The sequence below is a fragment of the Aegilops tauschii genome, chromosome 2, assembly GCF_002575655.3.
Source record: "Aegilops tauschii subsp. strangulata cultivar AL8/78 chromosome 2, Aet v6.0, whole genome shotgun sequence".
Lineage (NCBI taxonomy): Eukaryota > Viridiplantae > Streptophyta > Magnoliopsida > Poales > Poaceae > Aegilops > Aegilops tauschii.
The window spans coordinates 449,131,969-449,203,561 of NC_053036.3; the positions used below are offsets into that span (position 1 = coordinate 449,131,969).

Here is a 71,593-nt window from a genome sequence, read left to right on the forward strand (position 1 = left end):
CCCTAGATGTCTAGCCTGTGTGATTATGATTGCCTCTACGGACTAAACCCTCCAGTTTATATAGACACCGGAGGGGGCTAGGGTTATACAGAGTCGGTTTACAGAGAAAGGAATCTTCATATCCGAACGCCAAGCTTGCCTTCCACGCCAAGGGGAGTCCCATCCAGACACGGGGGAAAGCCTTCCATCTTGTATCTTCACGGCCCACGAGTCCGGCCCACGTCACATAGCCCGGACGTCCGGGGACCCCCTAATCCAGGACTCCCTCACTCTGCATTTATGTTTTGCGGTCTCAATAAGGGCCAGCGAGATACCACTATTGTCATATTATATCATGGTTGTTTTGACAACGTGTTGTTGTTTGAGATAGCTTATTATTGCTCGCTAGCTGATTGTGTCATTGATATGAGTTAATATAATTTTTAAGAGTTATTATCGACATGGTTTGTTATAATCTTGGCTGAAAACATGGGTGCTGTTTAAGCTTATTTATGTAAACAAGAGCAAAAGAGTTCGTAAAAGTTTTTCTTTTTCACTTTCAGTTTACCAACTGAATTGCTTGAGGACAAGCAAAGGTTTAAGCTTGGGGGAGTTGATACGTCTCCGTCGTATCTACTTTTCCTAATGCTTTTCCTCTTGTTTTGGACTCTAATTTGCATGATTTGAATGAAACTAACCCGGACTGACGATGTTTTCAGCAGAACTACCATGGTGTTGTTTTTGTGAAGAAATAAAAGTTATTGGATTGGAACAAAACTTTGCGAGGATTTTTTATTCAATAAAAGAGAATTTCTGGAGCCAAGAACCACCGGAGAGGGGCACATGGGTGGGAACAACCCACCAGAGCATGCCACCCCCTCCAGGTGCACCCAGGTGGGTTGTCCCCACCTGGTGGCCCCGCGGACCCTGAAACCGACGCTACAAAATCACATTTTTTCATATAAAAAATCAAGGAAAAAGAATTATCGCGTTTCACGAGCCGGAGCCGCCGCTGTCTCCTGTTTCGGGAGGCCAGATCTGGAATCCGTTTGAGGCTCCGGAAAGGGGGATCTTCGATCTTCGTCATCACCAACCATTCTCCATCGCCAATTCCATGATGCTCCCCACTGGGAGTGAGTTATTCCTTCGTAGGCTCGCTGGTCGGTGAGGAGTTGGATGAGATTCATCATGTAATCGAGTTAGTTTTGTTAGGGCTTGATCCCTAGTATCCACTATGTTCTAAGACTGATGTTGCTATGACTTTGCCATGCTTAATGCTTGTCACTTTGTGCCCGGGTGCCATGATTTCAGATCTGAACCATTTATGTTATCACCATTATATCTATGTTCTAGATCCGATCTTGCAAGTTATAGTCACCTACTACGTGTTATGATCCGGCAACCCCGGTGTGACAATAGTCAGGACACTTCCCGGTGATGACCGTAGTTTGAGGAGTTCATGTATTCATCGTGTGTTAATGCTTTGTTCCGGTTCTCTATTAAAAGGAGGCCTTAATATCCCTTAGTTTCCAACAGGACCCCGCTGCCACAGGAGGGTAGGACAAAAGATGTCATACAAGTTCTTTCCATAAGCATGTATGACTATTTACGGAATACATGCCTACATTATATTTATGAACTGGAGCTAGTGTCGTATCTCCCTAGGTTATAATTGTCACATGATGAATATCATCCAACAAAACACCAATCCAATGCCTACAATTTTCCTACATATTGATCTTGCTAAGTTACTACCGTTGCTGTTACTATTGTCACTGCTACAAAACTATTGCTATCACTGTTACCATTATTATTGCGGTTCCTACTACTATCAAACTATCATACTACTTTGCTACTGATCACTTTGCTGCAGATAATTAATCTCGAGGTGTGGTTGAATTGACAACTCAGCTGCTAATACTTACAAATATTCTTTGGCTCCCCTTGTGTCGAATCAATAAATTTGGGTTGAATAATCTACCCTCGAAAACTGCTGCGATCCCCTATACTTGTGGGTTATCAAGAACAACAAACCTCACCTTCATGTTTCTTTAATCTCGACTTCATGTTCCGGTTATTAAATCCCTTCTTCACAAAAGCATCTCCACCGGGACATCTTGTTTTATCCTTGAACAAATAGCAAATGAAGCTGAAAGCGGCTTCTTTGTCCACACTATACTCAAGCCACTTGTACTCCTTAAACCAAGAAGGAGAAAAGCGACGCTGTAATCCACTTATATCTCTATACTCAAAATTATGATTCTTTGGTTGACATGCCCCCAACTCGATGTATCTCCTTCTAACTTTATCCTGATCATTGAAATTGTACCTAGAGACGGGGATCCGTTTCCCAGGATCAGACTCAAGTGCTTCCAAATCTACTTCAAACTGAACTTCATCATGTGCTTCATCATCTTCTACAATTGGGGTTGTGGAGCCAGCTCCACTCTCAGGTTCTATGTGGCCATCATCAGGTTCACGTGCTTGCACAAGTGCCAGTTGCAGATTGCTCTCAATAGTAGGAGGAATGATACTGCTCTCAACTTCAACATCAGGAGGATTTGGTGTAGATGTCAAAGTTCTTTTATTTGCCTTGGAAGCTCTTTCCCACAATGCAACAATGCTCTTTCCCACAATGCAACAAAAGCATCTTCACGCTGACTGTGCTAATGATACGCCATGTGAAATATGACTCAGAATAGTTGCGTAGCAACGAAACAGTAACAGGAAACATGTATGCACTAGAAAACATCTCCCATCCTCGACTCATTATAGTTCAAGAGCAGAAACTACTCGATTTGAGGAAAAAAGAAAAGCAGAACCTACTCATGAGCTGATTGAATCTGAAACACTAGAACTAGGAGTAGGAGAAGAGGAGAATAGAACCTGGTCCACTGGTCGCCCGTTCAACGGCTCCGCTTGCTGCTGCCTGCGGTCGGTACTGGCCGCCGCCGCCGCAGCAGCAGCAGGCGCTAGGTTAGGTTGGGTGCTTGGGGAACGGCCAAGTGGGGGCTGGGGAATGGATTCGGGTTGAACGAGTGGGGGCTGGGGAACGACTGCGCATGCGCGGTAGCTTCCGCCGGTGGGTTGTGCTGTTGTGGGCTTGTGGGCCGCTAAATAAGACATGCATTAATTTTTTTAGGCCAAATCTTGGGTATTCACATGAATACATGTGAATACCCCTGGCGCCGCCGCTGCCACTTGTTAGAATAAATCCGAGGCATACCGTCGATCATTCGAGGACCAAGCAATCACACAATCACGGCATCGAGATTTGTTAATGAGGTTCACCATCATGGCTACATCCCCGGGGCCTGACTACGGGCGCTCCTCCCCGTGATACCGTCACAATACTGTGCACCGGCCACCCGGGCGCCGACACATGCCATCGGCTCCCCCTGCGTGCCTGTGCTATTATGTTGGCATAGGTTACATTGTGTGTCTACCCCCACTATATATGAGAGGCCTAAGATACATGTGTCCTATTAGGACACAACTCCTACCTTGTCTACACATAGTCCAGAGCCAAGTCCAATTGTAACCTACCTTGTATAATAATATTCGACACAACTCTAACAGAATGCCACGATGAGGTTGATAGCATGCTTGTCAGCTAACCCACCATGATGGTAAGTGAATTGATTGATACTCATAATGTATCATGGAATAGAAGGGGTTTTAGATCAGACATTTGTGGCGGCGGGCACGGCAGCTATTCTGAGTATACCTATTTGCACTCGGCAGATAGATGACAATTGGGTCGAGAACTTCGACAGGAATGGATTGTTCACAGTAAGATCAACATATCGCATGCTCGTAGATACAAAGAGGCAACATGAAGAATGGCTAGAAGGTAATGCGAGCTACTATGATTATGAATCTGAAGCAAAGGCATGGTCATCTTTGTGGTCTGTCCAACTTCCTAGAAAAATACGCAATTTCTTGTGGAGACTGGCCAAGCACTCGATCCCTACCGAGGATATCTGGCATCATAGACGATGACAAGTGCCAGCTGTGTGGAATGCGGGACTCATGGCGCCATTCGCTTATGGATTGCTCGATAGCCCGATGCGTATGGGCGCTAGTAGATGAAGATGTGGCAGATTTTATACAAGCATCTACGGAGCCAACGGCCAAAGTGTGTTTATTTCAAGCAATAGATCATCTACCACATGACAGTTTGTTCAAGATGGCATACACCATGTGGGCCATTTGGTCAGCCCGACGAAAGGCAATCCATGAGGGTGTACTACAAAGTCCACATGCTACTCATTCTTTCGTTAACAACTTCATCACTGAACTAGCAACTATCCAAACCCAGCAGGAGACACGCCATATACATCATCTCACGTCGCTCGACCCAGTGGCTCGCAAGGGTGGAAAGCACTGGAAATAGGTGTGGCAAAAATCCAAGTTAATGGTGGGCTCTCAAGGAATGACAGAAGGGGAGCAGCGGCAATGGTATGCAGAGATCACACGAGGCTATATTTAGGCTCTTCGGCAGTGGTTTTGAGTAACATTATTGACCCGCCGACGTTGGAAGCACTCGCATGCCGAGAGGCTCTCGCCCTGGCACTTGACCTATCTTTGGACCAAGTGGTTATAGCATGTGATTGCAAAACAGTAGTAGAAGAGATCGGGTCTATATCAGAAGGGAGATACGGCGCTATCATCAAGGAGATCACAGCTCATGCTCGGGAATTTACCAGATGTGATTTTGTTTTTGAAGGACGTCAGATGAATGTTGATGTACACAATTTAGTTAATTTTTCTACTTCCTTGAATGTTGATCGCCATTTGTAGTTGGGTATATACCCCCATGACCTTTTTGTTATGAGTCAATTACACCGTAGGTGCTAGAACTTGGCACAAATAATCACTTTAGTGCTAGAACTTGTGGTGTACATATAAGTGGTTCAAGAACTTGGCTTGACGGTGCAAATACCATGTTATATACGCCTGCTGTGTTGACTAGGTGTGCCAACTCGGCGTGGGGCCCGCTGTCAGTGAGATGAAGGGGAGGGCATGGCGTGTGGTTTGTCTTTTTGCGACAAACCCCTCGAATTTTTTCTCTCGTGAAAAAGTTGCTCCAGAGAAATTGTACATAAAATGAAAATGCTAGTCCTGAGATTCAAACACACGACGTACAGATTACATGCGCAGTTGGCTATCCAGCACAGCGAGTCGGATTTGACAACACATTAATATATATAACCTTTATATACTTTATTAGGCTGAACAATATAAATTAAGAACTTTAATCCCATAAACAAAATACAACAAGTTAAATACCCGGGCATACCACCCCAACACAAGACGTCTCTTGTTTAAAAAGTATACTTACGCTATGCATAATTCAAAAGGTTCATGTCATTGTAAAGAGAATTCATGTGTTAGTTTAAAACATATTCATACAATTTAAAATATTTATGAATTATAAAAATTGTTTATATGATTTAAATATTACACAATCAGAATCTGCAATCCGATGGCACACTAGGCTCATATTTATTTTTCATACATATTTTATATATAGTTTTAGTTAGAAATATGTAAAAAAAATAGAAACCACAAAAAAATTATTAAAACACATGAACTCTTTTTAAAATAACCTAAAATAATCTTAAACCATGATCACTTTTATATACTACATGAATATGATACTGAAGATCAGGAAAAAGATTAACATGTATACAAATTTATTTAAATATATAAAAAAATTCTAAAAATAATTTAATATTTTCTTAAAATGTGAACACGTTTAAATCATAGTTTTTTAAAAGTTAATTATATCGTTTTTTGTTAAATTTAGTACGGCGATATGTTTTGATGTGATATGAACATTTTTAATGTAATTTATTTTATTTATATTCTCTATAACACATCATTATAATTACAAAATTTTAAAATGCGAAAAACTAAAATGTTGAAATTGTCCGCACTGACTACAATTCAGTTTAGCCACACAATCATTTTGTGTTATAGTCATAAAATTTAATTATATGGATTTTGTTAAATTAGTACATGGATATGTTTTGATGTTGTATGAACATTTTCAATGTAATTTATTTTATTTATATGTATATTATTTGTATCACATGATTATGGTTTACATAATTTTTACAAAATTTAAAAAATGGAATAGAATAAAATGTTGAAAATGGTGGCGCTGACTGCAATTCAGTTTAGTCAAACGATCGCGTTGTGTTATATTCATAAAGTGTAATTGACATCAAAATAAGTTGCAAGAAGTCTACCTAGGTGGTCTGGCTAGAACCCGCTCACGCAATCCGCAGGTCGCCGGTTAAAACCTTGGCCGACCATTTTCTTTTTTGTACTTTTTCATGGAGAAAAAATATATTAAGGGCTTTTAGCAAAATAAACTGGCCACACGCCCAGCCCAACCCTTTTGGCCACTGAAAGTGGGCTCCTCGCCATGTGGGAACGCCAAGTCAGAGCTACGGACATAATTATTAGCATGCATTGTGGTTTACCGCAAAAAAAAAGCAATATATCAGGACTATGGGCGTAATTATTAGCCTGCATTGTCAGGGATTACTGCTGTTGTTGACGCGCTATAAAGCAGAGGATTTTGACATGCCCTGACCAATCCTGAAACCGAACGAGTCAGAGCGGCGGGATTAACTTGCTGGTCACCCTGGCTGCATCATTACCTGCCGTGCACTCTTACCAGGCCGTGTGCGACGTTGAATTAGGCAACCGGCCGCCGGCACGGCGACGAAGCACATCACGTCGCTCTGCATCTGCATCTCTGTCGTCGTCGTAATTTGTACATTCGTTATGCAGCTGCGTTGACGGCTCAATGAGGCCTGGACCAGGTGCAACATACTCCTTTGAAGGCTTGACCTTGAACACGTAAAACCATTCCATTGTCAAATCAAAAGGAAAAAAAGTTGAAACCTTTACCAGGTCATCTCCTGAACCTGGACTGACGTTCACCGGATTTCCGTTCACAAGTGTTTTCTGCCAATCGCGACGCACACGGACGTCAGCCGTTTTTAGGCCAGGTTGAAGGTTGTGTGTGACTGTGACTCTGACTGTGGCCGACCAAGCCACGTCCGCCGGTTTGGCCGACCGAGGCAACGGCTGGGCGCCGAATGGCCCATGCACCGCCACGCGACCACGCCGACGCCGGCGCCCACGCTCGCGGCGCCTCTAACGGCCGTATCGGCCTCGTGCACGCACGCAGCGCGGGCCGATCGTGTGGGGGATGGCTGACCTGTCGCAATATGGCACGCGTCCCCGTCATTCCGCTCGACGCCAGGTAGGTGCGCGCGGCCGTGGGCGCACGATCGATCGGCGACGTGGCCTACGCGTCGCTCTGTTACATGGGATGGGCCGCGCAGGAAGCGTGTCGATAGGCCGACTAGCAGATCGTTAGAGCATTACACCCAGCACCCTCAAACGCCCGAGCGGACCGCCCGGTCACTGACTGGTCACGAAATTTTAACCCAGCCAAGCGCCTTAAATAGGTCTCAAACACCTAGACTGATCGGCACCCCTCATATGTAGTCTAATATATAGGATGAATATGGGGCGTCCGGGCACGCCCACCACGTCGGACTGACGTCGGGGTCCCACGCAGAATCGCCCGAAAACCCGGCGGTCCGAAGCTCATCTCCTCCGTCGGACCGATGTCGCTGCGTGGCGCCGCTCCGGCAGGCCACGTAGTGCCTAGCCCGGCTATTTAATCTGACCGTCGGCACCGAAACCCTACCCCTCCATATTTTCCTCCGTCGTCCGCCGCCGACACCACTTTTCACTCCTCGTCCGCCACCACTAGTAGCCACGTCCCCACGCCGCCGGATAAGGGGCCACCCATTCTAACGTCGGGGCGCCGGCTGCAGCTCCTTGAGCAGATCCAGGCAAGGTACGAGGCTACCTTTCGAATGTAGTGTATCCGGAGGAGTTGGAGGTTGAGGAGGAGGTTGAGAAGGAGGAGGAGGAGGATGTGGGGGACGCCGGGGACGCGGATCTGCAGGCGAAGTTGCAGGCCATCCTCGATTCCCTCCGATCGGAGTCGGATGCGGAGGCGAGACGCCATCGCCGGCAGGAGATGGGGGCGCAACACGCCGCGGAGGAGGAGATGTTCGCCTACATGGATGAGGTCGAGCAAGAGGAGGAGGAGCCGGAGCCCTCCTACGCGCCCGTCCACCCGACGCCCGGCACCGATGTCGTGGACATCTCTAACGACGAAGATTAGCTAGGGTAATACGTATGATTTCTTTTGCATGCTTTTGTATGGATTTAGGGGTTGAAATATGAGAGACTCGAATGGAGAATAGGTAATTTGAGGCATGACTGGTCAGTGTTGACTGACGCATCCGAACGTGTCCGTGGGCGTTTAAGGGACCGGATCTGTCAAGTCTCGCTGACAGATGCTCTTATTCCCCTAGCTCTTTGCTGCAATGCTCCTAGTCGGGGGGGGGGGGGGGGGGGGGGGAGCCGGAGAGGACACAAATATCTAAGTGTGTCGCTAGGTCTCAGTTGACTGAGATTTAACGAAGTCTAAGTCAAGTGATATATAGTATACGTAAGAAGAAGAATAAATTGAAAAGAATTTTTTGCACGAATCTCTATGCACAATCAAAGACTGAATATCTAATTCGTGTGAGGTAGCCGCTGAGCCCATCGTCACATGCATCGTGAAGTGCAATGGTAATAGCGGGAAAAGGGGACTCAACTCTTGATGCGCAATTGCACATTTCAGATCCAGTGCCACGAAGCACGCAGGCCAGCAACGAGACTCTGCCGGAATGTTCGCAAATAACCAAGCAGAGACGCCGGATTCAACTCAACTCGAAGAGTTGACAGAATCTGGCGCCAAGAGATGCGCTACAGTGTTTACATGCACACGACGAACAAAAGTACAAAACCTTGTGGTGATTCTTCCAAGCAATTCTTGCGAGCAGCAAGCAGTACAAACCATTAATCTGCAAGCCCATCAATCTTACAGTACATCTTAGATTAAGCGTACGAAGGAACAAACAAACCAGAAAAAACGAGAAGAATTTCGGGAGCGGTTACACGGATTCCCCCCGGCCCGAGCCAAATATCTACATACACCTGCTAGTACCAACCAAGCATACAAAGCGCACATTCATCAGCATCAGTCGATCAGGCGAGCGCGGCGAGCCCGCCGCCGCGCATCATCTGGCGGAACTCGTGGAAGTCGACGCGGCCGTCGCCGTCGCGGTCCACCTGCCCGATCATGCGGCGGCACTCCTCGGCCGACCGGCCCTGCTTCAGCCCCAGCGACGCCAGCACGGCGCTCAGCTCGTCCACCGTGATGAACCCGTCGCCGTTGGCGTCGAACACACGGAACGCCTCCCGCATGTCCTCGTCCTCGTCCTCCTCCGCCGCCGCCTCCTCGCCCGACGAGCCCTTCTGGCCCCCGCCACCGCCCGTGGACATGATGGTGCGGTAGAGCTCCCCGAACTCCTCCACGTCCACGCACCCGTCGCCGTCGGCGTCGATGCGCGCGATCATGGCGGCCAGCTCGTCGCCCGGCACGGGGATGCCCAGCTTGCCCAGCGAGTCCTCCAGCTCCTCCCGCGTGATGCGCCCGTCGCCGTTCCGGTCGAACAGCTCGAACACGCGCGCCAGCTCCGCGCGGTCCGCCGCCTTCACCGAGGGCGACATCTTGCTCGGGGCCGGGGACGCCGGTGGAGTTGGAGGCGACGGCGACGGAGACGGAGACGGCAAGGGGGCCGCGCCGCAGCCGCGGACCGGGAGGATGGAGGAGAGGCTGGTCGGGATGTAGGAGAGGATGCCGGAGGGTGGCATGGAGGGTGGTAGTGTTGCTTTGCTCGCTGTGGAGGCTTTGAAGGTCGCTCGAGTTGAGTTGGGTGGGGGAGAGGTTTGGTGGTGGTGTTGGCGCAAAGCTTTTGCCGTGGACCAGGGTTGTATTTATACTACTTTCTCGCGTCTTTCTTTCCTTTTCTTGTAAAAGGGATAAAGTGCTTCCGTGCCCTCGTATGTCAAGAGTTCAGTCGATGAACTCTATTGCTTTTAAAAATGAGAGTTCAGTCGACGAAGAATTTGGGACGCACTCTATTTTCCCGGGTCTTGATTTGACTTCCAAATAAAGTGTCATTTTGTCTTACTTAATTTACTCTGGTTTTTTCCCTTGCCTTAGAAGCACTGTACTGGTATGACTCGGAAAAAAAAGGACGAACAACGGTACACTGAAATTCTGTGTCCCATGTATAGGAACATGCTACTCTGGACATGTCTGCGTATATGAACCCATTTCACGAAATTTGCAAAAATCGCATTTATATGTTTTGGGGAAAATACATGTGCATGTGTTTTTTTGCGTGTCAAAAGTAGACAAAAAAATGCTGGCTGTGGGGTTCGAACCCACGCGCACTTATGTGCAGAAGATCTTAAGTCTTCCCCCTTAACCACTCGGGCAAACCAGCTCGGAGATGCCAATGTTCCGCCCAAAGTCTATTTAAAGGTAAAAACGGTGAACAAAAAAAAATGCTGGCTGTGGGGTTCGAACCCACGAGCACTTATGTGCAGAAGATCTTAAGTCTTCCCCCTTAACCACTCGGGCAAACCAGCTCTTGGTTAAAAATGTTACATCTTTCTTTATATATACTATGGTTTCATAACTCACATATGATCATACTAAAATAACAGTAGAGACAAAATGACACTTTATTTAATGTCTGTGTAGAAATATGGAGCTTGCTAGAGTTGATCAACGTTGGTATATATATCTGGGAAGAGGAGAGCTACTCCCCTTTAATTTGGCCCTACTGAAAAAAATCTGAAATATGGCTAATATATGTGGAAGATAAGAGAAGAGCAAGACGGGGAGGGGAGGGGAAATTCTTTGGTATTTTTGAATTATTAAATTTAACTTTTGAATTGTTACGAGGCAGATGGTTTCCGCACAACTTAAAAATGCAGCATTTTATTCTTTATTTCGGTGTGCTATGCTTTGTCCCAGACTTGTTGCCACGATGGAACTAGAAGGTGAAAACTAATACATTAAGCAAGATAAAATACATTTGACTTCAATTTTGAGAATACAATCTGGCCAGGTTAGGACATCTCCAAAAGCGGACCTCAAACCGCCAGCAAGCGTCTGGAACGTCGTTATCTAGACGTATTGACATCCAACATTGTCCTGCATCAGTCTACGGACCAGTTCGCGCGCCCATTTTCCCGTAAACCGTAAGCAAACTAGGGAGGCTTAGCGGGGGTACGTCGCCACGTTGGACTCCGACACCCCGGGCCCACCCAAAACCACACCCAGAGTCGGTCTTCATAAATTTCCCCTTTCTCTGCATCTGCTTTCTCCCTAGCCGCCATCGTTGTACCACCCCGACCGCCCGTCAAGCCCTTGTCGGACCTCCGCTACCTCCATCGCTCCACCCGGTCGCCACATGCTTGCCTACACCATCGTTCGTCACCACTCGTCTGCCCACCACGCAGGCACCATCCGCCCTTGCGGATTCTGTCCATGGGGTCACGACGTCCGGCAAGTGTTTGGTGAAATGCCCGTGTTAATTTTTTGATATTTTTTTCTCCCTTCTTTGAAGCAATGGATTCAGACATGCGGTCCATGTACGAGCACTACGCTGAGTCGTCCGATGAGGAGGGTTATGCGGATAAAACGATGATGATGCAAGCGGTCCATGCAGACATTGAGCGTGTGGAAGGGCGTGTCCTCAATTTCAAGGGATCAGTCAATGGTCAGCAAGTGCTGAATTGGAACAACACACATGGGCATTTGATGCTAATGGACAACTACTTCACCCCTGATGCCCTATTCGGTGACATTTTTCGTCGGTGCTTTCGAGTGCGAAAAAATGTGTTCAGACGCATCTACAGTGGCATCTGGTCCTACGATGACTACTTCATCTCGAACAAGGATGTTGTAGGAAGAATTAGATTCTCTAGTTAGCAGAAGTGCATGGCCGCATAGCGAATGCTTGCATATGGCATGACCGCGGATTTGTGGGAATAGTACCTCCGGATATCTGAGAGCACATACGAAGATGCCATGGTCAGATTTGCTACTGTGGTGGTCGGGGTGTTTGAACCTCATTACTTGAGAGAGCTGTTGCGCAGTCACGGAAAGGCTCATGGCACACTTGGAAGCAAGAGGATAGCCATGGATGTTCATATCTCTTGATTGCATGCACTAGATATGGACAAACTGCTCAAAAGCTCTACAAGGACAATATCAGGGCCATGATAAGAAGACCGCCATCATTCTTGAAACAGTTGCATCACATTGTTGGGGAACGTAGTAATTTCAAAAAAATTCCTACGCACACGCAAGATCATGGTGATGCATAGCAACGAGAGGGGAGAGTGTTGTCCACTTACCCTCGTAGATCGAAAGCGGAAGCGTTAGCACAACACGGTTGATGTAGTCGTACGTCTTCACGATCCGACCGATCAAGTACCGAACACACGGCACCTCCGAGTTTAGCACACGTTCAGCCCGATGACGTCCCTCGAACTCCGATCCAGCCGAGTGTTGAGGGAGAGTTTCGTCAGCACGACGGCGTGGTGACGATGATGATGTTCTACCGACGCAGGGCTTCGCCTAAGCACCGCTACAGTATTATCGAGGTGGACTATGGTGGAGGGGGGCACCACACACGGCTAAAAGATCAAACGATCAATTGTTGTGTCTAGGGTGCCCCCTGCCCCCATATATAAAGGAGCAAGGGGGGAGGTGCGGCCGGCCAGGAGGAGGCGCGCCAGGAGGAGTCCTACTCCCACCGGGAGTAGGACTCCCTCCCTTCCTTGTTGGACTAGGAGAGGAGAGGGAAGGAGAGAGGGGAAAGGAAAGGGGGGGGGGCGCCGCCCCCCTCCTTGTCCAATTCGGATTGGGGGGGAGGGGCACATGGCTGCCCCTTGGCCGCCTCTCCTCTTCCACCAATTGGGCCAATGAGGCCCAATAGCCTCCGGGGGAGGGGTTCTGGTAACCCCCCAGTACTCCGGTATATATCCGATAACCCCTGGAACCATTCCGGTGTCCGAATATAGTCATCCAATATATCAATCTTCATGTCTCGACCATTTCGAGACTCCTCGTCATGTCCGTGATCACATCCGGGACTCCGAACAACCTTCGGTACATCAAAACATATAAACTCATAATATAACTGTCATCGAAACGTTAAGCGTGCGGACCCTACGGGTTCGAGAACTATGTAGACATGACCGAGACACGTCTCCGGTCAATAACCAATAGCGGAACCTGGATGCTCATATTGGCTCCCACATATTCTACGAAGATCTTTATCGGTCAGACCGCATAACAACATACGTTGTTCCCTTTGTCATCGGTATGTTACTTGCCCGAGATTCGATCGTCGGTATCTCAATACCTAGTTCAATCTCGTTACCGGCAAGTCTCTTTACTCGTTCTGTAATACATCATCCCACAACTAACTCATTAGTTGCAATGCTTGCAAGGCTTAAGTGATGTGCATTACCGAGAGGACCCAGAGATACCTCTCCGACAATCGGAGTGACAAATCCTAATATCGAAATACGCCAACCCAACAAGTACCTTTGGAGACACCTGTAGAGCACCTTTATAATCACCCAGCTACGTTGTGACGTTTGGTAGCACACAAAGTGTTCCTCCGGTAAACGGGAGTTGCATAATCTCATAGTCATAGGAACATGTATAAGTCATGAAGAAAGCAATAGCAACATACTAAACGATCGAGTGCTAAGCTAACGGAATGGGTCAAGTCAATCACATCATTCTCCTAATGATGTGATCCCGTTAATCAAATGACAACTCACGTCTATGGCTAGGAAACATAACCATCTTTGATCAACGAGCTAGTCAAGTAGAGGCATACTAGTGACACTCTGTTTGTCTATGTACTCACACAAGTATTATGTTTCCGGTTAATACAATTCTAGCATGAATAATAAACATTTATCATGATATAAGGAAATAAATAATAACTTGATTATTACCTCTAGGGCATATTTCCTTCAGTCTCCCACTTGCACTAGAGTCAATAATCTAGATTACACAGTAATGATTCTAACACCCATGGAGCCTTGGTGCTGATCATGTTTTGCTCGTGGAAGAGGCTTAGTCAACGGGTTTGCAACATTCAGATCCGTATGTATCTTGCAAATTTCTATGTCTCCCACCTGGACTAAATCCCGGATGGAATTGAAGCGTCTCTTGATGTGCTTGGTTCTCTTGTGAAATCTGGATTCCTTCGCCAAGGCAATTGCACCAGTATTGTCACAAAAGATTTTCATTGGACCCGATGCACTAGGTATGACACCTAGATTGGATATGAACTCCTTCATCCAGACTCCTTCATTTGCTGCTTCCGAAGCAGCTATGTACTCCGCTTTACATGTAGATCCCGCCACGACGCTTTGTTTAGAACTGCACCAACTGACAGCTCCACCGTTCAATGTAAACACGTATCCGGTTTGCGATTTAGAATCGTTCGGATCAGTGTCAAAGCTTGCATCAACGTAACCATTTACGATGAGCTCTTTGTCACCTCCATAAACGAGAAACATATCCTTAGTCCTTTTCAGGTATTTCAGGATGTTCTTGACCGCTGTCCAGTGATCCACTCCTGGATTACTTTGGTACCTCCCTGCTAAACTTATAGCAAGGCACACATCAGGTCTGGTACACAACATTGCATACATGATAGAGGCTATGGCTGAAGCATAGGGAACATCTTTCATCTTCTCTCTATCTTCTGCAGTGGTCGGGCATTGAGTCTTACTCAACTTCACACCTTGTAACACAGGCAAGAACCCTTTCTTTGCTTGATCCATTTTGAACTTCTTCAAAACTTTGTCAAGGTATGTGCTTTGTGAAAGTCCAATTAAGTGTCTTGATCTATCTCTATAGATCTTGATGCCCAATATATACGCAGCTTCACCGAAGTCTTTCATTGAAAAACTCTTATTCAAGTAACCCTTTATGCTATTCAGAAATTTTATATCATTTCCAATCAGCAATATGTCATCCACATATAATATTAGAAATGCTACAGAGCTCCCACTCACTTTCTTGTAAATACAGGCTTCTCCAAAAGTCTATACAAAACCAAATGCTTTGATCACACTATCAAAGCGTTTATTCCAACTCCGAGAGGCTTGCACCAGTCCATAAATGGATCGTTGGAGCTTGCACACTTTGTTAGCTCCCTTTGGATCGAAAAAACCTTCCGGTTGCATCATATACAACTCTTCTTCCAGAAATCCATTCAGGAATGCAGTTTTGACATCCATTTGCCAAATTTCATAATCATAAAATGCGGCGATTGCTAACATGATTCGGACAGACTTAAGCATCGCTACGGGTGAGAAGGTCTCATCGTAGTCAATCCCTTGAACTTGTCGAAAATCTTTTGCAACAAGTCGAGCTTTATAGACAGTAACATTACCGTCAGCGTCAGTCTTCTTCTTGAAGATCCATTTATTCTCAATGGCTTGCCGATCATCGGGCAAGTCAACCAAAGTCCACACTTTGTTCTCATACATGGATCCCATCTCAGATTTCATGGCCTCAAGCCATTTTGCGGAATCTGGGCTCACCATCGCTTCTTCATAGTTCGTAGGTTCATCATGGTCTAGTAACATAACCTCCAGAATAGGATTACCGTACCACTCTGGTGCGGATCTTACTCTGGTTGACCTACGAGGTTCAGTAACAACTTGATCTGAAGTTCCATGATCATCATCATTAACTTCCTCACTAATTGGTGTAGGCATCGCAGAAACCGGTTTCTGCGATGAACTACTTTCCAATAAGGGAGCAGGTACAGTTACCTCATCAAGTTCTACTTTCCTCCCACTCACTTGTTTCGAGAGAAACTCCTTCTCCAGAAAGATTCTGAATTTAGCAACAAAAGTCTTGCCTTCGGATCTGTGATAGAAGGTGTACCCAACAGTTTCCTTTGGATATCCTATGAAGACACATTTATCCGATTTGGGTTCGAGCTTATCTGGTTGAAACTTTTTCACATAAGCATCGCAACCCCAAACTTTAAGAAACGACAACTTTGGTTTCTTGCAAAACCACAGTTCATAAGGTGTCGTCTCAACGGATTTTGATGGTGCCCTATTTAACGTGAATGCGGCCGTCTCTAAAGCATAACCCCAAAACGATAGCGGTAAATCAGTAAGAGACATCATAGATCGCACCATATCTAGTAGAGTACGATTACGACGTTCGGACACACCATTACGCTGTGGTGTTCCGGGTGGCGTGAGTTGCGAAACTATTCCGCATTGTTTCAAATGAAGACCAAACTCATAACTCAAATATTCTCTTCCACGATCAGATCGTAGAAACTTTATTTTCTTGTTACGATGATTCTCAACTTCACTCTGAAATTCTTTGAACTTTTCAAATGTTTCAGACTTATGTTTCATTAAGTAGATATACCCATATCTGCTTAAATCATCCGTGAAGGTGAGAAAATAACGATATCCGCCACGAGCCTCAACATTCATCGGACCACATACATCTGTATGTATGATTTCCAACAAACCTATTGTTCTCTCCACAGTTCCGGAGAACGGTGTTTTAGTCATCTTGCCCATGAGGCACGGTTCGCAAGTACCAAGTGATTCATAATCAAGTGGTTCCAAAAGTCCATCAGTATGGAGTTTCTTCATGCGCTTTACACCGATATGACCTAAACGGCAGTGCCACAAATAAGTTGCACTATCATTATCAACTCTGCATCTTTTGGCTTCAATACTATGAATATGTGTATCACTACTATCGAGATTCAACAAAAATAGACCACTCTTCAAGGGTGCATGCCCATAAAAGATATTATTCATATAAATAGAACAACCATTATTCTCTGATTTAAATGAATAACCGTCTCGCATCAAACAAGATCCATATATAATGTTCATGCTTAACGCTGGCACCAAATAACAATTATTTAGGTCTAAAACTAATCCCGAAGGTAGATGTAGAGGTAGCGTGCCGACCGCGATTACATCGACTTTGGAACCATTTCCCACGCGCATCGTCACCTCGTCCTTAGCCAATCTTCGCTTAATCCGTAGCCCCTGTTTCGAGTTGCAAATATTAGCAACAGAACCAGTATCAAATACCCAGGTGCTACTGCGAGCATTAGTAAGGTACACATCAATAACATGTATATCACATACCTTTGTTCACCTTGCCATCCTTCTTATCCGCCAAATACTTGGGGCAGTTCCGCTTCCAGTGACCAGTCTGCTTGCAGTAGAAGCACTCAGTCTCAGGCTTAGGTCCAGACTTGGGTTTCTTCTCCTGAACAACAACTTGCTTGCTGTTCTTCTTGAAGTTCCCCTTCTTCTTCCCTTTGCCCTTTTTCTTGAAACTGGTAGTCTTATTGACCATCAACACTTGATGCTCCTTTTTGATTTCTACCTCCGCAGCCTTTAGCATTGCGAAGAGCTCGGGAATTGTCTTATCCATCCCTTGCATGTTATAGTTCATCACGAAGCTCTTGTAGCTTGGTGGCAGTGATTGGAGAATTCTATCAATGACGCTATCATCCGGAAGATTAACTCCCAGTTGAATCAAGTGATTGCAGTACCCAGACATCTTGAGTATATGCTCACTGACAGAACTATTCTCCTCCATCTTGCAGCTGTAGAACTTATTGGAGACTTCATATCTCTCAATCCGGGCATTTGCTTGAAATATTAACTTCAACTCCTGGAACATCTCATATGCTCCATGACGTTCAAAACGTCGTTGAAGTCCGGTTCTAAGCCGTAAAGCATGGCACACTGAACTATCGAGTAGTCATCAACACGTGACTGCCAGGCATTCACAATGTCTGCAGTTGCTGGCGCAGGTGGTACACCTAGCGGTGCTTCCAGGACGTAATTCTTCTGTGTAGCAATGAGGATAATCGTCAAGTTACGGACCCAGTCCGTGTAATTGCTACCATCATCTTTCAACTTTGCTTTCTCAAGGAACGCATTAAAATTCAACGAAACAACAACACGGGCCATCTATCTACAATCAACATAGACAAGCAAGATACTATCAGGTACTAAGTTCATGATAAATTTAAGTTCAATTAATCATATTACTTAAGAACTCCCACTTAGATAGACATCCCTCTAATCCTCTAAGTGATCACGTGATCCATATCAACTAAACCATGTCCGATCATCACATGAGATGGAGTAGTTTCAATGGTGAACATCACTATGTTGATCATATCTACTATATGATTCACGCTCGACCTTTCGGTCTCCGTGTTCCGAGGCCATATCTATTATATGCTAGGCTCGTCAAGCTTAACTTGAGTATTCCGCGTGTGCAACTGTTTTGCACCCGTTGTATTTGAACGTAGAGCCTATCACACCCGATCATCACGTGATGTCTCAGCACGAAGAACTTTCGCAATGGTGCATACTCAGGGAGAACACTTATACTTTGATAATTTAGTGAGGGATCATCTTATAATGCTACCGTCAATCAAAGCAAGATTAGATGCATAAAAGATAAACATCACATGCAATCAATATAAGTGATATGATATGGCCATCATCATCTTGTGCTTGTGATCTCCATCTCCGAAGCACCATCATGATCACCATCGTCACCGGCGCGACACCTTGATCTTCATCGTAGCATCGTTGTCGTCTCGCCAATCTTATGCTTCTACGACTATCGCTACCGCTTAGTGATAAAGTAAAGCATTACAGGGCGATTGCATTGCATACAATAAAGCGACAACCATATGGCTCCTGCCAGTTGCCGATAACTCGGTTACAAAACATGATCATCTCATACAATAAAATTTAGCATCATGTCTTGACCATATCACAGCACAACATGCCCTGCAAAAACAAGTTAGACATCCTCTACTTTGTTGTTGCAAATTTTACGTGGCTGCTACGGGCTTAGCAAGAACCGTTCTTACCTATGCATCAAAACCACAATGATAGTTTGTCAAGTTGGTGCTGTTTTAACCTTCGCAAGGACCGGGCGTAGCCACACTCGGTTCAACTAAAGTTGGAGAAACTGACACCCGCCAGCCACCTGTGTGCAAAGCACGTCGGTAGAACCAGTCTCGCGTAAGCGTACGCGTAATGTCGGTCCGGGCCGCTTCATCCAACAATACCGCCGAACCAAAGTATGACATGCTGGTAAGCAGTATGACTTATATCGCCCACAACTCACTTGCGTTCTACTCGTGCATATAACATCAATGCATAAAACCTGGCTCGGATGCCACTGTTGGGGAACGTAGTAATTTCAAAAAAAATCCTACGCACACGCAAGATCATGGTGATGCATAGCAACGAGAGGGGAGAGTGTTGTCCAGGTACCCTTGTAGACCGAAAGCGGAAGCGTTAGCACAACGCGGTTAATGTAGTCGTACGTCTTCATGATCCGACCTATCAAGTACCGAACGCACGACACCTCCTAGTTCAGCACAGGTTCAGCCCGATGACGTCCCTCGAACTCCGATCCAGCCGAGTGTTGAGGGAGAGTTTCGTCAGCACGACGGCGTGGTGACGATGATGATGTTCTACCGACGTAGGGCTTCGCCTAAGCACCGCTACAGTATTATCGAGGTGGACTATGATGGAGGGGGGCACCGCACACGGCTAAAAGATCAAACGATCAATTGCTGTGTCCAGGGTGCCCTCCTGCCCCCGTATATAAAGGAGCAAGGGGGGAGGTGCGGCCGGCCAGGAGGAGTCCTACTCCCACCGGGAGTAGGACTCCCTCCCTTCCTTGTTGGACTAGGAGAGGAGAGGGAAGGAGAGAGGGGGAAAGGAAAGGGGGGGGGGCGTCGCCCTCCCCTCCTTGTCCAATTCGGACTTGGGGGGAGGGGCGCGCGGCTGCCCCTTGGCCGCCTCTCCTCTTCCACCAATTGGGCCCATGAGGCCCAATAGCCTCGGGGGGGGGGGGGGGATCCGGTAACCTCCCAGTACTCCGGTATATATCCGATAACCCCCGGAACCATTCCGGTGTCCGAATATAGTCATCGAATATATCAATCTTCATGTCTCGACCATTTCGAGACTCCTCGTCATGTCCGTGATCACATCCGGGACTCCGAACAACCTTCGGTACATCAAAACATATAAACTCATAATATAACTGTCATCGAAACGTTAAGCGTGCGGACCCTACGGGTTCGAGAACTATGTAGACATGACCGAGACACGTCTCCGGTCAATAACCAATAGCGGAACCTGGATGCTCATATTGGCTCCCACATATTCTACGAAGATCTTTATCGGTCAGACCGCATAACAACATACGTTGTTCCCTTTGTCATCGGTATGTTACTTGCCCGAGATTCGATCGTCGGTATCTCAATACCTAGTTCAATCTCGTTACCGGCAAGTCTCTTTACTCGTTCTGTAATACATCATCCCACAACTAACTCATTAGTTGCAATGCTTGCAAGGCTTAAGTGATGTGCATTACCGAGAGGACCCAGAGATACCTCTCCGACAATCGGAGTGACAAATCCTAATATCGAAATACGCCAACCCAACAAGTACCTTTGGAGACACCTGTAGAGCACCTTTATAATCACCCAGTTACGTTGTGACGTTTGGTAGCACACAAAGTGTTCCTCCGGTAAACGGGAGTTGCATAATCTCATAGTCATAGGAACATGTATAAGTCATGAAGAAAGCAATAGCAACATATTAAACGATCGAGTGCTAAGCTAACGGAATGGGTCAAGTCAATCACATCATTCTCCTAATGATGTGATCCCGTTAATCAAATGACAACTCATGTCTATGGCTAGGAAACATAACCATGTTTGATCAACGAGCTAGTCAAGTAGAGGCATACTAGTGGCACTCTGTTTGTCTATGTACTCACACAAGTATTATGTTTCCGGTTAATACAATTCTAGCATGAATAATAAACATTTACCATGATATAAGGAAATAAATAACAACTTTATTATTGCCTCTAGGGCATATTTCCTTCACACATGACCTCTGAATTTGGCATGCTTCCTTTGGCATGTTTTGGTGTACCAATATGCTACCGCGGTCTCCATTGTTTGCTAGGTGTACTGAAGGACAAGCTCCTCCGTGCAACTAAGTTGTCAATGGGCATAAAAAAACATAGGCTACTATTTGATTGATGATATCTATCCTTCGTGGGTTACCTTCGTCAAGACCATCTTTGAGCCAGTTGGTCAGAAAAGACGCACTTTACCCAAAGACAAGAAGGAGCTAGAAAGGATATGGAGACTTACATTTGGAGTGCTCCAAACCCGTTTTGCAGTTATTCGTGGATTTGCTAAACAATGGGATACGGAAACCTTGTGGAAGGTGATGATATGTTGTGTGTTCATGCACAACATGATCGTGGGGGGTGAGGATGAAGATGTTGCCGGGGGTCTGAACTTTGAGAACATAGGTGATCCTATCTATCTTCCACATCAAAATCCGACCATGTTTGATGAGTTTGTCCCAAAGCATCAATAAATTCGGCATCGAGCAACTCAAGAAAAAATTAATTGAACATCTGTGTGCGGCTAAAGGGGGACAACTATATTCGTAAATATTTTAAGTGTTGCGGGCTTACGAAAAAACCAGAGGCGGACATTTGAGGGACATGGTTGGTTGGCCCGCTACCGTATCACTGTCTGCAGACGAGTCTGGACCTGTCCACGGACAAATACTAGTATGCCCGTTTTGGGACGCCGGCCGGCGCTGGAGATGCCCTTACATATCTTACTGTTTTCATACTAAAAGACTTGCTGGCACGTACTACCCACTCAATATACATATATACCCAAATAAACGAAGAGAAATGATGCAAACATATGGACAAACCACTTTCCATATTGCTCGTTAAGTGCACCGGCATACAGAACCATTTGTTAATATAAAGCGAACATCTTGTCACGTCTGATTGTCTGAACGCCCGTTCCTCCTAAACAAGAGAACGGGATATGCTGCCGCCGATAGTACCTCCTACGTTTGGGGGCTGGAGACACCTGTTGCCATGCCAGGTGAGAGGCGGGAGCTCCCGAAAGGATACCGACGAAAACGGTGGCCGGCCCTTGTCATCAAGTCGCATGCAAACGCGTTTTGGCAGGTAGTTGGTCTGCACTCCTCTTCATATTCAAGTTATTGAGCCGCAGAGGCACAGGAGAGAAAAGAAAGGCCAAGAAAACTACAGGTCAACCGAAACCGCGTGGAGCATAAAAAAAAACGCGTGGAGCAAGCAGTCCCCACTGTACCGTCGGATGCGGATCTCGGTCGTCGACCGTCGACCGTCGCCCGCGATCTAACCGTCCGATCGGACATCGACGGCGCACGACGCGACGGATGTGCGCGCTGCCGCACGTGGGGGCCCGTGCGGGCCGCACGTGCCGAACCGCCGACAGGCCGGCGCCCTCTCATTCCGCCGGTACATGCACATATTGCAGCTGGCTTCACTGGATTGCAGCTCATCCTTGGCGCTGTATTATGTAGCCTGAATTGAAAAGGGTGGCAGTCGACCGGAACTGACATGTGGTTCGCGATGCGCGTGCGTGGATTTGATAGATTAATCCCCGTGCTAAGAATCGTTTGGACATGCCGGGTTAGCTTAATAGTATGGGAGGAGACTTACGAGTTGGGAGGGCGATAGATTCCTTCTCGAATGGTGGCATTCCATGTGCACCGCGCAGTACATGGCGTGAATTTCCAACGGGCAGGCGAGCAGTGCTCGCCTAGTGCGAATAAAGAATAGGCGAGCAGGCGAGCAGTCCTGGCAGTGATGGGCACGGACGGACAGTAGCTCGCTTTACCTAATCATGTGGTGTTCAGTTTGACAAAAGGCTTAAACGGGAGGTGACAACTGCAAAGATCAACGTCACGACACCGGCCTCTCATGCCGGGTTGGTACTTGGCACAGTGACGAAAACACTTGAGTTGAATCAAGTGATGCTTTCTAGCACCGTGCACAGATTACATACATTCTACTTTGACTGATATGTAGCAAAACTGCACTGGCTTGTCAAGCTAAGCTAGTTGCAAAACAGGGCATTTCCTATGAGCATCAAAGAAGTTAAATTGGCCGGTACATGATCGTAAACAATTTGAGCTATGCACAAGACTGCCTTCTGTAAGAATTTGAAGCAAAAAGATTGCAAAGGGCGTAACTAGGTGAACCTTGTGCAGATCAACAAGAACATTGTGCTGTTCCGCTATCAACAAGAACATTGTGCAGCCTTGCAGCTCCATGATCACATCGCAGAAGCAACTCTCCCCATCTAGCTATCCACAGAATGGTGGCAGCCAATATTGCCGTACAACAGCTACCCGTCAGCTTGCATCGACCGCGATACTGCTCCAGGACAATCACTTTTCTTGAACTGAAGACACACCGCATAATCTTGGCCCATGCAGGGACAACCAAGATTGCACAAAGCCACCAGTCACCTTGCAATCTTGTACTGTAGCATCATGAATGCATTTGGTGTAGGTCAAAATGTTTGGAAAGGCAACACTGCTTTCACCTGGAAGTTCAAAGAGAAAAATATCAGTAACCACAAACTGGCTCAGCCGCAGAAAAAGATGGAGCTCGAGAAAATAATGGAAACTAACCTGACCATAGGAAAGATTATATCCAGGACAGGTAGATAAAAAGTCTGATACCGATCGATCCTTTGGAATAGCAAACCTGAACAAAATTCACTAACGAGCAGATTGCCAATCAACTCCAGATTGTAGGATTTTTGAACTGTAAAGATATTGCTTCAGACAGGAACTTCACAATTTCTTCCTTTTCAACATCTTTCTCCTTTCTTGCATCGAGATGTCTAACCTGAACCGAAGATAATAAAAACATAGAAACATTAGTAATTTCAAAAATCCTAAGTGCATTAGTGATTCACTAAGTGCAGGTAGAACAATCTGTGGTTTTCCTTGACACTAATTTTCCTCGTCGAAATAGACATATCAACTGTCAAGTTTCCATCTATCCTAAATTGTTCACTACTCCCTCCGTTCCTAAATATAAGTCTTTTTAGAGATTCCACTACAAACTACATACAGATGTATATAGACATATTTTAGAGTGTAGATTCACTCATTTTGCTCCGTATGTAGTTTAGGAGCGGAGGGAGTATTTTGCATGATGTTTTTAGTGTGCCTCTGTACTACATTAGAATAAAAGAACATCTTTTAAAAAAAACTGGATTTTGTTTCTTTATTTTGGATAATCATTGAGTTACTGGTTCAATCTGAATGCTAGATGCATCCATTTGAGGACAAGCTTTCTCGGACGGAGGGAGTACTAGATTTTTCAGATGGAACCAGTAACTCAATGATTATCCAAAATAGAGAAACAAAATCCAATGTTTTTTAAAGATGTTGAAAATTTTCGTACAAGACACTCAAGAAGTCTTCCCAGCAAGAAGGTACAGTCAAGAACCTGTAAAACTAGGTTAAAGAAAAAACCTGTAAAACTTAAGATTTGTACTCACAATAGAAGCAGATGGTCCAAATGCAAATCAGTGCACATCATTCTGGTATTCATGTCACAGGCTCTTTTTATTTTGTGACGATGATAAAATACCACTTCTTAACAGTGTAAAAACACAATAAGGTAATATAACCTCAACATATTTACCTTCACAAGATCTGTTTGCGAAAGACCTGCTTCAGTGATAAACACAAGGCATTTGATGTCATGATCACTGGCGTACTCATATTGTTCTTGAAGACTTGGGTCTTCCTGAGGAACAAACTGGGCCTAATAATAGTAAATCTATCAGCACTGGCTGAAAATATAATAATATATATAATCTGCAAGGCTTGTGTAGAATTCACCTTTATGTTAGCTTCCCAAAGTTCTGCAACAAGTTCCATGCGCTCGTTTAAGAGTCCGCCGCCACCCTTTGAACATACAAGTACACTGATGCTATTTTCAATCCTGATGTCCAAAAAATATTAGTGCGTCTAAAGAAATCTCAGTGACCCATTAAAGGGGGATGTGAAATGCAGAAAAGATAGATGATCAGTTGTGTAACCTTGGCAACCCAACGTCAGATGAAGGATTATTAGGAAGGAATTTCTCAAGTGCAATGCTCACACCAACAGCACCCGGGGGTTTGGTTTTCTGTGCAGGTTATCAAATACAAGTTAATCACTTGGCAGTCTTTCATTTTAATTGCATGATAAGCATTCACAGGGGAAAATATTGTGGTAACAACAATTATATAACTCCTTTGTTTTCTCGTTCCGAGGAATCACCAGCATTTGAATGTCTAAAGGTCATGATCGAAGAATGCAGAGTGAGTTTCTAAGCAGATGAGATCAAAATGTCATTTATCATACGGCTTGAGAAAAGTTTATCTAGGGGATGGCTACGGTACAGAAAACTTGAGAAAAGTTTCTAGACCTACTTTTCCTTCCACATTTTGCACTTCTCCCCATTTCCCATCTGGTCCCAGTGAAAAGTTTCTATAAAGTACACAAAATATATGATATGTACCCCCCTAGTCACTCCTTCAGTTCTAATGCCACAAAAGTTCCATCTCATGACTCATCTCCTTTGCATCTTTCTGAAGCACAGGCCAGAAGCCTCCCTGTCAAGGTATATATTATCTATTTCTCCTTATCAGGACATCAGTGCTAAAGGAAGAATTAGAGTTATGTACACCTCCCATCACATTGCTGGTGAAAAAGCTGCACAATAGAACAGCTGGTGCAGTGGTAAAGCACTCTTCTGTTATGTACATCCATTCCCTAGCAAATCTACTTCGATGGGCGAGTATGGAATAAAAGGGGTTTGGAAGATTTAAGATGTCCTTAAGGATTCCGTGCCATCTATATGTAGTTACTTGTTACTGCAAACAGTTTCATTAATTCTTTTAAGTTCCCCTCAAGCATACAGTAGCATCAAGAACAACTTACATGTGTGTTATCCCAAGCATTTTCCATCAACATATCATATCGCCCGCCAACAGCAAGCAACTTTTCATGGGAACTCGACGCAGGACTACCTTCTTTTGAGTAGATCTGTGATAAACATGGTTAACTGAGATATTATATCATCAAACATTAAGTGCACATATAACATATCATCTTTTAAACCATGTGACTTTGAACTTACCAAATGTTGGGATTAAGAATAATACAGTACTTTTTATTGCCATATTGATGACTAATAAGTCATCAAGCAGTAACGTATGCTTTGCGCATATTAACAAATCATGTTTTAAACTATGTGACTGAACTTAACACAAGTTGAGATTGAGAAGAAAAATACAGTACTATTTATTCCCATTACCATATTCTCATTACATTATGGTAAATATAAGACGAGAATGATGTACAGCCTATACTGCATATCATGAGAACTGAAAAAGAATTATCTCCAAAGATACAATCGGACTGTTCACCAATGCTTTAGAATTCCAGAAAAGAGAAGATATAAAGATACAGTTCATCACCTGAAAAAACAGATCCGTGTAGTAATAGTCTGAAGGAGGCATAAGTACATCAATAGCAATATGTTCTTCAACTGACCATACCCTCAAACATTTGAGGAAAGTGGAGAGATCATCAAGAGCCTTGCAAGCAGATTTATCTACAACAGGAAACACACAATGATGCCATCATAGAAATTCCTAGTGTAAGGAGCTATGTTAAGAAATGTAATAGCCAGTACCATAGAAAAGGGTCCCTCTTAATCTAGCAAGTACTAGATCTGCAGATCCACAAAACCGCTGATCTGCTTTATGCAGCTTCTCAACAACTTCTTCAGAAAGACGAAGATCCTGGTTGATTCAATAAATTAGCCTAAACACTGAAAATTATTTGCCACAAAATGTCTCTTTTATGATGTTCAGGTGTGTAACTACAAGACTCGCAGAAATAACCAGTATATTCAATTCATAAAACACAATGAAACACATAAGTTAACTTGTGACACATTTAATGAAGTGTGTGAATTATAAACAAACTTTACACTTCCTACTCGTGGAGCAGGTTATACCTGTAATAGTTGCCCTCGAATCAAACTCCACTGTGACTTACGATCCGCCTTATTTGGGCAATATTGAACAAGAGTAGAAGATAGAAACTGAACAACAGGAAAGGATAAGTATCAGCTAAAATGATTCCGCAAATTACAGAAACTGTTAAGGCAAAATAGCATACCTCGGCAACATTCTGTCTTCGTTCCTGAGGAACTCCTGCCCAGGAACAAACTGCTTCAGCGAGTTTGCTATGATTCAGCCGAATAACTATTGCCTTCGAATTGTAAAAACGTCTCACAAGGTCCAAAGCTACCTATGGTTGCATGGAGTAATTGTTTATGTCACGATACAAAAGTACATCTTCAACATTAAAAAAAAACTTCTAAGATAAATGCCTACTTCAAAATGCATTGTTGCAAATGAAACATAATCTAAAGAATATAAGATCACCGCAAAATGCAGTCACAGAAACAAGGCAAATGATGCTACATGAAAATGTATTACCTTGATAACTTCAGCATGTGTTATTGGTGAAGAACCTCCAATGATGTCAAAATCACCCTAAAAAGGCATGAACATAAAATCTTAGAGAAGGAATCTGGAAATGATTTCATGACAGTGAAACAGTAGACAAAGAAAGATATGGCTATAATCCAGCTTGACAGTAAATAATAATTATATAAATAGAACATCACCTGAAGAAAACGATAAGGAGTTGAATGGCCAACTGCTCTTCTGTGAACCCATGATATTTCATAACGCTTACATGATGATAACTGCAAGTGAATTGTGTAAAAGTATTCGCTGTTAGCTATACATCATCGTACTCACTGGCAATCTCTTACAACTCTTAAAATGAATGAGTGAAATCATTACACAAGACGCACATTCAAATTTACTACACTAGTCTGGAACAAATGGTTTACTACCATTCATTAGAAACATTTCCATTCTAGAAAGCTGTTAGCTATACATCATCGTACTCACTGGCAATCTCTTACAACTCTTAAAATGAATGAGTAAAATCATTACACAAGACGCACATTCAAATTTACTACACTAGTCTGGAACAAATGGTTTACTACCATTCATTAGAAACATTTCCATTCTAGAAAGCTGTTAGCTATACACCATCGTACTCACTGGCAATCTCTTACAACTCTTAAAATGAATAAGTGAAATCATTACACAAGACGCACATTCAAATTTACTACACTAGTCTGGAACAAATGGTTTACTACCATTCATCAGAAACATTAGACGCACATTCAAGTTGTATATGCTTTCCATGAATTAGCTGTGTAGTATCTCCACTGTATAAGGGGTTTTCTGCCTATGGCCTTATGGAAATACAAGTTGCTATCAGCCAATGGCCTTATGGAAATAAAGCTGCTATCGGCCTATGGCCTTATGGAAATATAAGTTGCACATTTGCATACTTCCTCACATGGTATCAGAGCCCTAGGTTTTCTTCCCACTGCACACCAACTCCTGCTCTCTAACTCAGACAGATTGTTTTTTATCTTTTCTCGGTATCATCTCGATTTCTATTTCTGATCGATTCTCATGACATCAGTTACCCTGATCAAGTTTGTGCCCAAGTTCCCTGATCACTGCATCCCAACCCCGATTTCCAGATCAATTCCCCTACACAGCACTCGCCCTATTTCTAAAGGAAATAGGAAATAAAAGAAATAGATCTGAAAGTTGGGAGCAAATATGATGTAAAGACAATCAAGGCATACAGTCACACAATTAGATAAGAGCCACTAAAAAAACAAGTGTGTCACTTGTTATAGACCTGGTTAGCAGCAACGCTCATAACAAATGGTGTTCGCAGCTCATAGCAAAGTTCTAGCATCTCTCCTCCTTGTGTTAGGATCTTCACTGTCTTTCCACTACAAATTTGCAAATAATAAAAATAATAATATAATTGTCAGCAAAGAGTAGTTGTGATGGAACAATCACTAGTTTCTCTTCTTCACACATTAAATATTCATAAGGTAAGCGGACTAGAATTCAAACACACCTATTTTCAGTAAATTTTCCATCCAATGTATGCAAGGGTGATATCTGGAACCTTTTAGCACAATGTCGCTTAAAAACCTCTTTGCTAACCTCAATAATGGAATCCAAGAGTTCACTGTTATCATTTTTATAAGTGGATTTTTTACTGCTTTCATGCGGACATTGCATTTTGGCGACCAGTTGATCTTCATTAAATATTGTAGATATAACTCGATCATAAACGTAAGTGTCTTCTGGTGTCTGTATCATTCTAAGTACATCTGCATCAAGTGGGCAAAGGCAGACATAATAAGTAAAAAAGATTGAACTGCCACTTCAAATATATTCAATATCCATATACAAGGAAAGGCTGAAACAAGTTGCCTGAAAGGCCCATGATGATAATAATATCCACCAATTTATTAAATTACAGAGCACACAAAGCGAGCACCATAGAGCAGACAAACAGTCTATTGTTGGACGAGCACAATTGCAGTCAAAATCAACAAAGTACAAAGCACAGTCTATATTTGTGCAGCATAATTGCCCTTGTAAAGTTTTACTTTGTTTTTTGTTGTTGTTGTTTTTTCACCAATTATAAATTTTGCACCGCTTTGGTGCTCTTCTTAATACAAAAGACACGCAGTCCAGTACGTGTTCGAGAAAACAAAGTATAAAGCACCGACATGAGCACATAAAGGCATAAAACAGAGAAATGATACCCCCCCCCCCCACCCACCCACCTGTTTTTGTGCAGAGGGACCACACAAAATAGAACAACAACAAAGCCTTTAGTCCCAAACAAGTTGGGGTAGGCTAGAGGTGAAACCCATAAGATCTCGCAACCAACTCATGGCTCTGGCACATGGATAGCAAGCTTCCACGCACCCCTGTCCATAGCTAGCTCTTTGGTGATACTCCAATCCTTCAGGGACCACACAAAATAGAAGAAACTTAAAATTCATCAATTAAAAGAATTAGCAGTCATCAATTAAACATCGCCTCATGATCTGTTCTTCAAATGGTACGACCTGATGTTAATGCAGAAAAGTCAAAAACTTACCATTTAACCACTCGTCCTCCATCCGAGGAGGCAAGTCATTTTGCAAAAGCTCAATCGCAGATGGACGTTCGGACGGGCTTGGACATAGTAAGCGTCTTAATAGATTTGATTGACCAGGAAATTGTGTTGACCATGATACTGGAGACTCGCCTTTCTGTTTAAGATCAGTGAGAACAAGATGTCTTTCCATTGCTGTTGAAAATGGATGCCAAAGCTCAAAGAATATAACACCCGCACTGTACATGTCAACCTGAAAATAACCAAGATAAAAACCCAAGAAGTTTAGAAAATACTACAACTGGTATTAAGTTGCTATTATCATAAGAAATACTCTAACTAATTCTCAACAAAGATAATATCTATTTGTTCTTTTTTTTAAATGAAAAAAATAGAACTCTACTCTGACCTTTTCGTTTATCTGTGGCCACTTCTGTTCTACCTCTGGTGCAGTATAAAAATAGGTGCCTACTTGACCTGTTCCATCCATTGAAACGCCCATTCCTTCAGTAGGAATATATTGGTCATGATCCAGCTGCTCCAGCTTTAGAAATTTGGCTGAAAAAATGATTAAAATGGTGTCAGTTCAAACTTTCCTCAATCACCTAGAGTTACACTTCACATAAAACAGGGTAATTAACTAAATAGAAAACATCTGCAATTCAGGATGTCAAACCCCAAAAATTCTGCCAAGATATTCATGCCAATTTAACATCTGAACTATTTTGTGGGTTCATTCAACATTCAAATGTCAATACACTGGAGAGAAAAAACTGAAGTGGTAACTTTGTACGTCATGTTAACACTTCATGTCAAGATGACAGTATCCAACCAATCAACATCACAACTCCAGGAAGAAATAAAATATTGCCAATAACCATATCTATGAAACCACATGATTTGTTGCTTAACCAGTACATACCATTTAGAATGAAAATAGAAATCCAACCGACTGCAAAGAAATGTCAGTTCCGGATATAACTAGAAAGTTCACCTACCAAGACCAAAATCTCCAATTTTGATATCGTTGCGCACATCAAAAAATATGTTGCTAGGTGTCAAGTCCCGGTGTATGATGCCTTGACTATGAACATGTGCTAGGCCTTCCACGATTTGTCGAAATAGGTGCCATGCATGGTCGACATTGAAAGATGAACTATATGTCTCAAAGTCCTGTCGCAGGGTTCTGAAAACAACACACAAAACAAAGTTAGGTAAAGAGAAACCATTATCAATACCATAGGTAACATTATGGTGTCACTAAATGACCAAAATAAGAAATAGAATGATTGGGTAGTCCACAGTCCCACATCTGAATTCTCAGGCCAAAGATCATGCCCATGACCCAGCTTAGAAGTTTACAATTAACCCTTTTATTATTGTAAGTCTAGTCCGTTTATTCTGAAATACTAATTAGCTTCTATTATTCCTAAAGTGGACGTGTAAGGTAAAACAACTACACCAAAAGCTGTCTGGTCAGCAATCAAGCTTACAGGTGAACCTTAGCACTGCCCAACCATGAAAAGACTGCCTGCCTGAGCTCCTCAAACAAAATTCAGACTATGACTAGGTCTGGTGCATATAGGACATGACTCCTCGTATAAATGTCACTCATTTCTTTAGAGATAACAGTCGCATAGCTTTACGTAGTGAAAGTTATTTGAAGTTCCAGGTACTGAGAGTCGAGAGATGCAGCTTTAGACCCTGTGTTCCAATAAAACTTCCCTAGTGCACTAACGTGGGACATGACTCTCCTCCGATGTTTCTCTGGTTTCTTTCAATTGTTGTACACTAACGTAGTTTCACCATAATAAAGCAAGATCAGCTTTAGACCCTGTGTTCCAATAAAACTTCCCTAGTGCACTAACTGCGTAATGAACATACCTAGGACAATACTCCATTTGGATGTACAAGTATGTGCATTCCTGCTTATTTCCAGCACCTGCATCTGACAAGCTGATCTCGTCGAAACTGTACATAGAGCTCTCAGCAGTGCGTGACCCCCCAGTGTTCACGACATTATGTTGACCATATTCAGTTTCAACCCATGCCTAGTATCACGAAGACAGGTGAGATATAATTGTATGATCTCCTAAACTTGAACATAATAACAACTTCAATAGAAAAAAAACTTATGTATAAAATATTCACCTGGTAGTAACGAACAACATGCTGATGCTGCAATCGTGAAAGTGTGGCAACTTCTCTGAATACCTCGTCAAAATATCAATTACATACATCAAACAAGAGAGAGCAGAAATGCGGAAAAAACTGTCAATAAATTAAGCAAAGAAGACTTATTGAACTACAAGTATATCAAGTATAAATCCCTCTGAAAATCTAAACATCTTTTAGTCGCAAACAAGGTGGGGTTGGCTAGAACTGAAACCCATAAGATCTCAAAAAGCAAGTCCCACGCACCCCTGTCCATGGCTTGTTCTTTGGTGATATTCCAATCCTTCAAATCTCTCTTAACGGACTCCTCCCATGTCAAGTTTGGTCTACCCAACCTCTCTTGACATTATCAACACGTTCATCCCGTCTACTATGGACTGGCGCTTCTGGAGGCCTGCATTGTATATGCCCAAACCATCTAAGACGATGTTGGACAAGCTTCTCTTCAATCGGTGTTACCCCAACTCTATCACGTATATCATCATTCTGAACCCGATATTTTCTTGTTTGGCCACATATCCGTCTCAACATGCACAATTGGGACATGTCACCTTTTAGTTGGCTGGCAGTTTGCACCATACAGCCATACAACATCGCAGGTTGAATTGTCGTCCTATAGAACATCACAGAGCATGCCAAAAGTTTGGCATCACTTCATCCATCAAGCTTTGATTTGATGCCACCTCCTTCATCGATATCACCATCCTTCTGCAGCATTGACCCCAAATATCAAAAGTTGTCCTTGTGAGGTACCACCAGCCCATCAAGGCTAGCCTCCTTCTCATGCCGAGTATTACTGAAGCCGCGCCTCATGTACTCAGTTTTAGTTCTACTAAGCCTAAAACCATTTGATTCCAAAGTACATCTCCACAACTCTTAACTTTCTATTAACCCCCATCTGAGTATCGTCGACTAGCACCACCACATCGTCAGCAAATAGCATACACCACGGAATATCTCCTTGTATATCCCTTGTGACCTCATCCATCACCAAAGTAAAAAGATAAGGGCTCAAAGTTGACCCTTTGTGAAGTCCTACATTAATTGGAAAGTAATCAGTCTCGCCATCACTTGTTCGAACACTTGTCACAACATTATCGTACATGTCCATGATGAAGGTAATGTACTTTGTGTTTCTCCAAGGCCACCACATGACATGTCGTGGTATCTTAGCGTAGGCCTTCTCCAAGTCAATGAACACCACACGCAGGTTCTTCTTTTGCTTCATGTATCTCTCCGTAAGTTGTCGTACTAGGAAAATGACTTCCATGGTCGACCTCCCAGGCATGAAACCAAAATGATTTTTTGTCCCGCTTGTCATTCTTCTTAAGCGGTGCTCAGTGACTCTCTCCCATAGCTTTTGTATGGCTCATCAGCTTAAATCCACGGTAATTAGTACAACTTTGAACACCCCCTTGTTCTTGACATTGGTACTAATATACTCCGCCTCCATTCTTAGGGCATCTTGTTTGACCCAAAAATGAGGTTAAAAAGCCTGGTTAACCATACTATCGCTATGCCTCCAAGGCCTTTCCACACCTCAATGGGGATACAGTCAGGGCCCATAGCTTGCCTCCATTCATCTTTTTTAAAACTTCCCTGACCTCAAACTCCTAGACTCATCGCACAAAACGTCTGTTGGTACCATCAAAGGAGTCATACAACTCAATGGTAGAGCTCTCCTCTCCATTGAACAATTTGTCGAAGTACTCTTGCCATCTATGCTTGATCTCCTCGTCCTTCACCAAAAGCCGATCTGCTCCGTTCTTGATGCATTTGACTTGGTTGACACCCCTCGCCTTCCTCTGTCGGATCTTGGCCATCTTATAGATGTCCCTTTCGCCTTCCTTCGTGTTTAAACGCTAGTAGAGGTCCTCATACACCCGGGTTGCTCCACTCACAGCTCGCTTTGCGCTCTTCTTTGCCACCTTGTACTTCTCTATGATGTCTGCACTAGGCGTCTGCAACAATCTTTCTTCTCCTTAATAGCCTTTTGGACATCATCGGTCCACCACCGGGTATCTTTAGCTTTGCTTCTACTTCTAGTCACCCCAAACTCCACTGAAGCCACCTCTCGAACGCAAGCCGCCATCTTCATCCACATATTGTTTGCATCACCTCCTTCCTCCCGAGGGCCCTCCTTGATAGCCTGAGTTGCCTCCCCCTTGAGCTTCCGCCACTTCGTTCTAGCATTTTGGCGCCCTTATCTCGCTGGACACGAGCCCAAAACGGAAGTCAGCCACCACAAGCTTATGCTGAGGGACAACACTCTCTCAGGTATGACCTTCAATCTAGGCAAGCACGCTTGTCTTCTCTTCTTGAGGACTAAATCAATCGAGCTAGAGTGTTGACCACTACTAAAAGCCACTAGATGGGACTCTCTTCCTAAAGAGGGCATTAGCCAAGGATGAAGCTAGAAAAAAAGTTTAATGGGGTCGTGTTTATTACAGTGGGGTCATCTTCTATAAATGTATAGTGATTAGTATTAAGTTAGTGAAGGTTTTGCTACTTCCATTGGGGTCAATTGACCCCAATGCTTTACAAGGCAGCTCCATCCTTGGTATTAGCTACGATCATGTCGTAGGCCGAAGCAAAGCTTAAGACATCCTCTCCTTGATTCCTATCGACATAACCAAAGCCCCCATGCACCCTTTCAAAACCTGTGTTAGATGTACCCACGTGGCCATTGAGGTCTCCTATGAAGAGCTTGCCAATAGGTACATTCTAACCATCTCCTCCAGCCTTCCCCATTGAGGTCTCCTATGAAGAGCTTCTCACCAATAGGTACATTCTAACCATCTCCTCCAGCCTTCCCAGAACTCTCTCTTGGTGCTCTCATTGTGCCTACTTGTGGGGCGTACACCCTGATAAGACTGAGAACTAAGTCCCCAACGACCAGCTTGACTAGGATAATCCGGTCCCCTTGCCTCTCGACGTCCAACACTCCATACTTGAGGCTTTTTTTGATCAAGATGCCTACTCCATCTTTGTTTGTACTTGTTCCCGTGTGCCACAGCTTGAAGCCGGTATCCTCCACCCCCTTCGCCTTTTGTCCCTTCCATTTGGTTTCTTGGACGCATAGGATATCAACATCTCTCCTCACCGCTGTATCAACTAACTTCTGTAACTTACCCTTCAGGGACCCTACGTTCCAGCTACCTAAGAGGATCAAGTATAAATCCCTCTTGAAAATCGAAACACAGGTCATTCTAATATGTGCCAACATTTTTTACTTCGACCATGGATATAAAAATAAATACAAACGTTGCCAAGATGAAATTACCAAATCCATCATCTAACATATTCTCATAATGCACAGTTATTTTATTATATAAAGCAACAAATTTCATAGAAACTGATGGTCAAAGTGTCACCTTAGAGGCCATGATCATGTCCAAAAACAACTTACATTTGGGATCAAAGGGAGTAACAAGTGAATTAGGGTATTTATTAAATTCACACAGTTATAGCAACTCATAGATAGGGAATGACAATGCTGGAGTTAGATTAGTACCTTAAACATAAGTGAAATGAAAACATATAGAGCTATATGGACTTGGGAGTGTATGGCTATATAGTATATATTATTACCAAACAAGTTTTAGAGCATGTTCCTACTCGGTGTAGTCCTTCCAATAGTTTATCTCAAGGAAACAGTGAAATTGTCAAGTTTTTTTGAGTAACTCATCAACATTGGTTAACAACCAGCAATTGCTCTCAGGCAAGAAAAGAAATGCATTTTGAAATAACCCACAAAAAATCATATATGTACATGTGGGAATATTATGTGCACTTGCAAACTTTTGCATAAAAAAAATGACAAATGTATGTTTGCCCTGCACAAAAATAGTCAAATTGGATACACATATACTCCCTCCGTTCCTAAATATAAGTCTTTGTAGAGATTCCACTATGGACTACATACGGAGCAAAATGAGTGAATCTACACTCTAAAATGCATCTATATACATCCGTATGTGGTTCATAGTGAAATCTCTACAAAGACATATATTTAGGAACGGAGGGAGTAATTGATAAAAGTTAACCCCTCCCTTCATTCCTTGTCGATTTTTTGTGCAAGAATACAAACTAACATTTGATGCCTTTTAGTGCAAATGGTCACTATTCTTTCCAGGAGCAGGTGTGCTTGGGTGCAATAAAGATGCACCATTTAGCAAGTAAAATTGCAAATGTGTACATGAAAAGGATAGAGAGACAGCACATCTCAACTAAAAGAACAAGATCAGGGACATCCAAACCTCAGAATCTTTTCATTCACTTGAGGACTTCTATCCTTGAGGCGTATCTTCTTTACAGCATATTGGCGTCCATCGAGCTTGTTTTTACACAATGCCACACGGCCAAAGCCCCCCTGACCTGCCACAAATGATTTCTTAGGAGTTATGCCAATCCATGAAAATACATTCATTTTGTTAGCACGTCCCAACAAAATGAATGATAAGGTGCATACATTTAATACATACTAATCCACTCTATAATGAGTAACATTTGGGGACATAAGACATTATCAATACATAACTTATACAACTATCAACCATCTTAGCATAACTGTCTTACTTATCATACCAAATGAAAAAGTGAATACAGAACAAGCCAGCACCACTCATGTTAGTCACTTAGTGTGAAACGTTGAGCAGATTAAGCACCTGAAACCAAGACCTAAGGCCTATAATAAGCAAGCTCGGTAAGTGTCAGAACTTCTAATGAATTCCTTACCTTTTGGACTAAATCATGTTTAAAACTTTTAAAAAGTATTATGTAGTAGAACCTCATTGCATAGTACAGAACACAGTAATTGGTGCGTATCCAACATCCAAATTATCCAGGAGTGTGGTAAATGATTTGTCCATTCATAGTACGCAGAACAGTATCAAGTGGAAGCAAGACACTCACCAAGTGAACGGAGCTCTTCGAAATCATTCAAATAACGGGAGTTTGGCCTAGACGATGAATTGTCAGCCCTCCAAAATATAGAGCACTCCGAAGATATCTGTTTGATGTCATCAGAAAGCCAAATAGCAATTAGAAACGCTCAACACCACAGCAGTATTGGTAGAAGTAAATCATGAGTTGGCAGAACAGTATCAGGTGTGGCATACCATTTGTTGCCCAAAAACATGATCGAAAGTTTCCCCAAAAACAGCAGGAGATTCAGAAATTAATTGCTTAGCCCATTCAGAAAGAACCTGGTTAACAGAAAAATAACATGTAAATCATCTAACTGGGAAATGTGGTCAAGAGAAATCGACAAGGAAACATAAATTATTATACTAGATTGACACACCCCTATGTTGCATAACTCCGATGATATTACTGGCAAAGCAGCTGAAAGAGAATCTTTTGATGCACAGGCTAACCGAAGCAAGTGTACCTAATGAGGGTACCAAACATGGTCATTACTCAAGGAGAAAATCCTGCTCAAAACGGGATGAGAAAATCTCACTGGAACAAATATGTATGTGAAACTAATACCAGAATTAAATCCTTTCTCTTATTTTGCGAAGCATCATCAAACATGTCTGAAACATGAGATGGTGCATTTGAAGAGCCAGAGTCTGGGGCAGAATCTTCATCATTCCAACCTTCATCTGCAAGGTCAGAGTCCTACGAGGATTAACAAATATGCCGTCAGATTCAGCATGCTGGATGACTCGTTTCAGTATATCAGTGTAGATGTGATCATTCAAAAGTAAGCAGAAAGGTAGTACAAGTAATAAAGTAGGAGCAGCACTGCAGAAGTTTCTAGCAAACCATCTAGTTTTCACCCAAAAAAGGCAAACCATCAAATAAACATTTGTTTTTTAGGAATAAAAATTGACACCTGGTGGAAAATGTAAGCTAGTGCTATCAATTTACCAAACAGAAAAGCATAAATAAGTAGAACAAAACATTATAACACATAATTCAAAGCCGTGAAAAGAAGTAGGATGAAAGAAAATTTGAATGTTCATGTACAGCTTAGATCATAAAGAGTTCCTTAAAAATCTCGCATTATTATACAGTTTTCTCTTTCTCCAGAACAGCATTCCTCGAATCAGACTGTCCTTCAAATAAACAACTCCTTTTCTTTGTGAATATGTGAACCATATGTCATAATGTATTAAAAGGAAAACTGTGAAGCACCGAGAACCTATAGAAGTTCTGTTTTATCACCTCGGATTCATGTGCACTGCTGAAACTCCTCTCTGGAGTATCTGCCATACCTCCTCCGTTGCTTGTGGACAAAGTTTTGCTGTCATTATCAGTTTCCTCTGCAACAACAGGTAAACTTGGAACTACCTCTCGTACAACACCATGCTTCATGGCATGCTGCTGTTCACCATTATCCTGAGATGAACTTTTTGCAGCATTGACCTTATCAGCTGAAAAACGGGATTTCTCATTGACTGTTTTCCTCTTGCTTCTAACATTTGAATTGACTTGAGATCCAATATTTTTCTTGGCATTATCAGTTGTAGGATCGAAACCTTGCCTTTGCCAACTATTATCATCATATAGTTGATTATACAAATCGAATGAGTTATAGATGTAATAGATTCCAGGGTAAGGACCACTGTCAAGGCTAGCTTTCACATCTGCGTCAGTTGCTTCCTGTATTGTATTTGAACCTAAGTGAGGAGCCTGCAATATAGGATAATAAGCCTCCTAAGATATGCTTCTTATGCTAAAGCTCGATAAATAAACAAAATAAAGTTATCCAGTGATGAAGTGGAAAAACAAGTAATCCCATACATGAAATCCTAGGATCAGTTATTCCAGATTGCAATGTGTAGCAGAGGCAATAGATTATATATTTAAACTGTACTAATCAAGTACCTTACAGAGTTATTATTGCATGAGTATGTCTGATGGTCCTTTTTCTGCTATGGCTTGTACAGTCTCTAAGACCTCATTTCTTTATATCTACTATACACACATGCAGTGGTTTGCACGTTCTAAAAAAAGAGCTATTTGCATGAGTTCAAGATTGCACAGAATGTGAAATAGAGCATTACCACAAGTTCTCACAATATATATATCATAAAACATGGTGCGCTAATTACCAAGTAACACGTGAAGTAACCATGATGAAATTAGCTGACCAAATGAGTCAAAAGCAGAAGGGTAGCATATCAAAGAATTTGTAGTAGAGCATCAACCAGTGAAGGTGATAGATAACCTATAACCCCAAGTTAAATGCAACTTCAGCAAACCTGACCAAACTAAACAAGAAAAGCCAACTGGTCTACTTTCTCAAGCACGAAGGAGCATGAGAAGAGAAGATATCAATGGAAACTTAGGTCAACACAAATGGTCAGGAAACGGATGAATCTTGATTATCTTTTTCTAAGGGTCAATCTTGACCATCTTATATGAAAGCAAATTAATGTCATAATGAAAAATAGACAATGCACCGGATACAAGAACAATGAAAAGGATGTCAAACTCAATGTTATGTATTATAATGAATGCCATGAAATCGACTTACAGTAGTCGTTGAATCAGTAGCTGGAGCAATTGCTGACAGGAATTCTTGGGCAGCCTCTACCAAATCAAAAATCATAACACGCCCTTCTCGGGAATAAATGTTTGCCTGAAAACAAACACCAACAGACAAGTCGAAGATGCTTAGTATATGCACATACCAAGGAAAAGCAATTATCACATTTCGCATCGTTGTCTGATTAGAAAAACTTGGACTTAATAAGAAAATAGTGAGACAGAAATTTTATCTTTGCAACTAGATTAAAGTGGTTTTCTTCACTGGGATACTACTAACTTACTAAGGTACTCAGCTTTCGGATGCTACTCTACTACTTGCCAGGAACGCACATAAACTGCTTTACCGTTTGAACACAAGCATCTAACAACAGGATGCTCATGCAAAGCCGAGCTTTACCGTTTGCAGCACCGAAGTTCCAGGACTATCAATGGTTCAATGAAAATGATATTTAGAGGCAAACCGAATAACAATACAAGCTTAAGCTCATAAAGCCACAAAACTTGAATGAGGCTTCTTATATTTAATTACTGTTAAGGGTCATGTCGCTGTTATGGTCTCTATTTTTTACTGTCAAGGCTCATACCGCTAGTAAGTGTGTGCTTGGTTAGCTGTGTTATTTAGTTGCCGTTAGAGTCATGTGTCAATTGTACTGCATAAAGTTAAGTTGTTGCCCCCAGAAGTTAAAGGGAAAATTGGTGATGAGTGGCTAAGAAACCACACAAGGAATGAGCACACCACATAAATCATCTCCACCAAAAATCCTAAGCAAACTATAAGCATACCCTATCCATCTTTCTTTTAATGACCTTATCTCCTGAGCTGGTCCTCGCTGTAAAACTAATTCCGACTTTTTAAATTGGTCATGATATATTTTGATCCATTGCAATGCGTGGGCACTCAACTGTCCTCTGTCAAAGGATTTAACCAAAGTGATAGGTAATAAAGTCAGATGAAGTCAAAATACCTGGTCAGAAAGAAGGGAAAGTAGCCGATCAGCATCTTCTTTACACAAGTTTTTCTCAGGTATGATTCGCAACTTCGGGCACTTGTGGGGGTAACCAGCAAAGCAACTGTATTGTAATCAAAAGACGGATGTCATCAAGTGCAAAACACACGAAACATCTCTTAAACAAAAAGACTTACATTACGTCAAGAATAGCCGAAACATTTAAATCTCCAAAGCCCATGCCATCAGAGTAAGGCCTGTATGTTATTCATTGATGCAGAAACTTTAGATGGTCAAATACATAGTGATACATTTAGAAGTATGTTTGGGTTCACATAAGACAATACCTGATACATATGCTAAATCGGGTGTGAGGTGATTGTGAAGTTATTTTGAAGTCCTCGAGAAAAATTGCAGCCCTAATTGATATACCAAAAGGTGGCATTAAGATCAGATAACCAAAACACATAAGAATAAGGCAGACTAATTTTTTTTAGTGCCCTGGTTGACAATTTGCATTATAACTTGTCAGTATTCAGTCCACGCAGGTGTTCTGTATCCAACAGTTGGATAATACTCCACATTCCATAATTCAAGTTTAACGATCACAAAACAACCAGAGAACAAAAAGGCTAGAACAAGTACCAAAAGTATGCTATAGCAAACAGAGCTGGCGATAGACAAAATGTTAGGCACCTACATACTCAGGACCGCCCGCCATGGAGTCATCAGGAACAGAGCAATAAAACCATACTTGACAATCTAGGAGTACTTGGCACATAAACATAAACAATAAGCAAATACTCTACAGGACCCCAAGCTTTGTAGTTTCCAAAAGACTACTAACATATTAGACAGCGTAAGATCATCACATAGTGTAAACCATCTGTGACAGTCAGTATGGCAATCCAATTCCAAAAACAAAAGGTGATGCTACCTCCAGAATCTCATAGGGCACCGGTCGGAGAAATGTGCACCACATGCTACGAAACTAGTACGGTATTCAGGTAGAGACAGCTGAACAACATTGGGTTCGCAGATTGCGAAAATTTGAAAAACACTGGGTTCAAGCAGAAACAAATGCTATCAAACTACTCCAGTATTCAAGCAGAGACAGCTGAACAACACTGGGTTCGCAGACTGCCGAAAACCTGGAAACCCGAACAGGGGCGCAGCACGAAATCGGTGGGGCTGGGGCTGGTGCAATGGGGGCTTACAGCGCCGTGAGCTCGTCCGTGAGCGCGGTCTGGTCGCCCTCGAGCTGCGCGGCGTGGTCCTTGGCCGCCTTGCGCCCGGCGCCGCCCTTCTTCTTCTTCTTCCTCGCGCTGTGCCCCATCGGAGCGGAGCGCGCGCGGCCGCGTCGGAGGCAGCGCCGGACCAGAGGAGGGTGGCCGCGGCGGCGGCGATTTGGTCCGGCGGGGAGACGGGATTGATCGGACTGGATGTTTCGGGTGAGGGAGGATGGTCTGACGAGGAGGGGATCTGCGTTGGGGTTTCTCTGACTCGAGTCCGGGGAGGAGGTTTTGACGTGGAATGGAGCGATGGACTGGAAGGGGCTGCGTGCGTCGAGACCGGGGTCCAGACTGCTATCTCGATCCAGTCAGCGCAGAGGCGGCGAGACCTTGAGCGTTTCCTTCCTCTGCTCTAGCCGCCACCCAGTGTCTCCTCCACCCCGCCGCCTCCTTCTCTTTCTCGAGACTCCGTCAGCAGATAGATGAGTGGGATCCATCCTTTTCGTTAAGGACAATGTTATTCAGCGAACATTCGCTAGGGGCACAGCAAAATGAACGTTTTTTGCGGCAATTTATGTGTTGAAAGTTAGGCAATTCCTTCAGGCGACATGGCAATTTTCACAACAAATCCGTTGTTTGCGAGAATTTGATATATGTTTCCAAAGAAATTGCCATGTGTGCTTGAAGAATTTGCCATAAAAACTTTTGCAAATGCCATCCCCAGCAACTAAAGGGATCCTTCGTTAATAATCATTTTTGTTAATTCCAGTCTTAATAGGTCTCTTTTTTAGGTTCTATTTTCTAAGTGGCATCGGTGAGGTGGCGACAACAATGATGTGTTGAAATAAAGTCTCTTCTATTACTGGCAGTGATTGCAGTAAAAAGTTTGTGAGGGTAGATATTACCAAATTTGTTTTGTTGACATATAGCAAGAGTTCAAGGCAAACACACGCAACACTCACACTATCATACACTACACTGATACACAAACTCAAAGCATTCATGAGAGGATCGGGTTTCTTGACATGAACTCAAATCATTATGGTGTACTGTAGCTAACAGATTTCCTTAGAGAAACAAATCTAACAGATCCCTCGCTTAATTATGCATGCGCATGATAAGTCCTTTGTTGAGATTGTGCTTCCTTAAATCTGAACTACTGGTATAATAAAATATTTCAACCTTAAAGAAAGAACAAGCTCTCAAAACAAAGACACGACAGACACGATTCAAGTAAGACCGACAAGCAAGTACAGTAACCATTTCCATTTGTACATATTGCTGATAGCGTGCTGTGATATGCCAGCACCATAGATTCGGTATGCAAAAGCTCAACAGTCACCTAGGAGATAGGAGATCTACAAAAGGGTTAAAATGCCAACACATTTGCAGGTTTAACAACTGGGACGCATACTTGAACCTATCACCAAAGAATTAATCGAACTAAGCTTCGCGGTATGTACAGCGCTGCGAGTAGACAAATGAATTTTTCTTGTATACGACACTATGGCCAGGATCATCTTTTTCAGTTCCAACATTTGCCGGTTTACTTGAAAAAGAACTTCCATATCTCCCGGTCAGATATCTCAGTCAAGAAGTGACCACCAAGGACACCTTCCTCCTCCATCAAACTTTTAAGCTGCCTTGCGCCGCCATTTGAGCCAACCAAGTTCTTCTTTGAAGCCACATACAAGACTCCATAAGGAGGGCGTAGGCACTGCAAGCGTAACATGCACAGTTAAATACTTGGAATAAGTAAATCATACTGTGCTCCATCGGCTACATGCACGAGGAAACATATGACACATGAGAAGGTGATGATGGGAGAAACTGACCTTAGTGATAAGGGCATAGAGCTTCCTGAGAGAGTTCACCGCATTAGGGATCTCAGAAATCAAAATTACATCGTACCCTCCATCTGCTGGGTCGGTCTCGCTGGCCCTCTCCCATGCACGGCTGCCAGAAAGCTTCCTCGATCGCCTGGGGTCCTGACCAACTATACTGCTTCCGTCATGGCTACTGCAGCCATCCATAAAATCATCCTCAGAGAAGCTAAGGTTTGTTGGTTGTGCAGGTGGATGCACAACTGAGAGAATTGTGGGGAGCTCATCCCACTCCCCGGCATAGAAATGGACAACGGGAGCTAACAACTGTCTGGATGGTGTAACCGGGCTCTCTGATGGTCTGTTCTGTCTGTCCCGAGCCTGCTCAAGATTCGCAAGCACATTGGGCATTGTTCTGCATCTTATGGTTTCTGCATTTGTGTCCTGGAAGTGAACTATAGATGCACCCTGTAGTAGCATTTAAGCAAGAATCAATACACATGTACATCACTTGGTGAAGTATGACAAGAGAAAGTACAAACATGCATTTTCCAAAATTGAAGGGAACCGTAAATTTATTATCAAAACAATAAGTTAATAATTTAGACAAACACCATAAACCATGGGGAGATGACACACCTTCAAGCAGGCAAAAATCCCAGCAAGGCCAGATCCACATCCAAGCTGCACCAATTGCCAAAATAAATTAATGATTCATGAAAGCATTAAGAAATAAAAAAGGTACAGGCTGATAGTCCTGTATGAAAATATATGACTGCTAGGGTAGTAGGCATAGTTGACACTGAATTTAGCAGCTCCCTTGAGTACATAGATATCAAGCTCAAAATAACTTTTCCCTAAAAAACGAAATAACCTAAGCACCTAACACTAGTCTTATGCAGGATACCAGACCATGTGGCACACACTCTGCTTCTATGGAAGCAAAATCAGGACCAGACACCTAGTAAGAAAGCAGAGCACCATTTAGATGAAATCTGTAGAATGGGAAATTACCTCTAGAACTCGCTTGCCCCTGAAGCTCAGCTGCCCATCACGGATCTCATTCTTAATAATATTCACGATAGTGATGGAACTCTCCCAATATTTGAGACTACCTGAGAAAAGAAACACAATAATGAATAAGCTTTCCATTTAAAAATATATTCATAAAGGAGGAAATATTGCATATGTAGTGGTCAACTTACCATCATGCTTTGATGATGCTACTTCAGAAGGGGAAAAGGCTATCATATCTGCTACACTGACCTTCCCCTGAACCAAAAAAAAAAGACATGCATTAAAATTTAGAATCAATAATTTAAATGTTTGAGTAATTACTAGCAGAATGATTTGAAATTTAGTGCCGGGAGAATACTAGGGAATTTGCATGAGCTATTCACCTTGAAAACATCAAGACCTTGGACATCGACCTTCTCTCCAGCATATTTGTAAGGATGAGCACTCTGAAAAAGATTCAAGGCATACTTTATTTTACCATCAATAGTTCAGAAGACCCTCTTTGAACACAAATAGCATAGCCATTTGGGGTTCCATGTATGAACGATCAAACAAGTATTACCTTTGAAGGGATTAGTTCAACAGCTGGTGATGGTAGATGCAGATCCCTCTCTGATATAATCGGCACACAACTAGTGGCCTTGCTTGGAAGCAAGCCAGGGAAACACTGAACAAGCAGCGATGGTGCCTTCATTCCGCTATGCTGCTACCAGTTATCTTCAGTAGTTAATAAAGTTCTGTATAAAAAAGTATTGAAATTAAGTTATGCCTTGACAGAAGAATAGACAATTGGCTACATTAAAACGGAAATCATGTGAAAAAACATAACTCTTTGTTTCCAACAAAAAAGAAGCCCCATCCATGTACTAACTAATGGATCGAGATCTTTGGGGCTCCAAACTATTCAAGGACCATCGATCCCTACTCTCAAATGAGAATAGGTAAACCAACAAAATGGAACTTTCTCTATTCTGCAGCCAAGTTTCCACACCTTTCTTCAGAGATAAAAATCCTAAAGGTTTGAGGCGTGCCACTTCCAAATCCATAAAAGTGCTCCCCAAAAGTCGAGTGTGGGCAGAACACTAGTACATGGGTTGTAGCAAAAATCTGGAAATCGACTCTAGTGTGGACCATGGGGGAATAAAACAAGCCGCCCGCAAGGGTGGACTGCAAGTACGAAATCAATAACAGTGACCCACGCTAGCTCCTCTGCGCCACTTCTTTGGTCCAGAATTGAGATTTTGTACTAGTACAGCAGCAGAACCAAATCTATCCAGATTCAGCTTCCGGGGACGGCAAGATTACCAGTACAGCTCAAGCACAGAGCCCTGACAGATCGCTAGACCCCTGAACCGCAGACGCAACCTAAAGAAATGCTTTGGCTAGCAAAGCCAAAACTACAATTTGTTTATGGCTAAAACGCACATCAGAGAGGTCGTCATCCAAAGACGGGGGGCACAGAGCTCTTCAGCATCCAAATCCCCGGAACTGAAACCCACTAAACGCAGCGACATCTCACCAAATTTCCGTCAGATCACGCCGCGAGACGAACAACCGAAGAACAGCAACGGAATCCCCACCGGTCCTCTACCAAATTGAACTAAGAGGAGCGACGAGCAGCGGGGATTACCTCCTCGATCGGAGCGAGAGCGGGAGCAAAAATCCTAGCAACGGCGAGGCGCGCTCTCCTCTGCCGGCCCTGAATCCGCGGTTTCTTCTCCAAGAATCGTCCGGGAATTCTCCCACGGAAGGCGCCTTCGATCGGTTCCGAGGTCAGAAAGTCAAACCGCCACGTCTGGACTGGAGGAGGAAGAGCAGCTCCGTCTGGCCAGGAAAGGAGGCGCGTGCGGGCGGGGTATATATAGGCGGAGACCGACGGCCAAATGGGGGAGAAACTTCGGCCCTGCTTCTGCCATGGCCGCCCGTGTACAGTCGTGGCGAGAGTAAAAGAAATAGTCAGTCAGTCCCCTCCCTTTCTCTCTCCGCGGCGGTGGCGTAATTACCAGGCTGCCCCTGGGAGTATGGTGGACTGGTAGAGAGAGTACGCCGCGGACCGCGCCGTGCGGGTTGGGGGTGTGAAGCCCGAGGTTCGCTTCTGGAGAAGTGGTCGCCCGCCCCCCCCCCCGCCCCCCCCGCGGCATCTGGCAAAGCCGGCCGGCCACCGGCGCCTCGGGTCAACTGCCGTGGCTCGCCTGCGATCGTAGAGCGCCTCAACGAATTTCATGACCTCGCGGATCGTAGAGGGGAAGGATCAAAATCACTGTTTTGGCCTTTAGTAGAAAGTTTAGCACAAAGTAACCCCAGTTGAAAATTATTTCACGATATGACCTTTTAGTGGTTGGCCGTAGAAAAAAGTCAAATCATGAAGTGATTTTCAACTAGAATCATTTCGTGCTAAACTTCTCACTAAACGTCAAAACAGTGTTTTTGGCTGAGGGGGAAGCCAGGTCATGTGGATTTTGAAATGGGATACCCAAATCAGCTTCTCCCCTTCTCAACTTCTCCATCAAAGCTTCGGCTGCGAACCGTGTCGGAAGCTTATTGCTGCAGCTCCAGGCCACCGATGTTGTTACCCTTCTCGTCATCTCGGGCTCATGCCGTGTTGCACGTCACCGTTCATTGTCGGTGGCTTGTTGCTTATATGCACACCATCACTACTGCTACTCTTCTCGTGCTGGTACAATGATGCATCTGGACAACCCCAATGTGACGATCGCAAATGGGTGAGCTGCTGAAGAGTGAAATGTTGCCAAACAGCCGAAGGACTAAAGAGCAAAGCAATGTACGTTTCAAATAAGAAAACTAATTCAGGGACGTTCTAATGGTATGTAAATTTCTTATTGCCATATCCATTTAAACTTGATTGCACTTGTTTTCATGCATATTTTGCTTTAAGTTTGAACTTGACATCCAATAGAAACAGCAGATCGATCTTTGCCTTTGTATGTTGACAATCAATTCTGACAAAGGTCAAAGGAAGACGGGTGTATTTTTGGGTACCCAACGCGCCCCTAATTACGTTCCAAAGGAATTGAGCCACCAAGCAGGTAAAGTAAAATGACATGTATTTTCATCAGCACTAGAACTCACAATTTGTGATGCCTTTCCAACTTTTTTTTTGCTCAAATTGTCTTTGTTTAGGATCCTTTCTTTCACTAACCAAATTCTCTTCTCTATACTTTTATACCTCGTAAATAATATGGATGAATGCAAAAGATTAGGGGAGTGGGAACAGCGGCTCGTTCTGACGACAGTAGCGGTCGTTCGGTGGTCTTGGAATCTTGATGTACTTCAATTTTTATTATGTTTGGAGTGCTTTGTACTTTTCATGAAGTTTGATAATATATATGAACCATTTTCCCAAGAAAGGATTATTGGCAATACGTTATTCAAAGTCAAACAGCCGTTGGAGAGACTATCCCATTCCAGATCAGCATTTTTTTTGTTGCGCATTCCAGATCAGCAGCAAACAAGGGATAAAGTCATGGTTCGCTAGTTTGCCTTTGTGCCCGGATCTGGTCGTCTCCATGCAAGTGTGCAACATGCTCTCATTTTTTAGTGTTGCACGACCAACCGATGAGTCCGGCCAATTAATCTTTGGTTGACATGCACAACTTTGCCTGTGGTTTAAATACTCCATCGGCTGCTGAAAATACGTAAAAGGTTGCAGCCCACACGAACGAGAGCATTAAAGTAGTTACGTGTGTGGTGCTTGCACCAGCTGTGCACACATGGTTTCCCCGGCTTCTCCGGGGCCGGGGAGGATCAGTGCCGTTGAGTCGATGGCATGGTACAATGATATGAGGGCGAATGACTGTTGATTGCAGAGACAGGAACTCTGGATCATTAGAGGAGAGCATGAACAGTGTGTCGTTGGTTCTAAGAAAATTGCTAAAACTTGGTACATTGGACTACATAATTCACCATTCTTCGCTGCGAGAACTAAATCAAAGAAAATAAGAACCACAATTAGACACTTTAATAGATATCCAACTTTCATATTGAAAAGACGATAGCTAATTTATTGGCTAATTCGAATTTGTTTGTACAATTCATAAAATTATTTCTTATTTCTTATTGTTGAAATCCAGAATTAAAGTCGCTCTTTTCACGCTTTCTCACAAATAGGTTAAAAAACCGCTCCACTAATTGTATTAATATTTTTTTTATGTCTTCATTGTTGATTCTCTCTATTGATTTCTCAAGCTTGCACACTATTTTTTCCTTTTTTGGTTATGAAGAATTCGATATTGCGTCGCATCTGATCTGATCTCTAGTCTCTACTTTAGCAACGAGTGCATGGACATCTATCAAATTCCGCGCTATCAATAGATCGATGTAATCTTCTTCCCAAAACCACATCTTGCATCCATCCTACACAGAAATTTGAGCAAACAATGAGCTACAAATTGCACCAAATCCGATAAACAACCGAATCAAAACTCGCACTCACCCCATCTTTTTTGCACTTGAAGAACACCCATCCGGGGTGTTCCGGCGTGGTCGAAACTCGTCGCACCACATGTAGCGGGCAGTCGTCCCACTTTATGACCGGCAACGGGGAGCCGACGAGCTATTGCGCCAGTGCCGTGCCCGGTCGACAACCAGTCGTGTCTTTGTCGGCGAACCGCCGACGAGTGAGATCCAAGCGGCTAGAGGAGGAGGCCATACCTACATGCGGCGCAGAGGCGTTAGCGGGGCTGTGCGATTTGGTACCCGGCCAATCCATGACGAAGGCGCAATCCCTAGTGTCCGGATGCGTCAAATCCGGCGGCGGTGGCAATCGCAGATCTACCGATTCTGCGTGCGGGGACGGTGCGAGAGAGGCACAAATCCGGGTGGTCAAGGACGGGTGCAGAGCCTACGGAGTGTCCGCGGTGGCGGGTGATGGCCTGCAAGGGGCGGGAAGGATGGCGTCAGCGTCGATGTGGCGCGGGAGTGGGGTGGATGAGGCATCGGAGGAGGGGATTTTTTTTCCTCAAAGTAGTAGTAGCCGAGCAAATATAGGGGCGGGATAAGCGGCGGAGGATAAATTATCCTTCTCTATTCGGTTTAGGGGATTGGCTAGGTGCCGGTTAGAGGAGTAAAATCGAATTTTATCCTCCTCTAACGCCGGATAGGGGATCGATTAGAGTTGGCCTTAGCACCAAGTTTTGATCGACATTGGCCATGTTCTTAGGCGGGAACCATCTCAATCTATGATTGTAAACTACTTAGGGCATCTCGAAAGGTGTTTATCTAATCCTCCGCGGACACACACTACTTGTTAGGTGATAATTTTTCCACTTCAATATAGATTTATCATTGAAATAATTTTAAGATAAATATTTCTGCATAACAAAAACTCAAAGATAAATATCACAATTCAAATAGACTTTTCAAATTACATAGTTCACAATATCACAATTCAATTCGATTTATCCAAAGATAGTTTTCTATTTGGTTTCCATGGTGCACCTGCACGCTCTACTGGATCATTGTGAGATTGTGTATATATTTCTCAGTCACGAATTTTCTGAGGTGTCTTGAGAAAAAATTCAAACTTAGCCACGTATTTTTGTGGGAGGTTAAGAGTCTCTCCCATGAAGTCAAAATCAACATTACTTACACCCTCACCCTCGTCTCCACAATCGTGTTGTGCATGATCACACAACAAGTCATCACCTTCCACTATTAGGGAAAACCCTATAGGTAGACCAATAATATATGTAGCCCGCGCTACTGTTAATAAGTAGTAGCACGGGTCAGAATCCCACGATACAGGTACAATGTAGTAGTAGCGCTGGTCGATATACCCTGCGTGGGCTGGTGCGCCCCTACTACCCATGCTAGCCTAATGAACGTGGTGGAACCCCTGGTGGACTTCTGGAACCCTCCGGAACTTTCTTGAAGCTTCCCGGTATAATATTGGAAAAAATCGAACTTCTTCCGGAACCCCGACAACAACTTTCTATATATAAATCTTTACCTCCGAAGCTCCTCGTGATGTCCCGGATCCCATCCGCTACTCTGAACTACTTTTGGACTTCACCATATTAATATCTCAATACTTCCCTAACGCTACCAAATGTTAACTGTGTAACCCTACGTGTTCGGGAACATGCAGACATGACGAGACTCTTCTCCGACCAATAATTAATAGTGGAACATGGATGCCCATATTGGTTCCCACATATTCAACGAAGATCTTTATCGGTTGAACCACGATGTCGAGGATTCAGTTAATCCCGTATGCAACTCCCTTTGTCCGGCGATATGTTGCTTGTCCGAGATTCGATCATCGGTATCTCCATACCTAGTTCAATCTCGTTACCAGCAAGTCTCCTTACTCGTTCTGTAAAAAAAGATCCCCGTGATCAAACTCATTGACACATGCTTGCAAGCTATTTACGATGTTGTATTACCGAGAGGGCCTACATATATCTCTCCGTCACACAGAGTGACAAATCCCAGTCTCGATCCATGCAACCCAACAAACACTTTTCGAGATACCTGTAGAGCACCTTTATGATCACCCAGTTACGAAGTGACGTTTGATAACCCACAAAGCATTCTTCCGGTATTTGGGAGTAGCATGATCTCATGGTCTAAGAAACAGATACTTGACATGAAGAAAGTTGTAGCTAATAAACTAAGTGTTACGATCTGATTCTAAGCTTACGGATGGGTCTATCCATCACATCATTCTCCTAAGGATGTGACCCCGTTATCAAATGAAAACTCATGTCTATGGTTATGAAACCTTAACCATCTTTGATCAACATGCTAGTCTAGTAGAGGCTTACTAGGGATATGATGTTGTTTATGTATCCACACATGTATTTAAGTTTCCGGTCAATACAATTCTAGCATGGATAATAAACATTTATCATGAACGGGAAACATGATAATAACATCTTTATTATTGCCACTAGGGCATATTTCCAACAACTTTTTTCATTCATCTCTATGTGCACAATTACCATAGGATCACCTGACCCCCCCCCTTCACTCTGTTTTTGCATAGACGTAGCAGCTACAATGCTACCCCCTTTATTTTCAGATACATCACCCACAAACACCAAGGCCTTCTTGGGCGGCGACCCACCATGCATCACCTTTGTTTTATGTTGTCGCCTCTTGCAATTTCTTCAGCGGGCTGGTGACCTCTTCATCGCGAGCACTTCTTATCTTACTTTGGTTCGAGTCACTATGACTTTGCCTCCTCCAATTCTCACTATCACTCACTGATCTGCTTTTATTAGCGCCCAGGCTGTATGATCTGAAGCTTGAACTATTTATTCCATCCCCCATACTCCTACCACCCCCAGCTTCCTCTACTACCTGAGCCCACCCTCTCCTCGGGATATATGCTCTAAACCATGAGCCCACTTGTTGCCCCTCTCCCTTAACCAACTCGATACCGCAGTCTTTGTCAATGTGATCCAGGAGCACATATGCAACAAAAGTCCGACAAGAACTCATACTCAAAGCGGCACCACAACTCATCATCTTCCTCTTCCTATTTTTTCAGTTTCTTCATAGCTTCTTTTTCCTCTTCCTCCCCAGCACGCATAAACCCTCGCATCAGTGGCTCCCTTATATCAATCCTTGTCTTCACTCGGAGATATATCTGCCCACCGCCCTTCCATCAGAACCAACATCCACCTCCATTGCCTTGCCAATAAAATTCCATATACCCTCTCATGCCTCTCTACACATCATACCAAGAGGGAGATCAAAGACTCACACCCATATAGGGCTCCACCTGAACTCATACTCCTTGACTATTCTTGTGGGAATGCAGTCTTCCACGACCAACAATGACTTGCCAAACTCCCAAGGTCCCTCCTCCAGCGCCTTCCGCTTCCTAGATTGCTGATGAAAATTGAATAAAAAGATGTTATCGCTGAGATCCTTGCTGTCCAGACCCTCAGGGCACCAAACCCTAACCAGAGATACAACCATTGCCTCCCCAACGGTAGGCTTGTCTTGTTGGGAAACGTAGCATGAAATTTCAAAAAAATTCCTACGCTCACGCAAGATCTATCTAGGAGATGCATAGCAACGAGAGGGGGAGAGTGTGTCTATGTACCCTCGTAGACCGAAAGCGAAAGCGTTTGACAATGCGGTTGATGTAGTCAAACTTCTTCTCGTTCCGACCGATCAAGCACCGAACGTACGACACCTCCAAGTTCTGCACATGTTCAGCTCGATGACGCCCCTCGAACTCTTGATCCAGCAAAGTGTCGAGGAAGTAGATAAGTTCCGTCAGCACGACGGCATGGTAACGGTGATGGTGAAGTGATCCGCGCAGGGCTTCGCCTAAGCACTACGAGAATATGACCGGGGGTGTAAACCATGGAGGGGGGCGCCCCACACGGCTAGGAATCAATGTTCTGTGTTCTAGCGGTGCCCTCCTGTCGGAGTAAATGGCCACGGGTAGCCTAACCGACTACCCCTGGCTCTTCAGAAAATTTATCAGGCCTTTGGGCCTTCAAGCACTCCAAGCATTTGGGACACCTTCCCCGGCCGGCTACCACTAAAGCCGACTCCCGGAAGGCGACCCAGCCTCACCGACTCCTCCCCAGGACGACTATGGGGTGGCCGACTCCAAGAAGCCGACCAGGAAGGACGCCGACTCCTAGGGGCCGGCCAAGATCACAACCACCCCTCCATAACGGCGACGTGACCGGGTGTGGCCACAGTGCGGCCCATGACCCCCTAAGCCCGAGGCGGGCATGGCTACAGGAGGCCGTACGGGAGGGACGTCTCCCGTGCGGCTCGGCACTGTAGCCACGCTAGCCTCGACGTCATCCATGACCCACTCATGTACGGCCCAAGGACTGCGGGCCCCTTCAGCCAGAGAGAAGCGTGAAGGCGGCCCGGCTTTTCCTAGTCGGCCAAGAGTATAGCCGGCCTCTAGAAGCCGGCTACTCCCTTCCTCGAAGCAGGAGCCCCATTAAGGAGACAAGACGAGGTGAGGCTACAGTGATAGCCCCCGAGGCGGCCCACTGTAGCCACGCTCACCTTGACAAAGCCCTCATCATCAGAGGCACGGCTACAGTAAGCAGCCGCCGACAAAACCCTAGGCGGTGGGACCGGCCTGTCGACCAAGTAGCCGGCAGCCGGCAGGACCCACCAGCCGGCGGGACCCAGCAGCCGGCGGAGAAGCCGGCGAGCGTAGACACTGACGGCTGGGACCAGTTCCCAGTCGGATTACCATTGTACCCCCGGGGGGTAGGCCTATATAACCCCCCGGAGCACCCATGCAAAGGGTTGGCTTCTAGGTTAACACCCACGCATAGCACACACACCATAGATAGAGAGAAGCAAGAGCTAGCCTTGTTCTTCTTCTCCCTTGATCTCAACAGCTCTAGGAGCGATTGTAGCTACCCCTTATCGATCTAGTGATCATGCGGAGACCCCACAGAGCAGGACTAGGGGTGTTATCTCCTCGGAGAGCCCCGAACCTGGGTAAGATTCGCCGGCGTGCATGTCTTCGCCTCATCCCGTTTCTGGGCACCGGCGACGTTTTATTGGCTCCCACAATGATAAGCCATCCCTTGGCATATGTCGCACCAACCACCCGACATTTGGCGCCCACCGTGGGGCCAGGTGCACCGTCGTCCGGAGACCTGTTCTGGACGGGAACCCTCTTCCTTCCCCGCGAGCGCAGCCAGCCTGCTGCGCCCGATGGCGTTTGCCCCGACGCGCTGCAAGGCGTCGACGACGCCTGCGCAGCGAGCCGCCTCACCGATCTGCTCGGCGAGACTCGCATCTCCGACGAGCCTGCGTCCGACGCAGGCACCGACTACCCCGAAAGCCGCCTCGTCAGCCTCCTCGACCAACTTCACGTCTCCAACGAGCCCACTGCGGACATGGAGTCGGTCGGCTCCACTGACCCGATGCTCATCGACTCCGACACCGCGTCGCTCGACGCCTACCCCTCCGATGTGGTGGTCTTCGACGACCCCCTCCCTCGAGCTGACAGCGGCAGCAGCGCTGTCACTGAAGTGCTGGTCATCAGCCACGTCTCCAACTCGGGCGAGAACGCCCGCGACGCTCAGCAAGCGGCGATGCACGACCTCTCCGTCCCCATCCCGGCCGACGCCGATGCCGAGACCCTGGAGGCACGCCGCCTTGCCCTCATCACGGAGGGCAAGAAGATAGCCTCGATGAGACGCCTCACCGAGGCCCACCAGCGCGAAGTCGACCGCGCCGCCTTCGGGACGCCGCCGCCTAGCGGCCCGAGCCGAGCCGGCTTCGTCCAGAAGCGCGGCGCAGCCGTTGCCAGCATGCTGGGCACAGATCGCCCTGTCTACGCCACCCCGCTCGAGAATCTGCGAGCCGCTCAGGCGGCTGCAGAGGAGCTCAATGGGCTGGGAGCCGACGAGCTCCCCTACATGACAAGACGGATCCAGCAGCTGATCGACGCGGCTGCAGAACGGCACGAAGCCGGCGCCCGAGCTGATAGCCATCCCCGCGCCGGGAGCACGCCACGACGTCCCGCTCGCCGACTGCGAGCGGCGCGAGCCAGAAGAAAGACAAGGATCCGGCTGCCAGCCGCAGCCGGACTCGCATTACCATCGAGCGCGACGCGGATGGCCGCCCTCGAGCTGTAGAGCACCAGGGAAACCTGCCTCCTCCCCCGCCTCGAAGAGAAAGACGCCTCACTCCACCGCCTGTCACCCATCCGACTCTTGGCGACCGACTCGGCCGCCGAGAAGGAGTCGGCGAAAACGACGCCCGCCACAGGATCGACCGCCTTGCTCGATCCTTGGCGCTAGAAGAAGAAGACGATGTCGGCCCGCCATGCTTTGGCCCCCGCATCCGCGACGAGCCCTTCCCCAAGGGGTTCTCGCTCCCCAGAGACACGCCCAAGTATAACGGCTCGGTGAAGCCGGAAGATTGGCTCATCGACTACTCCACAGCCGTCAGCATCGCCAACGGCAATCGGCGCGTCGCCGTGAAGTACGTCCCCTTGATGCTGCAAGGCACAGCGCGCACATGGCTCAACAGCCTCAAGCCCTACAGCATCAACAGCTGGCTGGACTTCACCGAAGTTTACGTCCGCAACTTCACCAGCACCTACAAGCGGCCTCCCAAGCCTCGCCAGCTCTCCCTCTGCGTCCAAGGGCCCAACGAGTCGACCCGCGACTACCTCACGCGATGGGCCGAGCTCCGCAACTCCTGCGAGGGAGTGCACGAGGTCCAGGCCATCGAGTATTTCACTGCCGGGTGCCGAGAGGGCACCCTCCTCAAGCACCGACTCCTCTGCGATGAGCCGGCTACCCTCGATGAGTTGCTAATCACCGCCGACAAGTATGCCACTGCCGACTCCTCCATGAAGACTGAGCTCCGAGTGGACGCCTCGGGGAAGGTAATTGCTCCGGCTCCCAAGACGCCGGCTGGCGACCCTAACCGGCGCCCCTACCAGAACGACCACAAGCGCAAGGGCCCCATGCCGACTTCCTCCAGTCGGCAGGTGGCCACCATTGAAGACGAGCAGCCCGAAGAGCGGCCCGCTCCCAAGAAGAAGGGTGGCCGGCCGCCTTGGCAGCCGTCTTTCTCCTACGAACAAGCACTCGATGCTCCCTGCAAGTTCCACAGCGGCGCGAAGCCGTCCAACCATACGACACGGAAATGCCACTGGCTCACCCGCATCACCAAGGGCAAAGGGATGGTGCCGCCTCCGCCTCCCGGCCCGCCGCCTCCAGCTCCCCAGCAGCCGGCGGCCCGGCCGGCAGTCGGCGCCATCCAAGACGAGTTCCCCGAAGCGCACGACGCCTACGTCGTCTTCACAAGTCAAGTCGACGACAAGCGAAGCCGACGCCGGCAGCACCAAGAAGTAAACGCAGTCGCCTCTAGCACCGCCGAGTTCATGCACTGGTCGGAAAAGCCCATCAGCTGGAGCCAGGCCGACCACCCAGAGGTGATGCCTTCGCCTGGCTCCTATGCTATGGTCTTGGACGTCACCCTTGCGACGGAGAGGCGAGCTGCCAGATTTTCCCGCGTCCTGATAGACGGCGGAAGCAGTATCAACATACTGTACCGCGATACCATGGACAAGCTGAACATCAAAGCGAAGCAGCTCATGCCGAGCCGCACCGTCTTCCATGGTATCGTACCTGGCCTATCTTGCTCTCCAATCGGCAAGATCAAGATGGATGTTCTCTTCGGAGACAAAGATCACTTTCGCCGGGAAGCAATATGGTTCGAGGTGGTGGATTTGGAGAGCCCCTATCATGCACTACTTGGCCGACCTACTTTGGCCAAGTTCATGGCTGTGCCCCACTATGCCTACCTGAAGATGAAGATGCCGAGCTCGAAGGGGATCATCACGGTAGCCGACGACTACAAGAAGTCCATCTAGTGTGCCATGGCCAGCAGCCGGCTGGCCGAGTCCCTCGTGGTGGCAGAAGAGAAGAAGATGTTGGAACGGGTTGTGGCCATGGCCGGCAAGCAGCCGGCCTTGTCCCCCAACCCCAAGGACTGTGATGCGCAGGGCTCCTTCCAGCCTGCAAAAGAGACGAAGAAGATACCTCTAGACCCGGATCACCCGGAGAGGTTCGCTGTGATTGGGGCGAACTTGGACAGTAAATAGGAAGGCGAGCTCGTCGACTTCCTCCGTGAGAATCGAGACATCTTTGCATGGTCCCCAAAGGACATGCGGGGTGTCCCGAAGGATTTCGCCGAGCACAAATTACATGTCCGAGCTGATGCGAAGCCGGTCAAGCAACCCCTCCGCCGACTATCAGAAGAGAAGCGAAGAATCGTGGGAGAAGAGATAGCCCGGCTCCTTGCAGCCGGCTTCATCATGGAAGTGTTCTTTCCAGAATGGCTTGCCAATCCAGTTCTGGTTTTGAAGAAGAATAACAAGTGGCGCATGTGTATAGACTACACAAGTTTGAACAAGGCCTGCCCAAAGGATCCGTTTGCTTTGCCACGGATTAACCAAGTGATAGACTCCACAGCCGGATGCGAGCTGTTAAGTTTTTTGGATGCATACTCAGGGTATCATCAGATCAAGTTGGACCCGGCTGACCGCCTGAAGACTGCCTTCATCACACCCTTTGGAGCTTTCTGCTACCTGACAATGACATTCGGCTTGAGAAATGCCGGTGCCACTTTTCAGCGTTGCATGCAGAAATGTCTCTTGAAACAACTCGGCAGAAATGCCCACGTCTACGTAGACGACATTGTGGTGAAGACAGAGAAGCGCGGTACCTTGCTGGAAGACCTGAAAGAAACATTTGCCAACTTGCGCCGATTCCAGATCAAGCTCAACCCCGAGAAGTGCGTGTTCGGAGTACCAGCCGGCCAGCTGCTAGGCTTCCTGGTCTCCGAACGCGGCATTGAGTGCAACCCTGTCAAGATCAAGGCCATCGAGAGGATGGAGATTCCCAGCAAGCTGCGAGATGTGCAGAAGTTCACTGGCCGCTTAGCCTCCCTGAACCGTTTTATCAGCCGACTAGGAGAGAAGGCTCTCCCCCTGTACCGACTCATGAAGAAGTCCACTCACTTTGAGTGGAATGATCAAGCCGACCAAGCCTTCCATGAGTTGAAGAAAATGTTGACCACTCCGCCTGTCCTGGCTGCGCCGACTGAGAAGGAGCCCATGCTCCTCTACATCGCCGCGACAAGCCGAGTCGTCAGCACTGTTGTTGTGGTCCAGCGCCCGGAGGAAGGCCGAGCCCAGCTGGTCCAGAGGCCGGTCTACTATCTCAGCGAAGTACTGTCCAGCTGAAAGCAAAACTACCCGCACTACCAGAAGATGTGCTATGGGGTGTACTTCGCTGCCAAGAAATTGAAGCCCTACTTCCAAGAGCACCCCATCACGGTCGTGTGCACTGCCCCGCTCGCCGAGATCATAGGCAGCCGGGATGCATCCGGCCGGGTGGCCAAATGGGCCATTGCCTTAGCGCCCTACACGATTTTCTATCAACCCCGCACCGCCATCAAGTCGCAAGCATTGGCCGACTTCCTCGTCGACTGGGCCGAGACCCAGTACTTACCGCCGGCTCCCGACTCTACCCATTGGCGGATGCACTTTGACGGGTCCAAGATGCGCACCGGCTTGGGAGCTGGCATCGTCCTCACCTCTCCCAAAGGCGACAAGCTCAAGTACACGCTGCAGATCCACTTCGCCGCCTCCAACAACGTGGCCGAGTACGAGGCGCTCGTACATGGGCTCCGGGTAGCCAAAGAACTCGGCATACGCCGGATCCTGTGCTGCAGCGACTCAGACTTGGTGGTCCAGCAATCATCTGGCGACTGGGACGCCAAGGACGCAAACATGGCGAGCTACCGTTTCCTCGTCCAGCAGATGAGCGGATACTTCGAAGGGTGCGAGTTCCTTCACGTGCCAAGGGCCGACAACGACCAAGCAGATGCCCTAGCACGAATCGGCTCCACCCGACAAGCCATACCGACTGGCGTCTCCCTCCAGTGCCTCCTCAAGCCGTCCATCAAGCCGTCTCCAGAGTCGGATTCCATCTTCGTACCGCCTGCGCCAGAAACAGCCGGATCCGGCTCAAGAAATCCCGCAGGCGGCACGGGGACTTCGACGACTGCCCCGTGGACTGACGTAGTCGCACCCGGCCCAGGGACTTCAGAACCTGGCCCGGGGACTGCAGCAGTCGGCCCGGGGACTGCAATGACACAAGAAGTGGTGGTCGACTCCAATGCAACACCCAACCCACCCACCCGAGTCATGGTGGCCACATTAACAGCAGAAGAAGTCACAGCTCCCTCATGGGCCCAGCCCATCCTCAAGTTCCTAGTCAGCAGAGAGCTGCCGGCTGATGAGATCTCAGCAAGACTAGTGCAACGACGAGCCGCAGCATACACAATAATCAACAGGGAGCTTGTGAAGCGCAGCGTCACTGGAGTCTTCCAGCGTTGCGTCGAGCCAGAAAAAGGAGTGGCAATCCTCAAAGACATCCACCAAGGCGAATGCGGCCATCACGCCGCCTCAAGATCCCTCGTGGCCAAGGCTTTCCGCCACGGGTTCTTCTGGCCGACTGCCTTGGAGGATGCTAAAGAAATAGTCAAGAGCTGCAGAGGATGTCAAGTCTTCAGTTCCAAACAACACCTGCCGGCTTCTGCCCTCAAGACCATTCCCCTCACTTGGCCTTTTGCCGTCTGGGGACTGGACATGGTGGGCCCTTTCAAGACAGCCCGCGGTGGCATGAAACATCTACTCGTTGCGGTGGACAAGTTCACAAAGTGGATCGAAGCCAAGCCAAGTAAGAAGCTGAACGGGCCGACTGCCGTGACGTTCATCACCGACATCACTACTCGGTACGGCGTGCCGCACAGCATCATCACCGACAACGGCACGAACTTCACCAAAGGCGCACTGGCACGTTTCTGCGCGACGCAGGGCATCCGACTGGACTTAGCGTCCGTTGCCCACCCGCAGTCAAACGGCCAGGTCGAGCGAGCAAATGGACTTATCCTCTCCGGCATCAAGGCCCGACTGGTTGTACCACTGGAGCGATCGGCCGGTTGCTGGCTCGAAGAGCTGCCGGCTGTCCTCTGGAGTCTGCGCACTACACCCAACAAGTCAACCGGCTTCACTCCATTCTTCCTTGTGTACGGTGCCGAGGCTGTCATCCCAACAGACATCGAGTTCGACTCGCCTCGGATCACCATGTACACGAAGGAGGAAGCCAAAGAAGCAAGAGAAGACGGCGTCGACCTACTGGAAGAAGGCCGGCTGTTAGCCCTCAGCCGGTCCGCCATCTACCAACAAGGCCTGCGCCGCTACTACAACCGCAAGGTCAAGCTAAGATCCTTCCAAGAGGGCGACCTTGTGCTCCGGCTGATCCAGCGAACAGCCGGCCAGCACAAGCTCTCGGCCCCTTGGGAAGGCCCTTTCGTCGTCAGCAAGGCACTCGGCAACGACTCCTACTACTTGATCGACGCGCAAAAACCAAGAGCACGCAAGAGAGACGACTTCGGCAAGGAGTCGGAGCGACCATGGAACGCAAACCTCCTAAGACGGTTTTACAGCTGAAAAGCAGTATGTATCACGCTACCCCTTTTTGTATTAAGTACAAACCAACAGGCCCCCGAACAGTACTCGGGGACTGCCTTTTTGTTTATCTATGAATGACGAGTATCATATCCATGAATGTATTATTACATTTTGAATTCTTGTCCGGCACCGGGTCCGACTAGTCGGCCCGAGGACTGGCCACCTTGAGCTATATTCAAAGTTCTTCCCGAAGTCAGCAAAGTAGTGCGCCGGCTCCCAAGTCCTCTCTTGCTGAAAGTCGCAGCTCAAAGAACTGACTGTCCGACTAGCAAGAGAGAAGACAGAAAGGACGCCCACACGAAAAACGGCTAAGGAACAACTAACCTATATAGCAAAGAGACGGCCTCCAAACATGCCTGCCGGCTGTCAAAGCAGCCGGCTAGCCGGCTTCCTAAAAAACTTAGCTTAAGTCCGGCAAAGCTAAAAGTACTTCCCCCTCCCCAATCGGCCAGGCACTCCCCGGCTACAGATTGCAGAGCAACTGTTTGACTAGGGAGGCGGCAACCAAGGGAGGGCGGCAAAGGAAAAAAGCAGAAGGACAAAAAGCAAAAGTACAAGGAAAGACCGATTGCATAACTTATATACATAAAGCCGCCCAAAGGCTGGCAACAGACTTGAGTTTGAATACACCCAGTGTGTGGAATTGTGCAGACTTAACCAAACATTGTTCAAAAGTAACAAGACAGGAAAAGAAAAGAAAGAAGACTAAGGCGCGACAGGAAGGCCGAGCTGGTCGGTGAAGGCGGCCTCGCCGGCTGTAGGAGTGGCCGCCTAGCTGGTCCCGGCTTGACCACCTCCCGCGGCAGGAGACGCACTCGCACGCGACGTAGTGCTGGAGGCGCGGTCAGGCTGGCCGGCTACTCCGCCAGCCGGCTCGGCGTCTTCACCCTCCTCCTCCTCTCTTCGCCCTCGTCGCTGGAGTCGATCTCCTCTGCCGAGTCCTCGCCGTACGCCAGGTCCATCCCGAACCAATCTTCCGGCTGGGCGACTCCATTGTCGTCCACCTCGGGGGCGAAGACGTTGGTGTCGGTGTAGTCGGCGATCGCTGAAGCCCGCCGAATGATGGCCGGCCGCGCCGGCTCCAGCTCCGTGTCGGCTTGCTGCCGCCAGGTAGCCAGCTGGTCCAGGTTCAGGCCGGGATACCAGGCCTTGACGAACTCCAGCGCCCGCCTGGCGCCGGAGCGAGCTGCTGACGCCTTCCAAGCCTCGAAGCGGCCGACTGCCACCTCCAGCCAGTCGGCGGTCCGACTGGGGGTGCGAGGGACCACTTGGCCGGGCCAGAGGGCGGCCAAGACCTGCGATCCCGCGCGCTGAAGCCGGCGGAGCAGCCTGTGAGCCGGCTGGATGCGAGCCTGGATCGCCAGGAGCTGTTCCTCCAGCGAGCGGCCGGCGGTTGGCGAGATCTCGAAGCCGGCTTGCCTCTTCGCCTGGCGACGGGCTTCGATGGCCTGTTGGCGGCAGTGGAATAGCCGGGGAAGTACTCTGCGCGAAGAAGAAAAGGAAAGAAAAACACCAAAATCAGAAAAACAAGTCAAAATGGCAGATGGCAAGAAAGGACGAAGGGGTAGACGACTTATCGTCAACCAGATCCTCGATCTGGCCATAGCCGAAGACCAGAGTCTGCCTGGCCTCTGCCCAGCCGGCCGCCTCCGTCTCAAACTCGGCCTGGAGGGTGGCTTCGCGATCCTGCGCAGCCTTCAGCGCCGCCTGGTGGCCTTCCTCCTGGTCGGCCAACTTCTTGACCAGGCGGTCGCGCTCCTGCACCAAGGCGGCGAGCTCCGCGTCCTTGGCACGAAGAGCAGTCTGGGACTCCCCCAGCTGTGCCCTCAGACTGGCGTGGGCTGCTGCAGAGATAGAAGAAGAAGAAGAACAATGAGAAATCATCAAGGAAGATCCGAGCCGACTGCTCAGCAGTTGGCCCGAATCTCGGGGACTACACCCAGTGGGTGCGCTGACGCGCCCCCACATGAGATAAAGATCAAGTCACATACCTCGGCTTTCAGTGAGATCGGCGGTCTTCTGAGTCAGCTCCCGAGCCTGGGAGTTGAAGGCGGCCGCTCGGAGGTTGTGGTAGTCCTGCAAGACGGACAGAAGACCGAAGTGAGAACAAAAGCAGCAAAAACAAAATCTCCAAGAAGTTCCAAGCCGCCTACTCAGCAGCCGACTCGGAACTCGGGGACTACACCCAGTGGGTGCGCTAACGCACCCCCACGAGAGAAATCAGGATCAAGAAAGAACAAGATGAGAATACTAACCTGGATGGCTGCCCGCGTGGCGAGGAATTCGTCGGTGAACTGCCTCAGCGCCGCGGCTTGGCTTTGCAGCCGGGTCCGGACGTCTTGTGCAGCGACGTTCACCACGGCTGTCCCTCCGCCCGGCGTCCACCCCGAGGTAGCGCTGGCCGCCTCCGCGTCTCGGGCCGACAAGCTGGAGCCCACGGCCGGCTGTGGCTCCGACGCAGCCTTCTGCGGCTCAGACACGGCCTTCCCTGCACGCCGGCTTGGCGGAACCCGGACCGCCACCTCAGCCCCCGCGGCCGGCTCGCCCTCCGCCGACTGTGCGGGCGCAGGCTCAGGCTAGCGGCCTTGGGTCGCCCTAGTCGGAGGAGTCGGCCCCGGCGCCTCCCCCAAGATGACGACGTCGTCGCCGCTTCCTCCCAGCCCCGGCTGGGAACCGCTGGCTCCCCCTGGCGAGGGATCCACGTCCCCGGGCGCCATGGTGCGCAGGGGGGTGACCATCAAAGCCTCCCCTGCCGCCGCTTCGGCCTCGGCCTCTGCCTGGGCCTTGGCTGCGGCCTCGGCGAGCGCCTTCACCGCCTCCTCCTCCCGAGCTGCCTGGGCGGCGGCTGCCCTCCGTGCCTCCGCCTCCCGCGCTTCCTGCTCCTCCCGCACCTCCCGCGCGTTCCTTTCCGTCGCCTCCAGGAGGGCGGCGCGGGGATCTACGCGGCGGGTGGTGCTCCCAGAGCCCCCTGGCGACTCGACGACGGAGCCGGCAGCCGCCCGCTCAAGTGACAGCGGAGCTCTGACCATTGAAAAAGAAGACGAAGGTTCAAGAACCACCAAAGGAAAGAAAGAAGGACAGTACATAGAAAGAGAGAACTTACGCCGACACTGTCTGCGGCTGTTTCACCACTTTGCGGAAGCGAGCCGCGTCGCCTCTTCCCGCCTGGTGGCTGCCGCCCCACCCCTGGGCTTCTTCGTCCGGCTACCGAACATGCCCTGGGTGGCGTGACGTTTCTGGCCTCTACCCCGAGCAGGCTGCGCACTGGAGGAGCCCGCGCCGCGTCCGGATGCCGGCTGGCGGTGCGGGATGGCTTCGGCTTCGTCCTCGTCCGGCCAGTCGTCGAAGGTAGCGGTGAACCCGGAGCCGCCTGCTTCGCCGCCGGCTTGGCCACCGGCCGGCTCGACGGCATCCTCCATATGGACCGCCCCCAGGTCGGGGTCCTCCTGGTCGTGTTCGGTCCGGTCGGGGACGAAGCGGCGCTCCACGTCTGCCCCGCCGGCCGGCCGAAGCAGAGGACTCTGTCAAAAGAGCAAGCCGACTGAGTTAGAGCCGGCCCAGAGGAACTCGGCGACAAAGCTGAGAGAGAGAGAGAGAGAAAAAGAGACGAGGGGAGCGTACCGTAGGCGGAGGATTGGCACGGCTATATGGCTCCTTGCCGAATTGCCAATCTTCGGAAAGTTGGCAGTTGGCGAGGTAATTCACCATGTCGGCGGCGTCGGGCCGCAGCATCTCCTTGGTGCACATTCGGCTCGGATCGAGCTGGCCGCTCATCTGATAGATCAGATGAGGCCGGCTCTGGAGCGGAAGGACCCGGCGCGTGACGAACGCGGCCAGGATGTCGGGCCCCGTCAGGCCCTCCGACTGGACCATCACCCGCAGGCGGGCGATGGCGGCGTTTCCTGCCTGCGACAGCGTCACGGCCCGGAAGGACCACTGGGGCAGCCTGCCCGCCGGTGGGCCGGCTACGTAGGCCGGCAAGTTGAGGTAGTCGCCCCGGGGAGCGATGCTCCGCACGTAGAAGTATGACTTCTGCCACTTCTTCACCGATTGGATCAGCGTGATGATGGGGAAGGGGTTGTCGGCGCCTGATCTCCGCGACGCGATGAAGGCGCCGGTCTGAGCCGGCACGCCCCGCACGCGCGTGCCCAGATTCGACTGGAAGAACTCCCCCCAGAGCTCGAGGGTGGGGAGGACGCCAAGATAGCCCTCGCACAGGGTGACGAAGGCCGCCAGCAGCACCACCGCGTTGGGGGTGAGGTGGTGCGGCTGGAGCTGATAGAATTCCAGCCAGGAGCGGAAGAAGGCGCTCACTGGCAGGCCGAAGCCGCGCAGGAAGTGCGAGCGGAAGACCACCCGCTCGCCCTCCCGCGGCGCCGGCCTGACTTCCTTCTCCGGCGCGAGGCGGACCTCCACTTTGTCCGCGCTGGGCAGACGCCGGGTGTCGCGGAGGAAGTCGATGTGATCGTTATGGACGATGGAGCCGTCCCAATCCCCGCCAAGCTGCTCTACGTGGGGAGGCATAGCGGAAGCTAGCATGGTGGCGGAGGAGCGTGCGGAGGAAGAGCGCGGCGGCGAAGCGCTGTCGCGAGAACGAGCAAGGCAATAAGACGGTGGAAGTAGGAGGAGCGTGCGAGGGCCTGCCGCCCTCCACCTCCCCCTACTTATAGCCTCACGCGGCCGAAGAGGCCGGACGTGGGGGGGAGACGTGGGATTAACTGCGCCCACTCCCCCCACGTCTCGCGTTTATTACGCATAAGTGCGAGCCGAAACTGCCGCACGGAACGTGCGGGCGGTTTCGGGATACAAAGGATCCGCGCCTGGGCCGGGGCACGGACGTGGCGGGCCCCCTCCCTGCGGCGACGTCCCGTCACGCGCGTGGGCTGGCAGGCTTTCCGGCCACGTGGCACGCCAACGGCCCGAGGCTGGCCCGCGGCCCGGTGCACGTACCTGCGGGTTCCCGCCCCCCGACTCCAGAAGAATTCGACTAAGGCGGCGCGCCTGACCAAGGCCGGCTCCCAGCTGCCGGCTTGTCACGATAGGAAGCTGATCGAGCTTCTTGAACCCCACTCCACCTCGAAGCCCAATCAGCTTCGGGGACTACTGTCGGAGTAAATGGCCACGGGTAGCCTAACCGACTACCCCTGGCTCTTCAGAAAATTTATCAGGCCTTTGGGCCTTCAAGCACTCCAAGCATTTGGGCCGCCTTCCCCGGCCGGCTACCACTAAAGCCGACTCCCGGAAGGCGACCCAGCCTCACCGACTCCTCCCCAGGACGACTACGGGGTGGCCGACTCCAAGAAGCCGACCAGGAAGGACGCCGACTCCTAGGGGCCGGCCAAGATCACAACCACCCCTCCATAACGGCGACGTGACCGGGTGTGGCCACAGTGCGGCCCATGACCCCCTAAGCCCGAGGCGGGCATGGCTACAGGAGGCCGTACGGGAGGGACGTCTCCCGTGCGGCTCGGCACTGTAGCCACGCTAGCCTCGACGTCATCCACGACCCACTCCTGTACGGCCCAAGGACTGCGGGCCCCTTCAGCCAGAGAGAAGCGTGAAGGCGGCCCGGCTTTTCCTAGTCGGCCAAGAGTATAGCCGGCCTCCAGAAGCCGGCTACTCCCTTCCTCGAAGCAGGAGCCCCATTAAGGAGACAAGACGAGGTGAGGCTACAGTGATAGCCCCCGAGGCGGCCCACTGTAGCCACGCTCAGCTCGACAAAGCCCTCATCATCAGAGGCGCGGCTACAGTAAGCAGCCGCCGACAAAACCCTAGGCGGTGGGACCGGCCTGTCGACCAAGTAGCCGGCAGCCGGCAGGACCCAGCAGCCGGCGGGACCCAGCAGCCGGCGGAGAAGCCGGCGAGCGTAGACACCGACGGCTGGGACCAGTTCCCAGTAGGATTACCATTGTACCCCCGGGGGGTAGGCCTATATAAACCCCCTGGAGCACCCATGCAAAGGGTTGGCTTCTAGGTTAACACCCACGCATAGCACACACACCATAGATAGAGAGAAGCAAGAGCTAGCCTTGTTCTTCTTCTCCCTTGATCTCAACAGCTCTAGGAGCGATTGTAGCTACCCCTTATCGATCTAGTGATCATGCGGAGACCCCGCAGAGCAGGACTAGGGGTGTTATCTCCTCGGAGAGCCCCGAACCTGGGTAAGATTCGCCGGCGTGCATGTCTTCGCCTCATCCCGTTTCCGGGCACCGGCGACGTTTTATTGGCTCCCACAATGATAAGCCATCCCTTGGCATATGTCGCACCAACCACCCGACACCTCCCACATATATATAGGTGGGAGAGGGAGCGGAGCAGCAAGGGGCGCCCCAAGTAGGAGGAATCCTACTTGGGCGCCTCCCACAATTCGGCCTCCCCCCTTCCATAAGTACCAGAGGGGGAAGGAAGGAGGAGGGAGGAGGGAAGGAAGGGGGAGGCCGAATCCCTCCCCTTCCTTCTCTTCCCCCCTCTTTCCTTTCCCTCAGGTGCGGCCCATATGGGGGGCGCAGCAGCCCCTGCTGGCTGTTGCGTTTCCCCTCTTGGCCCATTAGGCCCATATCTTTTGCCGGGGTGCCCGGAACCCCTTTCGGTGACTCGATATGTACCCAGTACACCCTGGAACACTTCCGGTGTCCGAATATCATCGTCCTATATATGAATCTTTACCTCTTGACCATTTCGAGACTCCTCGTCATGTCCGTGATCTCATCTGGGACTCCGAACAACATTCAGTCACCAACTCACATAACTCATATAAAACAAAATCGTCATCGAACGTTAAGCGTGCGGACCCTACGGGTTCGAGAACTATGTAGACATGACCGAGACACCTCTCCAGTCAATAATGAATAGCGGAACCTGGATGCTCATATTGGATCCTACATATTCTACGAAGATCTTTATCGTTCAAACTGTAATGACAACATACGTTATCCCCTTTGTCATCTGTATGTTACTTGCCCGAGATTCGATCGTCAGTATCTTCATACCTAGTTCAATCTCATTACTGGCAAGTCTCTTTACTCGTTCCGTAATAGATCACCCCGTAACTAACTCATTAGTCACTTTGCTTGCAAGGCTTCTTATGATGTGTATTACCAAGAGGGCCTAGAGATACCTCTCCGATACTCGGAGTGACAAATCCTAATCTCGATCTATGCCAACCCAACAAACACCTTCGGAGATACCTGTAGAGCATCTTTATAATCACCCAGTTACGTTGTCACGTTTGATAGCACACAAGGCATTCCTCCGGTATCCGGGAGTTGCATAATCTTATAGTCAAAGGAATATGTATATGGCATGAAGAAAGCTATAGCAATAAAAATGAACGATAAATATGCTAAGCTAACGGATGGGTCATCAAATGACAACATCATTCTCCTAATGATGTGATCCCGTTCATCAAATGACAACACATGTCTATGGTTAGGAAACTTAACCATCTTTGATTAACGAACTAGTCTAGTAGAGGCTTACTAGGGACACTGTGTTTTGTCTATGTATCCACACATGTATCAAGTTTCTGGTTAATACAATTCTAGCATGAATAATAAACATTTATCATGAATAAGGAGATATAAAATAACAACTTTATTATTGATTCTAGGGAATATTTCCTTCAGTCTCCCACTTGCACTAGAGTCAGTAATCTAGATTACATTGTAATGATTCTAACACCCATGGAGTCTTGGTGTTGATCATGTTTTGCTTGTGGAAGAGGCTTAGTCAACGGGTCTGCAACATTCAGATCCGATGTATTTTGCAAATTTCTATGTCTCCCTCCTTGACTTGATCGCGGATGGAGTTGAAGCATCTCTTGATGTGTTTTGTTCTTTTGTGAAATCTGGACTCCTTCGCCAAGGCAATTGCTCCAGTATTGTCACAAAAGATTTTCATTGGACCTGATGCACTAGGGATTACACCTAGATAGGATATGAACTCCTTCATCCAGACTCCTTCATTCGTTACTTTCGAAGCAGCTATGTACTCCGCTTCACACGTAGATCCCGCCATGACGCTCTGTTTGGAACTACACCAACTGACAGCTCCACCATTCAATATAAATACATATTCGGTTTGTGACTTAGAGTCATCCGGATCAGTGTCAAAGCTTGCACCGACGTAACCACTTACGATGAGCTCTTTGTCACCTCCATAAACGAGAAACATATCCTTAGTCCTTTTCAGGTACTTCAGGATGTTCTTGACCGCTGTCCAGTGATCCAATCCTGGATTACTTTGGTACCTCTCTGCTAGACTTATAGCAAGGCACACATCAGTTGGTCTAGTACACAACATAGCATACATGATAGAACCTATGGCTGAGGCATAGGGAATGACTTTCATTTTCTCTCTATCTTCTGAAGTGGTCGGGTATTGAGTCTGAATCAACTTCACACCTTGTAACACAGGCAAGAACCCTTTCTTTGACTGATCCATTTTGAACTTCTTCAAAACTTTATCAAGGTATGTGCTTTGTGAAAGTCCAATGAAGCGTCTTGATCTATCTCTATAGATCTTGATGCCCAATATATAAGCAGCTTCACCAAGGTCTTTCATTGAAAAACTTTTATTCAAGTATCCTTTTATGTTATCCAGAAATTCTACATCATTTCCAATCAACAATATGTCATCCACATACAATATTAGAAATGCTACAAAGCTCCCACTCACTTTCTTGTAAATACAGGCTTCTCCGAAAGTCTATATAAAACCATATGCTTTGATCACCTCATCAAAGTGTATATTCCAACTCCGAGATGTTTGCACCAGTCCATAGATGGATCGCTGGAGCTTGCACACTTTGTTAGCACCTTTAGGATCGACAAAACCTTTTGGTTGCATCATATACAACTCTTCTTTAAGAAATCCACTAAGGAATGCAGTTTTGACGTCCATTTGCCAGATTTCATAATCATAAAATGCGGTAATTGCTAACAAGATTCAGACAGACTTAAGCATCGCTATGGGTGAGAAAGTCTCATTGTAGTCAACTCCTTGAACTTGTCGAAAAACTTTCGCGACAAGTCGATCTTTGTAGACAGTAACATTACCATCAGCATCAGTGTTCTTGAAGATCCATTTATTCTCTATGGCTCGCCGATCATCGGGCAAGTCAACCAAAGTCCACACTTTGTTCTCATACATGGATCCTATCTCAGATTTCATGGCCTCAAGCCATTTATCGGAATCTGGGCTCAGAGTTCGCAGGTTCATCATGGTATAGTAACATGACCTCCAGAATAGGATTACCATACCACTCTAGTGCGGAACGTGCTCTGGTTGACCTACGAGGTTCGGTAGTAACCTGATTTGAAATTTCATGATCATTATCATTAGCTTCCTCTCTAGTTAGTGTACGCATCACGGGAACAGTTTTCTGTGATGAGCTACTTTCCAATTCGAGAGAAGGTACAATTACCTCATCAAGTTCTACTTTCCTTCCACTCACTTCTTTCGAGAGAAACTCCTTCTCTAGAAAGGATCCATTCTTAGCAACAAATATCTTGCCTTCGGATCTATGGTAGAAGGTGTACCCAACAGTTCCTTTTGGGTATCCTATGAAGACGCACTTCTCCGATTTGGGTTCGAGCTTATCAGGGTGAAGCTTTTTCACATAAGCATCGCAACCCCAAACTTTAAGAAACGATAGGTTAGGTTTCTTGCCAAACCACAGTTCATACGGTGTCGTCTCAATGGATTTAGATGGTGCCCTATTTAACGTGAATGCAGCTGTCTCTAATGCATAACCCCAAAACGATAGTGGTAAATCGGTAAGAGACATCATAGATCGCACCATATCTAATAAAGTACGGTTACGACGTTCGGACACACCATTACGCTGTGGTGTTCCAGGTGGCGTTGATACGTCCATTTTGCATCATGCTTTTATATCGATATTTATTGCATTATGGGCTATTATTACACGTTATGTCACAATACTTATGCCCATTCTCTCTTATTTTACAAAGTTTACATGAAGAGGGAGAATGCCGACAGCTGGAGTTCTGGGCTGGAAAAGGAGCAAATATTAGAGACCTATTCTGCACAGCTCCAAAAGTCCTGAAACTTCACGAAGGCAGTTTTTGGAATTAATAAAAAATACTGGAGAAAGAATTAACCAGAGGGGGCCCACACCCTGGCCACGAGGGTGGGGGCGCGCCCTACCCCCTGGGCGCGCTCCCTGCCTCGTGGGCCCCCTGGCAGGCCCCCGGTGCCCATCTTCTGCTATATGAAGTATTTTACCCTGGAAAAAATCATAAGAAAGCTTTCGGGAAGAAACACCGCCGCCACGAGGCGGAACCTTGGCGGAACCAATCTAGGGCTCCGGCGGAGCTGTTCTGCCGGGGAAACTTCCCTCCGGGAGGGGGAAATCATCGCCACCGTCATCACCAACGATCCTTTCATCGGGAGGGGGTCAATCTCCATCAACATCTTCACCAGCACCATCTCCTCTAAAACCCTAGTTCATCTCTTGTATCCAATCTTTGTCCCAAAGCCTCAGATTGGTACCCGTGGGGGTTGCTAGTAGTGTTGATTACTCCTTGTAGTTGATGCTAGTTGGTTTATTTGGTGGAAGATCATATGTTCATATCCTTAATGCATATTAATACCCCTCTGATTGTGAACATGAATATGATTTGTGAGTATTTACGTTTGTTCCTGAGGACATGGGAGAAGTCTTAATATGAGTAGTCATGTGAATTTGGTATTCGTTTGATATTTTGATGAGATGTATGTTGTCTTTCCTCTAGTGGTGTTATGTGAACGTCGACTACATGACACTTTACCATTGTTTGGGCCTAGAGGAAGGCATTGGGAAGTAATAAGTAGATGATG

At 47.1% G+C, this 71,593-nt stretch overlaps 3 protein-coding genes and 2 non-coding genes across 6 annotated transcripts; all 5 read right to left on the reverse strand.

The window, feature by feature from the left end:
• Positions 1-8,868: 8,868 nt before the first annotated feature.
• Positions 8,869-9,892, reverse strand: LOC109736947 (probable calcium-binding protein CML17). The gene has a single exon (XM_020296161.4). It carries the CDS (start codon positions 9,784-9,786, stop codon positions 9,118-9,120), a length of 669 nt encoding a protein of 222 aa, XP_020151750.1. The 5' UTR covers positions 9,787-9,892; the 3' UTR covers positions 8,869-9,117.
• Positions 9,893-10,341: 449 nt separating this feature from the next.
• Positions 10,342-10,424, reverse strand: TRNAL-UAA (transfer RNA leucine (anticodon UAA)). Its single transcript has one exon. It is a non-coding gene; the product is annotated as a tRNA-Leu (tRNA).
• A 62-nt stretch (positions 10,425-10,486) lies between these two features.
• Positions 10,487-10,569, reverse strand: TRNAL-UAA (transfer RNA leucine (anticodon UAA)). Its single transcript has one exon. It is a non-coding gene; the product is annotated as a tRNA-Leu (tRNA).
• A 12,322-nt stretch (positions 10,570-22,891) lies between these two features.
• LOC109736948 (eIF-2-alpha kinase GCN2) lies at positions 22,892-42,357 on the reverse strand. Of its 2 annotated transcripts, none has more exons than XM_020296163.4 (30): positions 41,873-42,357; positions 41,003-41,074; positions 40,853-40,912; positions 40,674-40,779; positions 39,695-39,799; positions 38,380-38,847; positions 37,699-37,830; positions 37,511-37,597; positions 37,326-37,412; positions 37,120-37,216; positions 36,465-36,582; positions 32,182-32,236; positions 31,915-32,081; positions 31,029-31,216; positions 30,440-30,588; positions 30,034-30,283; positions 28,993-29,251; positions 28,765-28,861; positions 27,659-27,739; positions 27,468-27,524; positions 27,145-27,276; positions 26,981-27,067; positions 26,654-26,762; positions 26,436-26,572; positions 25,897-26,001; positions 25,011-25,099; positions 24,811-24,913; positions 24,611-24,733; positions 23,584-23,803; positions 22,892-23,495 (listed from the first exon to the last, which is right to left on the reverse strand). In XM_020296163.4, the coding sequence occupies exons 1-29, from the start codon at positions 41,989-41,991 to the stop codon at positions 23,693-23,695; spliced, it is 3,750 nt and encodes a 1,249-aa protein (XP_020151752.1). In that variant the 5' UTR covers positions 41,992-42,357; the 3' UTR covers positions 22,892-23,495; positions 23,584-23,692. The 2 variants fall into 2 exon arrangements, with proteins under 2 accessions (XP_020151752.1, XP_073364884.1); XM_073508783.1 differs by having other exon boundaries at positions 38,380-38,817; positions 41,873-42,341.
• A 764-nt stretch (positions 42,358-43,121) lies between these two features.
• LOC109736949 (uncharacterized) lies at positions 43,122-46,951 on the reverse strand. Its single transcript, XM_020296165.4, has 8 exons — positions 46,358-46,951; positions 45,290-45,464; positions 45,111-45,173; positions 44,916-44,982; positions 44,725-44,825; positions 44,350-44,394; positions 43,723-44,178; positions 43,122-43,604 (listed from the first exon to the last, which is right to left on the reverse strand). The coding sequence occupies exons 2-8, from the start codon at positions 45,419-45,421 to the stop codon at positions 43,434-43,436; spliced, it is 1,035 nt and encodes a 344-aa protein (XP_020151754.1). The 5' UTR covers positions 45,422-45,464; positions 46,358-46,951; the 3' UTR covers positions 43,122-43,433.
• Between the last annotated feature and the right edge of the window lie 24,642 nt (positions 46,952-71,593).

Excerpts from the sequence above, each read along its gene's own strand:
- LOC109736947 (XM_020296161.4), bottom strand. The coding sequence starts at position 9,786 with ATGCCACCCTCCGGCATCCTCTCCTACATCCCGACCAGCCTCTCCTCC.
- LOC109736948 (XM_020296163.4), bottom strand. The coding sequence starts at position 41,991 with ATGGGGCACAGCGCGAGGAAGAAGAAGAAGAAGGGCGGCGCCGGGCGC. Across the intron at positions 27,277-27,467 it reads CACATGCTGAAGTTATCAAG|GTAGCTTTGGACCTTGTGAG; the intron begins GTAATACATTTT and ends ATGCAACCATAG. Across the intron at positions 23,804-24,610 it reads CGCAAACAGATCTTGTGAAG|GTTAGACATCTCGATGCAAG; the intron begins GTAAATATGTTG and ends TCTTCGGTTCAG.
- LOC109736949 (XM_020296165.4), bottom strand. The coding sequence starts at position 45,421 with ATGAAGGCACCATCGCTGCTTGTTCAGTGTTTCCCTGGCTTGCTTCCA. Across the intron at positions 44,983-45,110 it reads AAGGTCTTGATGTTTTCAAG|GGGAAGGTCAGTGTAGCAGA; the intron begins GTGAATAGCTCA and ends TTTTTGGTTCAG. Across the intron at positions 44,826-44,915 it reads AGCATCATCAAAGCATGATG|GTAGTCTCAAATATTGGGAG; the intron begins GTAAGTTGACCA and ends TTCTTTTCTCAG.